Below are 72089 nucleotides of genomic sequence, written 5' to 3' on the forward strand. Positions count from 1 at the left end.
AGAGTTCGTCAAAGCAAAACGCCAGCCGACACGTGTTTCGTCAACAGGTAGTTACCTGTGACTCTTCAGGGCTGGGAACAATACAAATGAATAATCAAATCTATGGTCAAAATTCTATTGATGAAAGTGTCAAACATAATATAGTGGAATCAGTGGGGTGACATCACACGACACCCAATTATCAGTGGAAACCCAAAAGAAACTTATTGAGAAGATCAACAGGTAAGCTAGGTACAAAAAGAAAGAATATACGTGACAACTCAACAATAATTACTTCTGGCAATGCGTTCATCGAAAGGTGAATATCTGTATTCATAAAGCCATAACTAAGACCGAAAAGGGTGACTGTTCATGAGAGCGAACATATGGTTATTGATCCAGTGCTTGCTAGGAGGAGCAAGTGACATACGGTAATGGTACACGTCAAAATAAATAACATAAATAACCAAGTAACATTTAAAATATTGCAAATGAAAGCCACGATTCATTGATAAGATGTTAGCACAAGGATCAAGGTGCATAGTACATGCCAAAAGGATTACTACTCAACAGCATACTAGAGGTGGTAACCAATTACTGAGTTGTATTACATTTAGTCAAAAGTCCAAGAGAGATGTCTATTAGTTGAGGCGAAGCCATCGCAGCAGATGTGTACAAGGGTAAAAGAACGGAAAAAACTGTACAGGTGACATGCACGGCAAGAAGGTCAGGGCAAACAAAAAAAAAGGGGCAACGCATTACCTAATAGTTGCCCACTATATTATGTTTGACACTTTCATCAATAGAATTTTGACCATAGATGTGATTATTCATTTTGTATTGTTCCCAGCCCTGAAGAGTCACAGGTAACTAGCATTTGTTCTTCGTTTATTCATTAAACTACACCGTTAACCTGCCTGAGCGCCATTTTCCTGCTCTTCCAAAACCCCTCACAGAAAATATACCTAGTACATATCTGTTAGCTCTCTGAAAGTTCTTAGCACCACATCTCATAAATGTCACCCACTTCTGCCTTGCCATATTGCTCTTAATTATGTAATTCGTACTTCCTACCTTTTTCGTGTGATGGGAAGTGGTAAGTTTGGACAGTAGAGCTCATCTATAGTTGGGTTTATAATTTGCCCAGGTTTGTAACAAGCTTTCTAATAGTACCGGAAATGCCCTCCCTCACTTCACATATCTTGGTAGGAGGGCCCTCATGAGATCATCTTGTGACCAGCTATCCCAACCCCATTGTTATTCAGGTGGTGGTATTTCGGTAAAGTCTCTGGAGAAGCATTGTAGATGGGCCGTCAGCCATCTGATAATAAATGAAATTAGTAACACCCAGGGCTCCTTTATTTGTGGGTAGTTTTGTTTTATCACATACTACCCTACATCTACTTGTGCCCCATATCAGTGAGGCCACCAAAGAATCCAGGTCTCTATAGTAATGTGTTGGTAGTTTGCATGGGAGGCTAATACAAAAATTAACCTTCTGGGTAGTTCACCCCTACTGGTAATTTAGACCAGAAACCCACTTGACTGAAAAGTACTTACTGGACTCTGCAAAAATGAGCTTCTATGATATCTTGAGCATCATGAAAAAATCATTCAAGTATTTAAATAAGCTTACCTCCTATCATAGCTACACATTTATCAGCAACTCTGCTGGTTCTAACTTGTCCCAACCAATACCAAATAGGTGTCAGGCCAGAGACCCAACTAAGGGGCATATTTATGGTTGAATATAGAAGAGTGCTTTTAAGCAAACATTACTAACACCACTCTTCTCTATTCTGAAAACACAGGGATGTGCTGTATTCACAAGAATGCAGCGCACCCATGCGTTTCCCCTAGTGCTTGCCCTGAGTTCAGCTGCCTAGTGCCAACACAGGCACCCTTGTACCATTGTGCAATGGTGTCTGCTTTGGGGAAAGAGTGTTTATGGGCAGGAAGGTCCCCCGTCCTGCACATAAACAATCTTAAATGCCATTTTGTAACTTCTATGTGTTCTGCTGAATGCGCCACACATAGAAGATGCGAAACAGCATTTTTTAAAAATGATTGTTTATGTGCAGGAAGGAGGACCTTCCTGCAAATAAACAATCATAGGCAATTTGCTGTTTCTATGTGTGCTGCACAAGGCAGCACACAAGGAAACAGCAAAAATGATGAGGAATAAAGGATTTCTCCTCATTTTGCCTGTTTAAGACCAGGTTTTCCCTGGTCTTAATTTTGATGCTGCCTCCTATTTCTGCTACCCTTGTAAATTGGGGGCACCATCAAAATGAATGGGTGTTGTGGTGGAACGCCCACCACAACACGCATATTTCCCTCCCCTTTCATGCTAAATACAGCGTGAAAGTGTGCTTTATTCACAAGGAAGCGTTAAGCCACGTTAAGTGGCTTAACATTGCCTTGTAAATAGGGTGATGCCCCTATCGCCATCACAACGTCACTGAAAGTGACGTTGTGGTGGCGACAGGGGCTTGTAAATGTGCCCCCAAATTCCTCTAGTTTCTGATTGCAGAGTGTAACTCCCTTTTCATTTCACCCAAATAGATCAGGATATCATCTGCGTACAAGGATAAAATATGATCAGTTTCATTATGGTTAATGCCTAGTGCTGTCCCCTCTTTCAGTTGTGTATCTTAATGGCCTCATCCCCATAGCAAATAACAGGGGCTACAAAGGATGCACAACTGTAGCGTGCCTCTTTATATCTTAATAGGAGCCTTGATATTCTTACCAGTTTTAGCCCTAGCAGCACGGTCTGGATAAAATATATTGATCCACCTGTGGGAGGCCAGGTCTGATAAACAAGCGAGGAGGCTGAATATATTTTCCAAAAGTATGTTTTTTATTAATAGTGATAGGGGTGGTAGTTCGTTCAGTGGGTATTTCTTCCTGCTCTTCTCTTTGTTCGGTCGTTGTTGATCTTGGCGGGGGCTTTGAGGTAGTTGTTCCTGGCTCCTCCTCAGTCTCGTTGGTGTCTCCCCGGAGGCTCATAAGAGACGAGGAAAAAAAGAGCCGTCAAACACTGTGTTGAGAAAGATATTTAGAGTCTACCCGTCACCACACCTTGAAGTGTTTACTGGTCAGGGTTCAATATTTTATTCTAATACTCAGGATCAGGGGAGGTGTGTTCTAGACCGTAAGGGAAATCACACATTAATGGTCTTTTAAGCCGTAGTAGTGCCACAAAGGAAAAAAAAGGTTGGAACAGTACTCGGGGCCTACAACGATAATTAGGTGAAGTGCCGATTCTGCTGGGAAATACAAAGTGACGTGCCACACACAGGTACTTCTGCGGCTGAGTCCTCAATTCCACTACCCGTGCCCTTTACCGTGTTCGCCTCCCTCCTCCCTTTCACCCTCCCCGTTGTCCCCAGAGACGCTATCACTCACCGGCTCTGCCGCAACTCTCCTGAGTTGCGGCCGCTCTCCAGCTTCCTCCGGTGGGCACCACCACTCCTCGCTCAACCACTCGTCCGGTTCTTCGTCTCCTCTCAGGGCATCCTCGTCCCTCGCATCTTCTTCGTCTTGTCCCTCGTAGTCTCCGTTTTCCTCCGTTCGCACTCCCTCTTCTGACTTTGCTCTGGCTTCTTCTCCGTACCCGGTCAAAGACCCCTCCTCCTCATGCTGCCCTCCTTTCATTGGACCGGGAAAATGACTTCCAGGTTCGACTCTCCCTACTTCCTGTCTCGGGCCGTAGTCCTGCTGTGGAGAGACAGGATATGTGGATGGATTTTGTAGTTCTACGTTGGCCTTCGTGTTCCGAAATGCACCTCTCGGGGATCAGAAATCAAGAGAACCATGGTTTCTACAGTGAAGGTCTTCCCATGGAGGTACGAAGGTGAGCCCCGCATTCACTTTCTCACTCCACCATATTACCCTGTGACCCAGCTCCATTTTTTACATAACTTTAAACATGTAGTTCCACCTAATCCCATTGAATGATTTCCGCAAATCCACAGAAAAGGCCAGCAAGTTTGCGGTATTTTTAGTGCCTAGAATATGTAGGTGACATTTAATGATAGGGAGAATTTTTCTGGCCATGCACAAGCCCTCTCTGGTTGGTATGTACCAGGTCAGGCAGCACCCTTAGAACCCGAATCACCAGTATTTTGCTGGTGATTGTATAATTATGTTCAGCATCAACAAGAGCCTATATTCCTCAGCAGTCTCAAATTCCTATTTTTTTTTTTTGAAAACCTTTATTAACCACAGGTGTATCAATTGGCAATGTACAGTCCTGCGCCAGAGCATCAGGTCGGCAATGTTTGAATATACACAGTCAGATGATGAGACACAGCCATTTAGCCGACAACCCGGAGGTCCGGCGGCGGAGGTCAGCGGAACATATGTAGAGGAATTGGGTGTGTACATTGCGTATAAGCGAGTCAATGGTGCTTTTCTGCTTTTTGTCGCATCGTTTCTCCTCTAAAGCGCATTGTCTGCGAGTGAGGGGGGCGCTGTGTACCAGCCCGCAGCGCAGCGTCGTCAACCAGCCCCTAGGCTCATAGGAGGAAGTGCGCTGAGCGCCGGGTTGTCCGTCAGGTGCCCTGATTTGCGGGCATCGGAGTCCCGGTGGCCCGTGCGTGGCGTGGGCTGGAGCGCGACAAGGAGGTTGCAGCATAGCTCGCAAGGATGCGCGTGGCGACCGTCGCTGTGTTAGAACACGGGGTCTGCCAGGGAGCTGAGCCAGTCGCAGAACTGCTCCCCGGGTGCGTAACATAAACGTAGGGGTCAGGGCCAGGGTCGAAAACTCGGGCGGGGGCTAGAATAAGAGGGGGGGGGGGGGAAAGTGGAGATCTGCCTGCAGCAGTGTGAAAGGAGATAGGAGCTGCCCAGCGGGGCGAAACCGGGCCGTGTGGGAGGCGCGTCGAGTGGCTGGTCGCGGGGGTGGGGGGGGGGAAGAAGAGGGGGGGGAGAGGGAGGGGGCCAGGGGGCCATCGGAGGGGAGGGCCTAGGGTCCGCAGCGCTTTGTGTTCGCAGTCTAGGACTGCCCGCTCGTGTGAGGGAGGTGGTCCTCCGCGTCTAGTGTGGGGCATCTGTGCGGGGCGGAAAGATTCTGGCTCCTTGGGTGTGCCCATGACCCAGTAGTGTGTGCGCCCTCTCGAGCAGCAGCGGCAGTAAGGCCCGCGCGCGCGCCATAGCACAGAGCAGGGGATATCTAACAGTAGCAGCCTGCCGCACAGTATGCGAGGTACGCCAGGGGAATAAGCAGGCGGAGGGGGCCGGGAGCTATCCCCGTCAGGGTCTCAAAGATGTCGCCATCTAGCTAGTAGTGTGTCATTGTCCACCCAGTGTTCAGGTTATCCCTCGGGTTCGGCAGGCCGTCTGAAAGGTGGCAAGGAGGCCATCCCAAAGGTGGGCGATGGGGAACTGCCTGAGTCCCGCAGTTTCCTCACGTAGGAGCACTGCACTTTCCGCTTGCGCCCAGGTTACGAAGGAGGCCCTCCAGTGCCTAATGTGCGGGGGGGTCGTCGCCTTCCAATGCTTGGTGAGCAAGCGTTTGGCCGTTACAAGCCCCATGTCCCAGAAGCGCGCCTGCACCTTATTCGCTTTCGTGCGCTTGTATAGGCCTAAGATACATGCCTCCCACGTGCGCGGCAGCCGTCCATCCGCACCGCGCTCTATCAGTGACAGCACGTCGCCCCAGTATGCCTGCACTCCAGCGCAATGCCAGAGCATATGCAAAAGGTCCGCTCCTGGTAACGAGCACCGTGGGCAGGCGGCGTCCGTCCGCGAGAAATATCTATTGATCTTCTCAGGGGTGAGATATGCTCGCTGTAGTATGTAATATTGTATGAGTTTGAAGCGGGGGTTGCGTGGAACATTGGTCGGGCTAGCCAGTATCATCGCCCATTCTTTATCTGTCCAGTCTCTGCCCCTGTCCGTCGCCCAGCGTTCCCTCAGCGTCAAGGTGGACAGTCGCGAATGCGCTAGGAGCGCCTGCACCAGCCAGTGTATGACATGTGCGCCATTTCCCATGATATGCAGATATTGGATGAAGGTATGTGCCGGCGGCTCCGTCGTCATGTCGCCCCAAGAAGCCGAGAGCGTCTGCATGAGGGAGGCATGCAGGAGGAACTGTCCTGCCGGGAGCGTCGTACCTTCGGCCAGAGCGGCGAACGTCAGCAAGTCGCCGTCCTCATACAGGTCACCTAGCGTATCTACTCCTGCCTGTTCCCATCCTGCCAAGTGGGCCTCCGTGAGGGGTCCCGTCGGGCCAGGCATGCCCAATAGTGGTAACTCTGGAGCGTACGGTGCGGTCGCGCGTGTGAGGCGGAGGCACCTCTGGAAACACCTGCGCGCCACTGCCAGGTAAACCTGGGAGGGGCAGGGCGCACGAGTCAGCGGATGGAACAGTGTGTGGACTTGCGTCCGTGTCCAGGCAGCCGTATGCGAGGCAGTGTCCTCTAGTTGCTTGCCGCTCAGCCACCCCGCCACCCATTGCATCTGTGCCGCTAGATAATATAGCTCCATATTGGGGACCGCTAGGCCCCCAGCGTCTGTGGGCATGTACAATTTGGCCAGCGCTACACGCGGCCTCCCCTTGTTCCAGATGAGGATGTGCAGCAATATCTCCAGGTCGCGGAATAATTTGGCGGGTACATACAAGGGTAGGTTTGCAAAATAGTACAATAGGCGGGGCAGCACTATCATTTTAGTCAGTGCCACCCTACTAGGCACGCTGAGGGGCAGGGTGTTCCAGTAGCTCACCTGTGTACACACAGATGTGATCGCTCTGAGGAGATTCCCGTCTAGGACGTCCGCCGGGGCTCTGTAGATCCGAATCCCCAGGTAGCGGAAAGTGGTGGGGTACCACCGCAGCCTGTCCCCTCCCAGTCGGACGTCGCACTCAGGTGTCTCCGGGCCAAAGGGGTAGGCTCCCGACTTGGCCCAGTTAACCCTCAGGCCCGATATTGCCTCGAAGGTGCGGAATACGTCAGCGAGGGAGGCAGGGATGGCGGTCATGTCTCTGACGTAGAGTAGTAGGTCATCCGCATATAGGGACACCGTGTGCAAGCCATCCGTCAATGGGATTCCCCATTCCAGTCCGTGTGTCCTAAGTGTCGCAGCCAGGGGCTCCATTGCCAGTGCAAACAGCAACGGCGACAGCGGGCAGCCCTGGCGGGTGCCCCTGCGGACCCGGATGGCGTCCGAGAGGATGCGGCCCGTGCGGACCCGGATGGTCGGCTCGCTGTAGAGCAGGGCGATCATGGCGTTGTACCCCCTCCCAGCCGGTATTTCTCTGTTACTGCTCTCAGGTACGGCCACTCAACGGAGTCGAAGGCTTTCTCCAAGTCCAGTATCAGGCATCCCGCCCTTGGCCACTGCTGCGTGGCGTATTCCTGTACCCGGAAGAGCCTGCGGATGTTGTAGGAGGTATGGCGTGTGGGGACGAATCCATTTTGGTCCCGATTCACAAGAGCTGGTACATGAGGGGCCAGCCTCCTGGCCAACGCAGAAGCAAGGATTTTATAGTCTGTGTTTAGCAGAGCCAATGGGCGGTAGGAGCCCACTCGCGTGCCGTCCCTGTCTGGCTTAAGTATAGAGACCAGCGTGGCTTCATTCAGCGTCGGGGGCAGGGCAACTCCCTCCGCCGCCGCCGCATACATTCGCAGGAGCTCCGGGATTAGGATGTCCGAGCCAGCCTTGTAGAATTCAGCCGGTAGCCCGTCCGGGCCCGGTGTTTTCCCGTTAGAGAGCTGAAAGATGGCCTCTCTAAGCTCGTCCGCCTCTAGCGGAGCGCCGAGTTCATCTTGTTGAACAATAGTCAATTGCGGCATCGGCAGAGGGGAGAGATAGTCTGTGATAGCAGTGTAAGGGACCGCGAGTCGGGAGCGGTACAATGCGGTATAGTGGACAGTAAAAGTGTCATGGATACCAGCTTGCGTGTACACCAGTTCCCCCCCCTCGCCCAGTATAGCCGTCACTGGTGCAGAGCGGGCGTCCCGTGAAATCAGCCACGTTAAAAGCTTGCCTGGTCTATCCCCAAGGCGGTGAGTCCTCGCCGAGTGCGCGGCATAGTTAACATTGCGAAGTCGCTCCAGGAGGCGCGCATGTTCCGTGTGGGCATCATGCAGTGGGCCCCCGTCTCCCTCCGCAGCCTCCCCCTCCCGCGCAAGCAAGTTCGCTTCCAGCCTGGTAAGGTCTCTCTCTAGCTGATGTCTTATCTGCCCCTGAGTGCTCAGGCAGTGGCCTCGTATCACGGCCTTGAAGACGTCCCACTCCACCCTCGAGTCAGTTGCTGTGCCAGCGTTGTCCTCAAAGTATTGCGCGATGCGCTCGAGCAGGGCAGCGCGAAAAGTCGCATCTAGCAGCAGTGCTGGCTGCAGGCGCCATGTGGGGACAGGGGGGTGTGGGCGGGCCCAGGCTATGGACATAAAGTGTGGATTGTGGTCTGAGTGTGTGCGGCCCATGTATTGCGCGTCCGTCACATGAGGTAAGAGGTCTGTGGATGCCATGAAGCGTTCGAGGCGGACATGTAAGTCGTGAGCGCCAGAGTAATAGGAGTACGTCCGCGTCCCTGGGTTGCGCTGTCGCCAGACGTCGTGTAAGTCCCATTGCGCGGCCCACTCCAGCAGCGCCTTCGTGGCTCCCCTGGTAGGGGCGTTAGCTGGGGGCGGGGAGGAGCGATCCAGCGTGGTGTCTAAGGTGCAGTTATAGTCGCCCCCTATGATCCACGAAGAGTCGTGCCAAGTTGCCATAGTCAATGATAGCCGCGCCAGGAAGCCAGCCTGTTCAACATTTGGGGAGTAGATGGACATCAGTGTGATATATTGGCCATCTAGCCTGCCTCGCGCGGCCGTGTATCTGCCCTCGCTGTCTATCGCAGTGTCTGTGGCCTCCCACGGGGTCCCTGGGCGAATCCATATTAGCGTTCCGCGTGCAAATGAGGAGTATTCCGTAGCGTACAGCTGCCCTCGCCATCTACGATGGAGTGCCCTCACCTCGGTCCCATTCAGATGGGTCTCCTGGAGCAGCGCTACGTTAATCTTGTGCCGCTTTAGGTACGAATAGATATGGTAGCGCCTAGCCGGTGTGTGCATCCCCCTGACATTCCAGGTGCATATTTGTGTGCTAGCCATGGTAGTTCTGTGTGCGGGGATCTCCCTCAGCCCCCAAGAGCGCATCCCCCATCTCGAGGGTCCCCCAGGGCCAGCGGCCCGCTCCCACCGCGCAGTTAAAACGGGTGATGTGTGTGCAGTGTCGTGATCTCCAGCAGGGTGAAGGGAAAGGGAAAAAAGGGTGCATAGAAAGCCGGAACATGGCAACTAAAAGAGAATTTGTAAAATACCAAAAGGTCGGCTGTACAACAGGTCGCCGTCCAAACACTCAAGCGAGCTTACGAACTATACAGTCTCGGGGGGTGGGTAATGTATCTTCTGAGCAACAATGGAAACAATGCAGGTTTGGAAGCGCCTCGTATGCCTCCTGGGCGCTGCGTATGTGCTGCTGTCGGCCGGCAGGCGTCTGAGGGCCATAGTTCAAGGCCGTAGCAGCTGTGTGCCCGGCCATCAGGTCAGCGGGGGCTGGAGCGCCCGCGGAGGGGGGGGGGGGGGGGGCACGGGCATGTCCCCTCTCAAGTCACGCCAGGAGTAACAAGTCGACCATGCGGCACCAAAGGGCGTCTCTGCATGCCTGTAAATCGGGTGTGCAGGCCGTGTGGTCATAAGTAGAAAATGTACTCACAGTGTCTGGCTCCGTGGGTGGACCCCTCATAGTGTCGACGGCAGTGGCGCCAGGGCCCTTCAGCAAGTTCAGTCTCGCAAGGGGGCCACCCAGCAGGGATTCCGGCAGGTCGGCGGCTCGCGTCAGGCGGCAGCCCATCACCGGGGTGCCTCAGCCGAAGAGGTCCGCCGTTTGCGGTGTAACCTCCGGGGGCCCCCCAGAGTCTTGTGTGTCCGGGATGCCGTAGATCGCCTCGTCGTCTGTTGAGTGTACCGTCGGGCTGGCGTCCGGTCGAGTCGACGACGCCGGGGAGTTGCTGATCTCTGCCACCCTGCGCAGGGCGTCCCGCTGCTCCTGTTGAACGAGGTCCACTGGCGGGGAGCGGCTCGACACCCCCCCGGTTGGCGGCGGCGTGGGCGACCCGCGGCGGCGTCGTCGTCTTGATCCCCTCGTTCTCTCCATCGCGCCTGCTCCCGTCGTCCGTCGTGGCGCGTCTGGCATCCCGCCATCGAGCCAGGCCTCCGCTTCCTCGGGGCTCGTAAAGAAGTGGGTTTTGTCGTGCGCCACCACCCGCAGCTTGGCCGGGAAGAGCAGCGAATACTGGAGGGCCGCTTCGCGCAGTCTTCGTTTGATCGTTAGAAAAGAGTGTCTCTGCCTCTGCACTCGCGCCGTGTAGTCCGGGAAGAACATCACTGTCGCGTTGTCAATGGTGATTTCCCCTAAGGTTCTGGCTCCTCGCAGGATGGCATCGCGGTCTCTGTAATTGAGGACCCGGAGGAGAAATGGCCTAGGGTTAGAGCCCGGAGGAGGTGGTTTCGCGGGCACGCGGTGGGCCCTTTCCACCACGAAGTGCGGGGAGAGTGTGTCGTCTGGTAGTAGGCCTCGTAGCCAGTCCTCAACCTTGCGGACAGGATTCGCCCCTTCCCACCTCTCCGGAATGCCCACCAGGCGGATATTGTTCCTTCGTGCCCGGCCTTCCGCATCCTCAGCCCTGCCTTCTAACAGTTCCACCCGATGCAGAAGGTCCTGCACCCCGGCTTCTGTCCGTTTCGTCGCCGGCTCGACCTCTGCCATGGCGCCTTCCAGCGCGGTGGTGCGCGTTTGCAACTTTTTATGATCGGCTCTGAGGTGCGTTAGGTCGATTGCCACACTGTCTATGCTGGTCTCCAGGGAGGTGCGCGTCTGCTGCAGCGATTCCTCCATCCTCTCCATGGCCGCCTGGACGCTGTCCAGTTTCGCCGTTACTTGGTCAGCATCCATCGCGGGCGTCGCCGTCTCGTGCCGTCGCCTCTCCACTGCCGCTCCCGGTCCGGAGCGGGTTCGCGCCCCTCTAGGCATGGAGCCGGCGACGCGTGCAAGACGCCCCCCCCGTCGTCGAGGGGGGTAGGGGGGTCTGTTCCGTCGATACTCCACTCCAATGCAATGCAGGGGGAGCGGCCCACCTCGCCCTGTCTCACCGTCGCAGCCAGCCAGGCCGTGCCGCCATCGCCACGTGTTCAGGGGTCCCAGCTAGTGAGGGGTCCGGTCGTAGCTGGAGCAGCGCTCAGCGTCTCCCTCCAGTCCGCAGGGCACTCCTGTGTCCCTTCTCCCGCGTCGCCCCTCACCTCGGCTCGTGGCGCAGGGGTCACGTCGTGTGGGTGTCCATAAGGCCCAGGTCGGCGCTCCCACAGCGGCTCCAGGGCCCACGGGCGGCGGCAGCGTGTAGCGGCGCGTCGTGTTGCTGAATTGCCAGCTCCAATGGTGAAGGCCGCCTCAGTGCGTCCACTGTCCCGGCAGAGTGCAGTGCGGGGGGGGGGGAAGAAGTGAGGTCCGTGTGCGCCCTCTCAGGTCCGGGGGCATCCTCCGCCGCTCCCCCAGCGCACCCCCAGTCCACGTAGGGCGCGACGGCTACCCTTGACGCGTAGTCGGTTGTCGTTGGGGTCCAGGCACGCGTCTCACTCGGAGTCCGGGCGTCGCCAGTGGGGCGGTCGCGTGTTCTCGGGGGTGTCCCGGTTTGTCGCTGCCCTCTCCTTGGCGCCACAGGGGGGTCCCCAGATGAGTCCAGGCGCGGTTTTTTACTTCACCAGGCCGCCCTCGCCGCGGCCGCAGGCCGCCGCCCAGTGCCGCAGCAGCCCCCTCTCAGATTGCAGCATTGGGCCCAGGGGATAAGGCAGCGCCTCGGGCTCGCGTAGCTGCGAGCCGCGGCCGCGCGTCCGGCAGAGCGGCCGCAGTCCCGCCTGTAGGGTCGGTGCGGTTCTCCACCGCCGATTCTCCGCAAATTTGGCCAGGTGACAGAGAAGGCTCCGTGGAAGGCCCACCGGCCAAAACGAGCAGTATTCAGGATCGTTGTGGCGGAGAAACGGCCCGGGGAAGGAGGGCTCGAGCGGGAGCTCTACCCGGGCACATCCGCTTCCATCGCGTGCTTAGCCACGCCCCCCAGCAGTCTCAAATTCCTATGATGCTTAAGCAACAGTACGTTATTGTCAGTGCCTCCTTAATAGAGTTTAGCGATCTCCCTGCTTCATATGCGCTATCATGGAGAGACTGTAATTTGGGCAACAGCTTGGGGGAGATAGCTTTGTTTAATTCAGCTGGAAAGCTGTCTGCTCCTGGGTGTTTTCCAGTGTTAAACACAATATTGCTGCTTGTATCTCTTGGAGTGTTAAAGGACGATTTATGGCCTTCCTCTGCTCCTACGTAAGTGCTCTATTGTGTTTAAGTAATTGTTGATCGATGTTGGGATATTCTCCCCAGGTTTTGGATGTCGTCCAGTGGCATAACGAAAGCTCAGGGGACCCCCTGCAAGGTACATGGAGGGGCCCCCACTCCGGATTCAATCCGGAGCTCTAAGGCCTTAGTACTGAGCTGAGGGGGCCCCTTGCAGCTCGGGCCTCCCCCCCCGCACAACGGGGGATGTGGGGGCCTGTGTTACGCCCCTGATGTCGTCAAGCCCCCAGAGTTGCTCTCCCCTCCCAAGGATTGAACAAGATCTATTTTCTAGTGTGCACAGTGTAAGAAATTGAGTTGCTGGTTGAGGGGGTTGAAACCATACTCATGCAGTAACGGCAATTCTTGACAGGGTGAAGTCACAAGCAAACCCTAATTAACCTTTGCTTAACCCTCAGGTAGCTTCACACCTAAGTAGTCAGGCTTAACTTTCAGGCAATGTGTAAATTATTGATGCAGCACACAAACAGCAATAAAGTGAAAACAAAACAAGAAAAATCCCACACCAATTTAGAAAATTAGAGTATATTTTCATAAATTATTTGAGCCCAAAACAACAAAATTCCAATTAGTAGAGCGAGAGAAATGCAATTTTAAATATATAAGTAAAACAATTGTCCTTAAGAACACAAAGCGCCAATTGTGGTTATCCGGATGGGATAAAGTCACAAGTTCAGGCTGACTGTGATGGAGCGGGGGCCAGAAACAGGGGCCAAGTAAGTCCTGCTGGGAAATGTACCTTAAATACTGGTTGCAGAGTGTTACGCTGTGCAGATGCTGTACCAAGGAATGATATGAGATCCAGGGTTGACGATGCATTACGCAGCAGTGGTTCCAATGAGTTGCGAGGGCTGCATCGTGCTGTGTCAATTTCAATGAAAAGCTGCGAGCTCTGCGTCACAGATGCATCACACAGTGGCGGTTCCAATGCATTGCTGTAAAGTAAATACTGTTTTGAATCCTTCTATCAATGATATGTCTTGCAAAGCACTCTGATACACTCAGGTCTAGCCAGCACTATATAAAACTCTGAAATAAGAAAATAAGAAATCTGCAAGGGTTGAGATGCAGCTGTGTCTAAGCTGTGTGCGCTGTGTCTGTTCAGATGAAGCGCTGCGAAGAGCTGCTTCAAGTTTGATTTGCGCTGCAGTGGTTCTGGTAGAGACCCAGCTGGGCTGGCAGAGCACCTTTAGCCCCACTTCCAAGGGTGCAGGACTGGAGGGGCACCACTTGTAAGGTTAGGAATCACAGAGTCGGGTGCTGGAGTCAAGAGCCTTTTCTGTCCTTGAGGCTCTGATCAGGAAGCCAGACCACTACCCATTGAAGTAGCTCTGGTGGCGTTAGCTTCCCCCCCTGCCTGGCCCCAGCTTGTTTGAGGACATGAATAACTTTTGAGACACCCAATGTGAGTGTTCTTAGGCAGAGTATATGTGATGTGCAAGTGTGGTAGGGGACAGCTCTGTTCCCCCATCAAGTCAGATAAGGCTCATTCTGCCAACACCTACTCCCCCTTTCTCTCACTGTCTGGGAAGCAATACACAAAGGCCAACTGCCAGCTGCACCTAGCCATGGGACCCAGGAAACAGGCTGCAGGTACCAAATGGTTATGACAAGACAATAACAATGTTCTACAAGCGTCATTTTCTGAATTGTGACTCAAAATATGACTTTTTCATTAAAAAGGTTTTAAAATGACAAATCTTTAGATACCAAACTTGAAATTCATTCGTGCTCTCATTTGAAAGTGATCACTTATTAAATGTAATAAGGAAACCCAAAGTTATCCTGTGGGAGAGATAGGCCTTACAGTAGTGCCAAACAACTGTAAGCGTTTTTTACTGACAGGATATGTAAGCGTTAGAAGTGTATGTCCAACATTTTAAATATACCTCTGGGCTGTTTAGGGTCTACCCCAGTGGTGACATATATGTCTTAAAAGGGAAGGATTTGGCCTGGCAATAGGTTTACTTCTTCTGGTCAAAAAGGCAGTTTAAAACTGCATAAAAATGCTGCATTGGCAGGCCTGAGACATATATAAAGGGCTGCTTAAGTGGGTGGCACAATCAGTGCTAAAGATCCACTGGTCGTATTTATATATAGACAAGGGTCACCCTACTCATACGGAACCTGGGTATCTATCATATAACAAGGAACAATGAAAATTGTATACTCATGTCATGGTTGTTTTTGTATGAATTTGAAACCTAAAATATGTCACAAACTGTCACTCTTGTAAATAGTAGGTGCGCATTTCACTTGGGACACCCCACACTTCTTTTGATGAACTTTATTACGTCTATATAAACATTACTTGTTTTTCAACCTTAAGGTGTGTAGTCCTGATTCTCTTTTTAACAGATTTTGACCAATGAATATGGCCATTGAGCTTAACCATACTATACACATTGACCACAGACCCACTGAATGCATTTCATTTACAGGCCATGGTTACATATAGTACCACTTTACAAAGGGGTTGAAAGTCATTTAAATGTGTCAATTGGGTTTAGGCCTATGTTACCATTTTTTAGGGAGAGAGCACAAGTACTTTAGCACTGGTTAGCAGTGGTAAAGTGAGCAGAGTCCTAAACGCTAACGAAAATGGGTTAAGAAAACAAGAGGGTGAAGATAAAATGTTTGGAAAGTAACCCTGCAGTAAGGGCCAAGTCCAACACACTGTGATCCTGCAGCTTCACTCACTGTGTCTTCGCTGAGGACAAGTGCTACTGAAGCACAAGACTCTCTTACATCAAGCTTGCCTTCGTGGCAACACTCACTTTAATTCCCCAGTTTACTCCCCATCAGCAGCTCGGGTTCCAGCAGCATACAATTCTTGAGTTCGGCACTCAACCTCTGCTGGCGGGACTCTGCCTCAATGCCAGAACATAATCAGTGGGCAGGCTGCACCCTTTCTCGGGTGACAAACAGTCTGGTGCCATGTAAGCTGCACTCAGTCAGAGTCATCAGGAGTAGCACTCACATTCTTATTTGTGGAGACTGGGCAGCTATGCTGGAGTGTTTGTTTGCATTTGCAATTTTACAGGAATGGATGGCCTGCTTTTCCGGTTGATGTTTCAGATTTTTGGCAAGGGCTAGCTGGAGCTCAGCTAGAGATGTCCTCCATCTTGGGCAGACAAGTCATGCACCTGGGACATTTTCGGCCAGAGCCAGGTCTCATGTTAGTGAAAATTATGTGGTCACTTTAAATTTAGGGAAAACAGAAAATGTGTAGAATGTGCATTGCTGAATAAATAGGCTTTATGCAAGACTACGCTTGTGTAGAAAAATACACCTGCCGTACAGGGCTTATATTCCACTAGGCATTTCCCTGGTGTGCTGGAGGCCTTAGAGGCAGGTTTCAAAATCACAAGGACGCTCCTGGTTCCTCTGCCAATTTCCCCAGCTCCCTGTGGTTAATTGGAGAAGCCACTGGGAGCTTCTACGTACACTGAAAGGTAGGGAGGTAGGAGGGAAGGTAGAGTGAAAATGATCAAATAGGGAGAAGAGAGAGAGGAGAGAAGGAGAGCAGGAGAATGGATGGATGGAAAGAGAAACTTAGTGCAAGTAGACCAAGGGATCGGGCTGATTTAAGCATTCCTGCCAAGGCTGCTTTTGGTTCCCCAGTCCAGTCCTATACAACTGGGTCAAGTCTCTGTGGTTAGACTATTGTGCTGGTCAGCCATTCAAAATGGCGCTGTTCTGACCTTGCCCCAGCTCGCTCATCCGGCCACCAACAGTCTGCAATGAGATAGTAATGGCAACAATCTCACAGCTGTTCGTGTACCACTGTGGGATAGCCCCCTGAATTTTCTTTGCCCAAAGGTGTGGAAGTGGCTCATGTCAATAGTAGATTTGGCATGAATACGCTCCTGCATCTCACTGATAAAAACTATAAAGTGTGTCCACACATACTAACATTTCTCTGAGAGCTGCAATAGCCTGCCTCCTCCTTGCCCATCTACCCCCCCCCACACACTTCTATCCTGCCACTCCATGGCCTGGGCTGACCTCTCCCCTCCTCCCTCAGCTCACAGCCAACAGCTTACATGAGCCTTTCCTGCTCACATTAAAAGCAGGCAAGAGATTTTCGATTTCTCTCTCTTTTGTACAATTACATATTTTGAAACAATATTAGAGATGACGGTGAAACAGGGTCTGTTGAGTAATAATAGGCAAGGAAATCGGCATGCTGTATAGCGGTTGTGGTCCTAACGTGTAATCAATTTCTATTCATCTGTGCATGTGTTTGCATTACCGTTTGGGACTCAGCAGCCTCGATGGAAGTTATACGAAGCAATGTTAGTTTTAAAACAGTATTAGAACAACCATTTCCATGTACCAAGGGCACAGTAGTATAATTAAATTTCAACAGCACGCGCTCGCCGTTTCATTCGGTTTGTTAAAATGAGAGGATGAAACGTGCAATAGTTGTAGCTTGACTGTATAATTATCAAAAGCAGGAACACCCAAACACGACTGCGATGCAATTAAGGTATGAATTATTATTTTTCTCTCTCTTTTATTTCTACCTACCGCCAGCATTAGCCTTCTGCCAGAACCCATGTGATAATTACAAAAAAATGTATCCACAGAGGGGCTTTGAGTCGTTGGTTTTAATTTCAGTCAGCCCCCTTCATGGTTTCACGACAGCAACATTCACATTTGGGAGCAGCCGAGAGCAGTCGTGCGTCTTCAGTGCGCTGCTGCTATTTCAGTGGCCTGCTGGGCACGGTATGATATTGCCCAGCACATACAGACAGGCGGCAATGAGAGACGTTTCTGTAGGATTATATGGAGGCCAAGAACCTGGGCCGGTCTTTGCTTCTGGCAGAGCCCTGCTCGCCCTCCAAGCACAAGCATGGGATTCTGTTGTTCAGCCCATGGCAGCAGGGTCCACTGCCGCCTGCTGCAAAAATGCCCAAGACTGCCTACCCTTGATGTTTGCTGGGGCATATGCACAGTGGCTTACCAATAGTCCCCAAAGCACATGTGATGCGGGGCCCCCGGAGTTCCAGCTGAGCCCTCTCGGGCACTGTGCAGGTGCAGTGTTCCTGACTGTGACTGGAGCGCGTGCGGCCTCCTCCCTGAACTTTGCAGGGGGGGCCTCAATTTTCATTAAGCCAGTGCCTACTCTGCTTAGTTCCAATAATCAAGAACATGAAAATATTGAAATCGTCCCCTCATATGCTATCACTGCCCTGGCACACAAGATCATGCACATAGGGAATTGTCAAAATACACATTGATGAGGCAGAAAGTGAAGGTGGTTCCTGAAGTTAGCCGCATGTCAACCTCTAAGGGCTGTCAGGTCAGGCAGTCTTCGAGCAAGTCCTATTTTGGCCAGCCACGGCCCATGAATGGAAGAGCGGTGGGGGGGAATTTAACAGACGTCGATGAGGGCAAATTTATTATTCATTTAATTTTCCCTTCTGTTTGTCTGTCGAATCCCCCCCCAACATGGCCCCACTACTCTTACCTGCATGGGCCGCAGCTGATTTGACCAATTTTCAGTACATCTGTCTCTCTCGTTCCAATTTATATGGTGCATATGGAGGCCTTCCAATTGAATGATGTGTGTTCATTAATGCACTCGTCTTGTGCCATTGATCCAAATCGCTTCTCACAGCTATGCCTCCCGCAGTGTCAGTGGTCCCTCCTATGACTTTGAGATTGGGGAATCAGTGTAGCTAGCCTCGAATGTACATGATCCAAGACCCAGAGCCTGTTGTTGTACATCTGTCTCCAACCGAGGGACATTAGAACATTCAGGGTCTCGTATACTAAACTTTCACACAACACAGGGCGGCCAGTAAAAGTGCTGTGCTGCATTGCATGAAAAGGGGAGAGCAAAAATGCTCCAGGTTTACAAAGATATGGACAGAGGCGGCTCCTCAGCTGAGGCGGAGGAGCATCCCCCCTCTGCTTTTTAGCAGTGAAATAACGGAAAAATAAAATGATAACTCAACGTTATTATTATTTATTTTGTTCCTGCTGCTGCAGCTTTGCAGGGCGGGATGTGGCTGATCTGATGACAGGAGCAGGGGAGGGGTGAGCACACTTTGTAAGTGCGCATGAAGGTTTGGCCGGCCATCTCGGGCCAGCCAAACATTCATACGCACTTTGTATGCTCTCCACTCTGGCATTATTGCAGCCTGGGTGGAGAACATGCCCAGGTTCCCACTGCCTGTCTGAATGCCGAACCACGGTGCTTAGACTAATGGCAATGCTGCATTGCAGAGTTGTGATTGGCTATTGGGAGCCTGGGTGTGCTTCCTGTTCCAGGCCAGAGCGAGGGACTATGGAGGAGAAACGCAGCGAGGACGTAGTGAGAAGGTAAGTGTTTTTATTTTTGTTTTTTAAAACACCCGCTTCCCCCCCCTAAACCCAACTTGCCGGCCCCCACTGAATATGGAATGGACCTTTTATGCCCTTACCATCAGTGGTGCACTATGTGCAGCCCATCATCAAGGTAGGTGCCCATGCACCAAATTTGGATGATGCATGAGTTACAGGTATGATTGTTTCTGTGCAGGAAGGGACACCTTACTAAACAAAAACAATGCTTAGAGCATTTTTCTCTTTCTATTCCTGCTGCAGGAAGCAGCGGGCTAGAAAGTGGAAGCAAAGAGGAGAAGTAAAGATATTTCTCCTTATTACGCCTCACTTGAAAGGGCATAGCATTTTGGCGTATTCCCCGGGTTTACAAGTCTTTGTAAATATGGTAATCTGTCAAAATCCATAGGTGGAGCATGGAAACGCCCATGCTCCTGCCTTGGAACACATCCCAAGTTGAAATGTAAAGTAACACACAGCAAGCATCTGCCTTGCTTTACATTTCTTTACAAAGCCACGCAAGGCCACGCAAATTAGGTCTTGTAACATCACTGAAGCCTTTATGTTGTTCATTGCGTCACCTTACATAATGCAAGGATAACGCAAAGGCTTCATAAATATGGGCCTGATCCCCAGCATAGCACTCCCACCAACTGCTTTGCCAGCCCAGCAAATAATTTCCATTAGACTAGCCAGTAGGCCCAGGTGGGTGTTGAGGCTGAATGTTTACTAGGCAAAATGTCTTCCAGCTAATCCCTCTAAAGTGCATCCAGATTAGTTTAAATATTGTCCTCTTCTTCGAGGGTGGTGTGCATTAAAACAAAATGGGTGTACTTGACTTAGAAGGTCCCCATTAAGTTTGGGCTATAGAGCGTAAAGTTGAACTGAGTCCTGGAACCTGGTGCAGGTAACCGCGTTTTCCTGGATAACGTTTAATAAACACAATAATTTATGCGCTTAGGGCTCCTATCCGCGTTGTTGTATGGGCTGTTCTTTATATCCATAGTAAAGCCCTTTCATATTGTGTACAAGGTTTCCTTCTACGCCCTCCTTTCAAGAGGAGCAGAGTAATCTGTGTTACTTTCCTGACCCAGAATTGCCCCTTACTGAGAGTCCAGAAGATTGCAGATTAGGGGAAATAATGTGAATTCAAAGATTAGGAAAAATAACGTGGAAATCCTCATAGTATGCAGCTTGGTTCTTAAAATCAGCTAAAGTTTGTGAAAAGTTTGTGTGCAATTTGGGACAACTTTTTGCGGTCAGTATATTAGTACACTTTGCCCTGTGTTCCATAGTTTATTTATTGGAGCAACAATTGAGTAATAGAGAAACCACACATGATCAAGTCGCGACATCCCTCGCTAGATTCAATAGTCTGTCTATTTTTTAAAAGTAGTAACTTTTGTATGGCTCTCTCAGATAAAACAATTACAAATTAGCTGCTGGATTTTGCTATTCTTTTCTTTGAAGCTGCACTTGGCATTGAGTGCACTACATCCTATGCGACATACTGTGTAAAAACAACAGCGACAATTAATATAAGTGACTATAGTGGTCGTTATTGGTGGGGTGCTTTTAGTCTGCAGTTAATGCGCATTGAAAGGATTTCAATTCTAGAACTGTTTACTACAAGCTGCCAATCAATTCTGTGTATTTTTCAGATAGTCTTGAGACAAGCTTAAAGACTCCCAAGCTGACCTTCCAACTCAATGATTTCTATCAATATCTGAGTGTCGACTGCGTCTTTCTGGAACTGCAAGCCCCATCCCTGGATGGTGGCTAAAAGTGGATGAATATTCACGTTAAATAGATATAGAGAGGGATGAACACTCGGGAATGCAGGACCCAGGCAACTGGAGGAGAAAATAGGGCCCATTTTCACTGTAGTCTTCCGATTTCCAAGAAAGAGTTTAAAATAGTTCCTAGAACTTCTTAGTGGTGTCATCAACATCAGCCTTTCCAAAATGGCCAGGTGGTCGACCACTTAATTTAATTACCAGAGAGGTAGCCTACTATTGAAACATGTTCATATTTGTCGATAATGATGAAAATCACACGTATGGCTGCTTCTGAAATAATTAGTTGTCACAGGTACCTATATCCCTCCTAAAGAGGTGATAATTTTTTATAAAAGCATTCTCACCACACATTATCATGGTGGCATGCTTCTTCGTTGAGCTTCCATGCAGAATGCTGATACATTAGGATGGGCTCGTCCTCATTTGAGGGAGCTCTTAAGATATTATTCTAGACAGGGGTTCTATGGTGGTTAACCTGCATCTGTGAAAGATGTATTTGTAATACTTTAATCTTAGGCCCAGTGGCAAGGTTAAAAATAGAGGAAGAGGCTCATGGAGTGTCTTAGCGCGCCTGCATTTGCAGGTCTACATGTTTCAGATGGTTTTATCTGCCCATCCGGGTCACCCAGCCTTCGTCAGTGTTAGACGGCGACCTCAGAGGAGCCCGGGAAGGGAGTCCTGACTACCCTGAGACCCACCCTCGAGTATCGTAGCTGGGCACTGGCGGGAGACTCCTCAGGAGGAGAAGTCTCGTATCGAGGATCGTACTTCGGGCACCACACGACACAGAAACAACACACCGTGCGTTCTCAGGAACCAATCTTTATCAAATAGGTTAGCACTGCAAATATGTACAAGGAGAGCGCGGGCTCAATGAGTCTCGGAAGGGATAGGGGGTAGCGGGACAGTCTTTGGCACAAAAGTTCAAGGTAAGGATGTACCCGGCGCACAGCTCACAATCCTCGAGCTGGGGGGTAGGCTGGTTGTCGTGGGGTCCGGCGGGACCAGTGGAGTCTGTGGAAGCCGCGAGTCACTCAGCGGGCTCAGGTACAAGTTCGGAGGTCTTACGATCTTCGGGGAGCCGCGAGTCACTCAGCAGGGCTCAGGTACAAGTTCGGAGGTCTTACGATCTTCGGGGAGCCGCGAGTCACTCAGCAGGGCTCAGGTACAAGTTCGGAGGTCTTACGATCTTCAGGGAGCCGCGAGTCACTCAGCAGGGCTCAGGTACAAGTTCGGAGGTCTTACGATCTTCGGGGAGCCGCGAGTCACTCAGCAGGGCTCAGGTAGTTCTAAGTTCCAGGAGCCGCGACTGCGTCAGCAGGCTCTCGTTGTTCCAGCGTCGAATCTGCCGGACAGTCCCAGAGCACCCCTGGTTATAGGTCGACCCCTCTTTGATGTCCGGAGTCTGTGCAGGCAGGGGTCTTGTCACCTGGGGGTTGCTTGTCGGGGGTTTCCTGCCATTGTCTTTTGATCCTTTCAGGCCGGGTCGGGAGGAGTCCCAGACACCCAGCAGGCATGGAGCCAGCCTTCAGGGAGGCCGGAGGGCCGATCGAAACCCATCGTCCCAGGGGAGTTCAGAGGTGCGATAGAAACTGCTCCTCCCTCTCTCAACCCCTGGAAGCGGGATGTCCTCCAGCCGGAGTGGCGCCTCTAGGCCCGGGTCGCGCTGGGGCCGGGCGGCCATCTTGGTGCATGAAGTGGGCACGCGGGCCCGGGGTGGCCGAAAGGAGAGAGGCCATGGACGAGGGTGTCCGGGTTGAGTGCGTGTGTTCTGGTGGAAAGGCTTGGTGAGGCCGGGGGATTGGGGCCGCCGGCACCAGGTTAGGTGGTGTGGGGACCAGTAGAGCCATGTTACGAGGCCGGGTCCAACACACGTCCCCCCCAGCTGAAAGCCGGAGAGAACTGCCCATCATCTTGGGGGGTTCTCTTCGCTGAGGCGGAAGAACCGGGAGAGGCCATCGGCGTTGGCGTGGTCCGTCCCAGGACGGTGTTCCACGGTGAAATCCATCCCCTGAAGGGAGATTGACCACCGCAGTAGCTTGGGGTTTTCTCCCCGCATCTGCATAAGCCATCGCAAGGGCCGATGATCGGTTTGGACTTTGAAATGGGTGCCGAACAGGTAAGGGCGTAGTTTCTTGAGTGCCCAGACCACGGCAAAGGCTTCGCGCTCAATGGTACTCCATCGCTGTTCTCTGGGTAACAGCCGCCGACTGAGGAAGGCGACGGGCTGGTCCAGGCCTTGGTCATTCATATGGGACAGGACGGCCCCAATGCCATGCTCGGAGGCATCGGTCTGGACTACAAACTCCTTGGAGTAGTCGGGAGCCTGGAGGACGGGGGCCGTGCACATGGCCTTCTTTAGGGCATCGAATGCCTCCTGGCAGGCGGTTGTCCACTGAACCTTTTTTGGCTGTTTTTTGGATGTGAGTTCTGTGAGGGGGCCGACAAGGCTGCCATACCCCTTGATGAATCTGCGGTAGTAGCCAGTGAGGCCCAGAAAGGCTCGGACCTCCGTTTGGGTGGTGGGGGGTTCCCAGGCCACGATGGCGTCGATTTTTGGTTGTAGAGGGGCGACCTGGCCACTCCCGACCTGGTGCCCCAGGTAGACTACTGATCCTTGTCCAATTTGGCACTTGCTGGCTTTTACTGTCAGGCCTGCCTGGCGCAGGGCGGTTAGCACCCTCCGGAGGTGCTGGAGGTGCTCACCCCATCCGGAACTGAAAACGGCGATGTCGTCCAGATATGCCGCGCTGAACTGTTCTAGCCCGGCCAGGACTCTGTTTACCAGTCGCTGGAAGGTGGCCGGGGCATTTTTCATTCCGAAGGGCATTACGCGGAAGCGGTAATGCCCATCTGGGGTGGAGAAGGCAGACCGCTCCTTGGCCCCCTCGGTGAGCGCAATCTGCCAGTATCCGCAGGTGAGGTCGAAGGTGCTGAGGAACCGTGCTGCCCCGAGTCGGTCAATGAGCTCGTCGGCTCGTGGGATGGGGTGGGCATCGGCTCGGGTGACGTCATTGAGCCCCCGGTAGTCCACACAGAACCGGAGCTCGGGGGCGACACCGGGGGCCGCTGCCTTTGGGACCAGGACCACGGGGCTGGCCCAGGGACTGTCAGATGGCTCGATCACTCCCATGGTCAACATCTTTGAGACTTCAGCTTGAATGCAGGACCGGACCCGGTCGGGGACCCGGTAGGCTCGGTGTCTCACCGGCGGGCTGTCCCCGGTGTCCACGTCATGGACACACCAGTCGGTGACTCGGGGGATCAGGGAGAAGAGGTCGGCAAATTGTCCTAGTAGCTGGCGGCAGTCCTCTTGCTGCTGGGTAGTGAGAGCTGGGGAGAGATTCACTCCCTCCACGGAGCCATCCTGCTCCTTGACACACAGGAGGTCCGGGAGGGGATCGGACTCATCTTCGGCCCCGTCATCGGTGGCCAGCAGGAGGCTTAGTTCTGTCCGCACGAAGTGAGGCTTGAGGCGGTTCACGTGAAGGACCCGGAGGGGATCCCGGGGCGACTGGACGTCCACCAAGTATGTGACTGGGCTCTTCCGCTCAATCACTTTGTAGGGCCCGGTCCACCTGTCCTGGAGGGCGCCTGGCTTCACGGGAGCCATGACCCATACTTGTTGGCCCGGCTGGAACTCGACCAGAGTGGCATTCTGGTCGTACCAGCGCTTCATCTCTTCTTGGCTTGTCTCTAGGTTGGCCTCGGCCAGTGCTCGGAACTTCCTGGTCTGGTTCCGGAGGGTCAGAACATAGTGGAACACATCTCGTGGGGTGGTCTGGGGTGCCGCCTCCCACCCTTCCTTAACCAAGCTGAGGGGACCCCGGACGGGGTGTCCATAGAGCAACTCAAACGGGCTGAACCCTAGGGACTTCTGGGGGACCTCTCGGTAAGCGAACAAGAGGCAGGGGAGCAGGACGTCCCACTTACGCCGGAGGGGCTCTTCTAGGCCGGTGATCATCCCTTTCAGAGTCCGGTTAAACCTCTCTACTAGGCCGTTCCCCTGGGGATGGTACGGGGTAGTGAATTTGTAGGACACTCCACATTGTTGCCACAGGGACGTCATGTACCTCGAGATAAAATTAGTGCCGCGATCGCTCACGACCTCGCGGGGGAACCCTACCCGGGAAAAGATCCCCATCAGGGCCCGCCCACTACGGGGGCCGTGACGGTGCGTAGGGGGATCGCCTCAGGGTATCGGGTGGCGTGATCCACCAGGACCAGGATGAAACGGTGACCTTGGGAGGTGGGGGGGTCCAGGGGCCCCACGATGTCGATCCCGACTCGTTCAAAGGGGGTACTGACGACCGGGAAGGGTTGGAGGGGAGCCTTGCGCTTCTCCCCACTCTTCCCGCTAGCTTGGCACGTGGGACAGGACTTGCAGTGGGCTTCTACGGCTGCTCTCATCTTAGGCCAGTAAAAATGGGTCACGAGACGGCTGTAGGTCTTGTCTTGACCCAGGTGGCCGGCAAGGGGGACGTCGTGGGCTAAGCCCAGGAGGAAGTCTCGGAAGCGGAGGGGTACCACCAGCACCCGTCCGGATCCCAGCTCCACCGACTTCTGCTCACTATACAAAATGCTATTTTCCCAATAAATTCGGTGCGTGCCAGTTTGGTCGCCTGCGGCTTGGCCCTCGGCCTGGCGCCGCAGTCCGACCAGGGAAGGACAGGTGGCTTGCTCCCGGCAAAACTCCTCCCGGGTGGGTCCACCCTCGTGGTGCCATTGGGCCAACTCGGGTAGATCGCCTAACTCAGGGACCGGGGCGGTGTCGGACAGGGAGGGCTCGTCGCTGGCAACGGGCCCCTCCGATGGGGGGACGGGAGGACCCTCGGGGGTTACTGCTCTGACTTCTTCGGTCGGGGCATCTTCGACTTCTCCCAGGGGGGTGAGTCGGGCTGATATAGATCGGGTGGTGGCGCACACCCACTCGGGGAGCCCCATCATCCCTAGGTGGGCCTTGCGTTCGACGTGCTTCCAGGGCGAACTCTCCAGGTCGTTCCCTAGGAGGCAGTCGACCGGCTGGGAGGTTTTTACGGCCACCCTCAGTTTACCTATTACTCCACCCCACTCAAACGGCACCAGAGCTACCTGACACATACTCTCCCTATTATCGGCGGAAATGACTGGGCAAAAGACGTTGGGGAGGATCTGCTCCTCGGGGACTAAGTGCCTGAGGACACCGGTGATGCTGGCCCCGGTGTCCCGCAGGGCCTCTATTTGGTGGCCATTGATCTTAACGAGCTGCCCGTATTTCTTCGTGTTGGAGGGCAGGAGGCTACCAGGGACCATCTCCCTATCTCCCAGGGATACTAGGGCCATGGCTGCGGGTTCCCATTCCCCGGCTTCCTCAACCTCCTCCCCCAGGGCTACATTGGTTATCTGTCTTGCAGGGGTGTTTTGGGTGGCCATGGGGCACTCTGGGTCATTGGCGTAGTGCCCGGGCTTCTGGCAACGGAAACAAGTGACGGTTACCCTGTGTCCCCGTCTCCCGGGGGGTCCGGTTACTGGTGGGGGGGGCGCTGGGAAAGGTGGAGATTGGGTCTTCGGAGGACTAGGCTGGGACTCTCTCTGGCCTCCCTGGTTCCCCCTCCTCTCTGGCGGGGTGGTCCCTGACTGGCTCGGGGGTATTCTCCTACCATGCCCCGGGTGACCCGGGTGTTGGTCCAGCGGTCTGCTTCCACCGCCAGCTTCCTGGGATCGGTGAGTTTTCTGTCGAGCAGATGCTGGCGTAGTTCCACAAAGCAGTTCGCAGCCAGGTGTTCCCACAATAGGAGGTCGGTGAGTTCCTCAAGAGTGGTGACTTTGCTGCCCTTGACCCACCCATCGAAGGCCCGACTAAAAAAGTTCACATATTCTACCCAGGTGGTGCCCGGGATTTTCCTGCAGTCCCGGAATCGTTGACGGTACATCTCGGGGGTGAGACCGTACCTTGTGAGTAGAGCTTCTTTCATGTGGCTGTAGGAGGTCTGCAGAGAGAGGGGTAGGTCGAGCAGGGTGTCTCTTCCTTCGCTTAGAAATCGTCCCCACAACCCTGCCCCCCAGTCCTTCTGCGGGACCCGATGGGAGGTCATGGCGACCTCGTAGGCCCTGAACCATTGCTGAATATCATCGTTTTTATAATATTCCTTGACCACATCTTTGGGGATGTGGACCTTCTGCTCCGCTTGGGAGGTCGCCTCTCGGTTTCCCGGGGGCCTCCCTTCCTCACTTCTGGCCTTGAGTTCGATTTCCTTCAAGCTGCGTTCGTGCTCCAGTTGGAGCTTCCTTCCTTCGTGTTCCCGTTGGAGCTTCTTCTCTTCTAGCTCGCCTTGCACGCGCATTTGCTCTACTGCTAGCTTTTTCTCTGCTAACTTTAATTCGCCTTCGCATTTGAGCTTAGCTAACTCGAGTTCGTGATTGCGGCTTCTCTCTCTGTCCGCGAGTTCCTCCGGGGATAGGCCCCCTTCTGGTACGATGTTTCGCACCTGATTGTTGCTGCTTTCGCCTTGGGGAGGTTCGGCCTCGTCGGGGTGCTCCCCCGTGTTTTCCGGGCGGGAGGCCCCGGTATCCACCCAGGCTTTCAGTGCTTTCTGCAAATCTTCCTTGGTGTTGAGACCGGTGGTAGCGATTCTAAGTTCTTTGCAGAATTGTTTTAGTTCTTTGTGTGTGTATTCTTCTAGTTGTTCCACCTGGAACACCCTGTTGGCGTTGATTTCTGCGGGGATCACGGTGTTTCCTTCTGCCATCTTTGTTGGTAGTGCGTCCGTCGTTCACAGTACGATCTCTCGGTGATGGGCCCGAATCCCGTCGCTTGCCACCAATGTTAGACGGCGACCTCAGAGGAGCCCGGGAAGGGAGTCCTGACTACCCTGAGACCCACCCTCGAGTATCGTAGCCGGGCACTGGCGGGAGACTCCTCAGGAGGAGAAGTCTCGTATCGAGGATCGTACTTCGGGCACCACACGACACAGAAACAACACACCGTGCGTTCTCAGGAACCAATCTTTATCAAATAGGTTAGCACTGCAAATATGTACAAGGAGAGCGCGGGCTCAATGAGTCTCGGAAGGGATAGGGGGTAGCGGGACAGTCTTTGGCACAAAAGTTCAAGGTAAGGATGTACCCGGCGCACAGCTCACAATCCTCGAGCTGGGGGGTAGGCTGGTTGTCGTGGGGTCCGGCGGGACCAGTGGAGTCTGTGGAAGCCGCGAGTCACTCAGCGGGCTCAGGTACAAGTTCGGTGGTCTTACGATCTTCGGGGAGCCGCGAGTCACTCAGCAGGGCTCAGGTACAAGTTCGGAGGTCTTACGATCTTCGGGGAGCCGCGAGTCACTCAGCAGGGCTCAGGTACAAGTTCGGAGGTCTTACGATCTTCAGGGAGCCGCGAGTCACTCAGCAGGGCTCAGGTACAAGTTCGGAGGTCTTACGATCTTCGGGGAGCCGCGAGTCACTCAGCAGGGCTCAGGTAGTTCTAAGTTCCAGGAGCCGCGACCGCGTCAGCAGGCTCTCGTTGTTCCAGCGTCGAATCTGCCGGACAGTCCCAGAGCACCCCTGGTTATAGGTCGACCCCTCTTTGATGTCCGGAGTCTGTGCAGGCAGGGGTCTTGTCACCTGGGGGTCGCTTGTCGGGGGTTTCCTGCCATTGTCTTTTGATCCTTTCAGGCCGGGTCGGGAGGAGTCCCAGACACCCAGCAGGCGTGGAGCCAGCCTTCAGGGAGGCCGGAGGGCCGATCGAAACCCATCGTCCCAGGGGAGTTCAGAGGTGCGATAGAAACTGCTCCTCCCTCTCTCAACCCCTGGAAGCGGGATGTCCTCCAGCCGGAGTGGCGCCTCTAGGCCCGGGTCGCGCTGGGGCCGGGCGGCCATCTTGGTGCATGAAGTGGGCACGCGGGCCCGGGGTGGCCGAAAGGAGAGAGGCCATGGACGAGGGTGTCCGGGTTGAGTGCGTGTGTTCTGGTGGAAAGGCTTGGTGAGGCCGGGCGATTGGGGCCGCCGGCACCAGGTTAGGTGGTGTGGGGACCAGTAGAGCCATGTTACGAGGCCGGGTCCAACAGTCAGGATCAAACAAAATCCCTGTGGTAAGATGCACGGGTTAGCGGGCATCATCCACTAAGGGTTGGCATGCTGGGCTGTCTGCTTTAAAGTCCTGCTTTGCTTTATTCATGCCATTTTCAATGGTGCTTCGGGCCGGGCGGTCTCACTTGTTTATTATGTTTTAATAATCATTAAAAAAAATGTTTTTAAGCTACTTATAAAATATTTGTTTATAGAGACAGTAAATGTTTTCCAATCTTAAAAATTGCTTTCCTTATGAATTAATTGAGTGTCTATGCTCAATTCACTTTATAAATTGTCCAAGAGAGCTGTTTTACTTTTTTGGGTCTTCTCTCAGTCAGAAGACGGACCATCTGACAAGACTTCTTGGCAGGGACAGGAGTGATTGGTCGCAGCTTTACTGTGTGCAGTAACTTCTTTAATGAGCCTGGACCTTCCGGAATAGGAACCTTTGCAGTGAACTGAATTATCTCCTGTATGTTTAGGTTCGTCACTAGTTTTCTTGCACCTGAGCATATATTTCCATGTGAGCAAATCAATTACGTGTGGATGTGGTCTCAGGGATAGACTGCCGACCTTGGTGCTGGGAAACAAAGGTTCGAGCTTCGGGGTTGACTCCACATCCTGTGATTCTGGGTAAATCACTTAATCTCCCTGTGCCTACCCAAACAATGAATGGGTCCTTGTGTAATGTAACTGATGCTTATGTAAAGCGCTCCATTACCTTCGTGTCGAGTTTGCGCTATATAAATCTGCAAAAAAATAAATAAAATTTAATTAGAAGTCTGCTGGCAGGTACTCGAGAGTACCACCTGTAGTATTGTGGGACGTTCTGGGCGCTAGGACCAGCACACGAGGTTGAAAGGTGGGAGGAGCACTGGGTGGCGGAAGAGGAGGAGTGAAGGAGATCAGATTAGAGCAGGAACAGGAGAGCAGTGGATGTATCGAAATAAAGTTCCCACCACAGAATCGTGTCAGTGTCGTGTATATATGCGCGGCAACACTACAACTGGCGACGAAGGTGGTCGTGGACAATGCCTGTCTTACCTGTGTCCTGCTGTGCGCTCCGCTGCCTCGGAGATGTGCTGTGCCGTGTACCGGGAGCTCAACCCGGTCGCGTTTTGCCCCTGCTGTGTTTGTCGTCTGCTCCGCTACCTCGGACCTGTGGGGTCTGCCGCGACCTGGGAGTCCACCCCAGTCGCGTGTGATTGCTGTTGTGACTCTTCGTTGCCAGGACCCGGGAGCCCACCCCGGTCGCGTGTGTGTCTGTGGTGCACTCTGCTGGTCACGACCCGGGAGACCACCCCTTCGCGTGTTCTGGGCTGCAAGTGCCTGTGTTGCTGCTGCTGTCTGCGGGCGGCTGTGGAGGAGTTTGGGGTCGTGTACTGCACCCGGTGGCTGAGTTCATCATTCTTAAGTTACCGGTGCCTTCCTGTTCCCGTGCTGCTGCCACTGCATGAGTCAGGACTGGTACTCTCGCGAGGAGCGAGATTTAACTGGCGGCCATCTTTAAGTCAGGTGCCTCAACCAATCCCCTGCGAGGAGTGACCGGTGGTCATTTTGAGGTCAGGCAAGTACTGGGAATTGCATCAAACATTGGCAAATGCATAGCAGATGAGCTGTCACATGCTTCAACCTACATTACAGGGCCACATTAATGTGAATAGTGGACTGCACGCTTGTCCTTTTGCCTGTACTTGGCCACCATTAATGCTAGTGGCAATAATTAGCTGTGAAGTAGCTGGTGGGACCACTCCTTTCCTAGGCTTCCTGCTGTTGAGCCTACATCATACCATAAGTGCGGATTAGCGTTAACTGTACTGCAATTGGGCCGAGTGACAAGCGCTTTGAAGATTCCTGTGGTTAGACTGTTCACTGTAAATCAGTTGCTCAACCATATTTTGCACGTTCATATACTATGTCTCGATCGCCAACGTCAAGACTGAGTCAAGCCTCTGCTTGCGCCAGCACCATGCCGGAGTCACCTACGTCCACAGCGCAAATGGGTGGACAAAGACTTGGGATGATCGGAGTAACTTTTCTATGCCCCCCGGAACCCTTAGTCCTCATATCAGGGGGAGGTGTGGGCCTTAGCTGGCAGGAATGGGTAGAGGACTTTGAAGATTTCATGAAAGTTTCCCATGTGACTGAGGAGGAGCAGCAACTGATTGCACTACGCAATTTAATCGGGAAAGATGTTGGTCAGATTATAAAGGAACTTCCAGCTGACGCTGCTTCGTCCTATGCAAATGTGCGTGACGCACTAAACAGAAAATTTCTTCACAAATGGAACATTGATTATGAAAGATACACATTCAATCTGGCATCTCAAGAAAAAGATGAGCCCATGAGTACTTTCATAACGCGACTTCGACGCTTGGCCCGCTACTGTGAATTTGACTCTTTCACGACAGAAGACACCCTTTGCCTGCGATTCATAGAAGGATGCCAGTCTGAGTCGTTACACAGACATCTACTAAAGAAAATTTTCTCTCTGGATGAGATCAAAGAAATGACACGAGTACATGATCAGGCAGAAGAACATGCCAAGAGAATGGAAGCTGGAAGAGGCAAAAAACGTGAACAGGCATTCCGGCTCCAATCTCGCAACACCAACAGGTCTTCCACTGCAAAGCAACGATCATCCAGATCCAAAGTTCAGTCTCATTATACAAGTCGTCGTCGTCGCAGTACCAGCCAAACTGACAAACGACAGGGACGCCATCTTGAATGCTATCGCTGTGGATATGACTTCCCTCACACGGAGACCTGCCCTGTATTAGGCCAAAAATGCAGGAAGTGTGGCAGGGACAACCACTTTGAGAACGTCTGCGGAGCACCTCCCAAAGACATCCACAGAGACAATTACAGACAATCCAACACTCGCCATCATGCCAAAGCAGTGTGGGACCGCAGAGATTCTTCCACTGGTTCTTCACAATCCAGCCGTCATTCTCATGGGACATATCAATTCCGTCGATCACAATCTCGTGAGTCAAAGTGGCTGTCACCAATATCCCAAGACAGTGATGAATATGTCTGCATGGTCGTGGATCCAGACCGGTTGAAGAAATACCCCCAACTACATCTCAAAATGGACACACACATGGCCAAGTTTATTCTGGACAGTGGAGCATCTCTCAACTATATTTCAGTTGCAGAATACAAGAAAATGAATCTACCACCACACTTGCATAAAGCTGCCGTGCGGGTGTACACATGGATGTCAAAGGAACCTCTTCCTTGTTTAGGACAATTTTCGACTAATCACACATACGAGGACAGGACTATTCCAGCCCACATTAATGTCATTGATGGTCCTGAAGCAGATTGTCTTCTTAGCCTGCCCATGGCGGAACGACTTCGACTAGTAGAAATCTTGTATAAAGTTGATGATGAACCTGACAAAGTTCACAAGTTTCCAAAGCTATTCACCGGACTCGGTAAGATGGCTCATTGTCAGGTTCGATTGCATATAAATGAACGTGTGACTCCCATAGCACAACATCACAAGAAAATTCCATTTCACCTTCAACAGTTGGTAGAGGAGGAACTGCAGGATCTTCTCCAGGCTGACATCATTTAGAGAACACCAGAACCCACTCCTTGGGTCTCTCCAGTGGTCGTAGTGCCCAAAAAGTGCTCACCTGGCAAAGTGTGTCTCTGTGTAGATATGAGAGCACCCAACACCGCCATTGAAAGAGAAAGACACCCGGGGCCTCACATTAGCGACATGATTGAGTCACTCAACGGCACGCAAATATTCTCCAAACTAGACCTCAGCAAGGGCTATCACCAGCTGGAACTCCACGAAAAATCGAGATATATCACCACATTCTCGACTCATCAAGGCCTGTTCAGATACAAAAGACTCAGCTTTGGGGTCTCATCTGGCACTGAGATTTTTCAAGAGGCCACCAGGAAGGTAATTCACCACATTCCCAGCATCCTGATCTGGAAAAGATTGCAGCTTTGAATGATACCCCCAGGCCGCAAGACGCTGGGGATGTGCGTTTGTTTTTATCATGGCAAGCTACTGTGCACGCTATATCAAGGACTATGCCACTATCAGTTACCCTCTGAGAAAGCTGACCAAACAAGGACACCCATTCCAATGGACCAAGAGATGTGATCAAGCCTTTCACACAATCAAAGCTGTGTTTGAATATGCCAACAACCTTCATATTTCAATTCTTGAAGGAAAACTGAAATCACAGTGGATGTGAGTCCCGCAGGACTTGGAGCTATATTAGCTCAATATGACAGAGAGAGTGATCAGTGGTATATTGTAGCATATGCCAGTTGGAGTCTCACGGACACAGAGAAAGCATACTCCCAGCCCGAAAAGGAAAGCCTGGCAGTAGTCTGGGCCTGCGAACATTTTCACATCTTTATTTGCGGAAAACACTTCACATTTATCACGGACCACCAGGCCCTGATAACCATCTTCGGAAATCCCGAGCCAAAATGCCACCCAGACTAGAGCGTTGGGGCATCCGCCTTCAAGAGTATACCTATACCATCATCCACAAACCGGGAAAAGCTGCAAATCCAGCCAACTATATGTCCAGACATCCCAAGGCAATGTCCAAATCCAATCCATCATTAGCTGAGGAATACATCCATTTTGTAGTGGCTCAAGCTAAACCACCCGCAGTCCCTATGGAAGCCATCCTTGACGCTACCAATGAAGATGCCACACTACAAAATGTAAAACATCGCATTCAGACAAACAGTTGGAGACATCTGGAGGAATCCGGACAGAGTGAACAAATTGACAAGAGGATCACAAGGAATGTGACGCATTTTCAGAAATGCATGCCCAATGTCAGAGAAGCGTTGACTGCATCCCGCAGTGTGGAAAAAGGAGATGCACCTGAGTAAGTGATCATCGACCTTCCACATTTCCTGACGAAGGGGAACAGGCGGCTCAAGAGGTACTTCTCCGGCCTCAGCGAACTCATCGAAGACCCGTTCGCCTGATTGAAGAACTGTAACTATGTTGTTTTCTCTTATTATTTACTCTGGAATGCACGGACACATCTAAAGTATTTCAAGTTGCTTAAGAAGGGGGAAGATGTAGTATTGTGGGACGTGCTGGGCGCTAGGACCAGCACACGAGGTTGAGAGGTGGGAGGAGCACTGGGTGGCAGAAGAGGAGGAGTGAAGGAGATCAGATTAGAGCAGGATTAGGAGAGCAGTGGTTGCATCAAAATAAAGCTCCCGCCACAGAATCGTGTCAGTGTTGTGTATATATGCGCAGCGACACTACACCACAGTTGCCCTATTTTTGCCTGAGTGGGTAAGGTCTTTTTCAGAACTAGTCAGGTTGGTGGATGAAAGCTTGACTGAGTTAATAGGTGGATGAACAAATGCTTGCAATCATAGACTCGCACATCCGTAATCCATGCATCCAAATTCTCATCAGCTCTGCTTTCAGTCACTCATGCATCCACACATCCATCTATTGACTCTTTCTTACATCTTCCCGTTCACCCATGTACAACATCACGTACACAAATACAAACACACTTCTGCACACATATTTAGTTGTAGAAAAAGCTGTGTTGGCTTTACTGATGCTTGTTGAAAGGGAGGGCGTTTTTACAGCCCGAAGCAGTATTCAAACGGAGGCCAGGCTGGAATAATCCCCCAGAAAAGAGATCAGTGGCTTATATAAAGTGATAGAGGCCTAGATCGCATGTCACAAACCAATAACAACGTGTCTTTTAAATGTAACATGGTTAAAAAAGGTAGAAAACTTAATGCAATTTAAAGAGTTAAAAAATAAAATGTTTGTCTTCAACTATACAAACCCAAATGAAACGTATACCCATAAAGCTAATAAAAATCAATTTACTCTCCGGACTTCTATTGAACTATTGGGCCTTAAACTAACAATAAAAATGTGTTATATAGCATCACACATCCACTATTATTTTGGTGAGTCCTATTGTAAATCAAATGTATTTATATTACTGAACCATAATGACAGTCTTTTTATGAGCCTTTGCACTGTGTATTACAAACAGGGCAGTATGTGTGCAAGGTGGAGTGAGGATGCAATCAAAGATGCTCATTTTCTGAAACTTTATGGTTTGGCACTTGTGAATGTAGATTGGTTTCTGGAATGTGATGTGATGTCCGCTTGATCCAATCAATCCATGTCGCCTCAGAGCTTTCTCTTCATAAACGTGGGACAGCGGAGATGGAGAAATATCTTCCTGCAGAGATGTCTTTTAGGACACATGAAGAGCTGACCAGGATGCCCTTCATACAGCTAAAACGTAGTGGTATGGCAGCCTAATGTACATGCTCCTGTTCTCCTCAATTAGAGAGAATGCAGCTGCCATTTTGCTTCCCCTCAGCTTGTCCATGATGCCACACCTTTTTTCTTCACTTGCGGTACTGTGCTTTGTAAGTAGACTATTCTTGTTCTGATTTGCTACAAATATTTTCCTCAAATGATAAAAAATTCTCTGGTTTACCTCTTAGGTGTGATATTTTCAATACAGTACTCACATGACCAGATAAACATCGCTATGACTTCTATTGTTTTTGCTCCATTCTCTACATGAGTATCATTTATAGTGAGACTTGTTGTTTTCCTGAGGTCAACAAAATATTGTGGTTTTTTTCAATTTACTCTCCTATGTTTATCATATTTTGTGAATCTCTCAAGGATGATGCCTAGTGGCTCTTCAATGTCTGAGTATCCCTCTTCTATGAGCCTCATGCCTTACAATATTCCTGAATTGTTCTCCACAACTACACCCTCTTTGAAACCCCCTAATTCAACTAACAAATGAGCCAAGCAGGATCCACAATCTCCCATGAAATCGTGCTCTCCCATTTCGATGGAGCTTTATTGGACGAAATAAGAGCTTTGAGACCATTTGTGGAAGAAACTGATTCTCAAATTCAAGCCCTTGATGACAAATCGTCCAACATAGAAGTGAGAGTTTATTGCATTGCAGCAGAACATTTGTGATGATCAAAAAGAAGCAAACAAACTTGCGAATTTGGAGAGAGAGGTGGCTCATTTAAAAATTAAAATTGAAGACTTAGAAAATAAAAATAGATGAAACAACCTACGTGCTGGATGTTGAGTTATTAGTTGTGGGCCTGCACAAGTTTGGGGTCCGCAATTCTGCTTACTGGGAACCAAGCACCCCGTGTGGTGCTTGACTCTCTCGTGGTAGCAAGGCCTTCTCAGGTGATGTGGTGTGGCAAAGTAATCACCATTAACTGGCACACAATAATAACACTCAATAACGGATTATCTGATCAGTGCTTTTCTTTCAAAAAAGGAAAAGTACATTTATTACACACAGACTACCATATACTATTCAGCAATTTACAAATATGTACCTAGGCCGATGGAAATTACTATAGATTAAATTACATTATCACCTTTGAGCCCCCTAAAGGGGTCATACAAACATATAAGGTAAGTCTATTGGCTTTGTCAAAGGTTCAAAAATCACAAACCACATGTTAAAAATATCATTTTGTAGGTAATGCATTCATGTGGAAATTAACGTATTACTTTAAATAAAGCATGTTCACTAAGGACAATAATCATTGTCAACATTATTATAACAATAAAGCAATTAAAATGAGCAACGCCTATGTCTGTGTGTTTTTTTAAAACTTTCCAACCATGAAAATGCAATCATAAAATCAGCCCCTAGAGGGCATTACATTTTTATTACAGTACGTGCAACCATGGACTTAGCCCGTAAAGGGTTCTGTACACATATACTTTCTTCAGCATGTCCAGGCCCCAGTAAATGCAACCATAGACTTAGCCCGTAGAGGGCACTGTACCTCATGTACCTTTTTTATAACACATTTTCGCCACAATAATTGCAACCCAGAAAATAAGCTCCTAGAAAGCTCAGCACTCCCATTTGGAGAGAAGAAGCTCCAGTCTTGAGAGTGCTCAGAAACATTGAGAAAATCCTAGAGGGACCAAGATTCCTGACCCCAGCAGGTATTAGGTCAGTCCTTATTAAAAATTCTTATGGGATGGGGAGCTGCTTTGCTCCTGCAGCCCCCAGGCTTTCATTGTATCGTTGTTGGGGACCATGTCATCCTGGGGCCACCACAAGTTAAGAAAATTAGGATGCTATGGGGCACTTCTCCAGGAGCGGTTAATACTTAATGAAGACTCTCCCACTGCGCCAGTGCTTTGTTTTTGCCGTGCGGCCATCAAAAAGGTCAAAGGTCACCATTCTTTAAAATCCCATAACGGGGTCCTGTTGGGCCGAATTTGATGACCCTGGGCTCATTGTACTCCTGGTGGTGAGCTCAAGCCACCAGGGGCAGTTACAGCAGACTGCCTCACCTCAAAAGCTGTGTAACTCACACAGAGCTGTTTCTCCTGGCTCCCTGCACCAGCCTTTATTCTGGTATTAGTCTCTAGGCACAGAAGTCCTGGGCTTTCCCCCAACTGACCCTCAGGGGGTGTAAGGCATCAGTGCCACTGACAGTTGGGTAGACCCCCGGCCCTGAGGTCAACTGGACAGAGTCCTTAGTTCTTTCTGGGCATCTGGGGTCTTCTTTCCAGTTGTCCATTAAGCCCACAGGGTCTAGCAGCAAAGAGAGAGTCTCCCCCTTGTGGAAAGGTTTTTAAAGGGGAGTGGAAGTTTCCGGAAGCTAGACATCCCTGGCCAATCCTAGGGTGCCATGTCACCTCTCGATCCCTGTCCCACAATTCCTGCACAGCTTGCTGGGACGGTTCAAAATGGTGTCATCCAGTAGTCACTAGATACATCTCCTCTGGGGGCCTTAGCTCTACCCCTCACTGATATCACAGCCAGGGCCTTTCTCACTTAATTTTTAAAGTGCAGCCCCCTTCTGTGTTGACTCCAGAGGCCTGGGTTCTCTCTTTTGTTCAGTGGTTTTGGGCCAACCCATCCCTGGTGCAGTGTGACAGCTGATTGATTTATGCAGATCCTTCAGCCCCACCATATTGCTGCTCAAGAGCTGAGTGAAACATGTTGATTGCTCCCTTTGCATGGGGAGGCCCTTGTTCCTGCTGCTGGAGAGAATTGTAATTGACCTGGCACAGCAGGGTGACAAAAGACCTGGGGCCAGGTGTACGACCTGCCAAATAGCGCCTCGCACATTGAGTCGCATTTCCAACTCACAATTTGCGAGGCGTTATTGGCATGTATAACAGTGTGTTTAACACTGTTTGCAATTCCCAATGGGGTCACAAATTGTGAGGCTCATGAATATTAATGAGCCTCTCGCAATTTGCGAGCCCATTGGGAATGACAGGCTCTCCCAGGGATGGTGGCCTGCTGGGCTTAGCAGACCACCATGTCTGGGACTGCTTTTAAATAAAGCAGCTTTTTTTTATTTAAATGCAACCCGTTTTCCTTAAAGGAAAACGGGATGCATTAAAAAAAAAAAAATAATGAAATATTTTCGCTTCATTTTTTAATGGCAGGCAGTCGTCCATAGGACCACTGACTGCCCTTAAAATAATATTGCATGCATTTGCAAAGGGGAAGGGGTCCCTTGGGGACCCCTTCCCATTTGCGAATGCATTACCACCTACTTGAAGTAGGTGGTAATTTGCGAGTGTTTTTCTACACCAATTGCAGTCGCAAAACATTGGTACATAGCTTTGCGTTCGCTATTAGGAAGGGAATGCCTCTTCCAAACAGCAGGTCACAATACAGTATTTTGCGAGCCGCAATTTATTTGCGAGTCGCAAAATACTGTTTTTACATGGGCCCATGCTTTTTAGCATGCGCAAACGGGTCTAAGACCCGATTGCGCACGCTATAAATCATCATACATCTGACCCCTGGTTTCTTATCCTGAGCTTAACCAGAGAAATATGACAATTCTGGATGACCCATAAATTGTGCAGATATCATTTTGGAACTTAGAGATTTGATTTTCTTGCGCAGGGTACACCCCATATCGTTACGTTATGGTCTCTGTAGGCCAAAGGGAAGTGAAATTGCATTGGAAGGCAGTTTTCGCCCTATGTGTATATGAAATTTTCACTACAGACAAAATAGTAAATCATGCTGACTTTCCCTATTAGTTTACATAAACTTTATAAGGCCTCCCCTTTTGTCTATATTTAATCCTACAAAGTACGGTCTGTTCCAGACTACCTGTGCACAAATTCCCGGCTGCGCACAACAGTAGTCTTCCACGGGCAGCCAGCACGTGTGTGCACACCAGTGTGTGGACATGTTCACGTGTAGCCAGTCAAATTCCCCTCATCTTTGCTGCGGCCTTATCTTAAAAGGTAGAGACTGGCGGTAAACACACGCACTTCATTTGCCATTCAATTCCCAAGGATAAGACACATGTAGTGAGACTCACCAACAGCAAAAAAAAATCCAAATTAGTAATCCAAAAAGCAAAAAGCAAAAAAAACAGGCGTACTGAATAGGTGGAACCTAATTGTAACACTACACATTTATGGTCTTCTGGAAGGTCTTGTGGGAAATGACTCCATTACATTTTTCAAGTTGTTTTATACCTCAAACAGCGGATTAAACTCCATTCATGTTGCTTAATATTCAAACAGCTCACCATTTAGAGCATGATCCCTAACTAAAGGCTTCCTCAGCTAACTGTAGAGGAGTTAGGATTTTCTTCCTAGAATTTACTGATTTGCTCAAAGCACAACTACATGCGTTAGGTGCTCGTTTCAGTCTGATCCACCCATGCTTATTTAAGGTCACTTATCGAGATAAGACTACTACATATGATAACCCTGCTGATCTCACAAACGTTTTAAGACTTCACCCCTTATCTAATTTGGACACTTCTGGATCCTCTACTTGTTGATGCAGCCAGATGTTTACTAATGTTACTTTGCTTAATTGGGCTCACACACTTATTGTTTGTGTTGTTTACTTGCACTTACATTATTGTTTCTATTATATTTATTCTGTTGACTGTCATGTTCTAAGCCATTTGATATGTTTCTTCGCGGGTTAGTTCTGTTTCTTTTCCTGGTATTATCACTGATCTCCCTATATGCTGTGTTGCTGATGCGCTGTGCTTCCTTGACGCTTTGTCTTCACCCTATGCTGTCACCAAACCATCCTTTCCCTTTTAATAATGAACTTTGTTCTTATTTACTGTTCATGGATATTTCTTTGTTTTGCATTTGCTGAAGTCCTCTCACGCTGCGATATTGTTGTTGACTGTATAATTCAGAGTTTTATCTTGGGTTGTTACAGGGTTTGTTAACTCAATAAAAAAGCAGATAATGTTATCTCACGTAGCCAATTATGATCATGACTTAGCTTACTTGCAAGCGACTTACTTATCATAACAAGAGGCATTAAAGCTCAAACTTAGTTGGTTGGGTTCAGTTCTCGTTTCTCCAGCATTTCATAAGAAAAATATGACACCAAAAATTAAAATGTACCATTATCTCCCAAGAATCTGATAAGGAAGGTAGATGGCTTGTAGTTAAATGTATTATTATTAATACCCCCTACCAGTATTCAATGTTTATAGTCCTATCAAGACAGATTACAATTTTTGACCTGAGATGTCTAAAAAATGCTTTCAATACAATTATGGATTGTGGATTAGATTATGGATCCTTTTCTAGACTGCCAATCAAAAGTGACATTTATTCCAGATAAAATGCACAAACAATTCCATTCCACTAGTATGCCCTAATTGACTCTTGGTGACTTTGTAACCCCTTGGCACAAGCATTTCTTTTTCCTCTCCCGCACATGGTTCACTTACTAGACTCTGTCACATTTTTATTATTAAACCGCTATCCCAAAACATTGCTCAGCCTATTGGGATTTCAGATGATGACCCAATATTTACAGTCTTTGACTTAATCTCCCTTCTTCTCACTTTGCATAGATGGAGATTTATTAATACTGTGCTAAAAGACCCTGTATTATCATCCTCTTTTCTTAACTTTCCTGAAGACTTTATGTGCAACTCATAAGGAGCCTCCAATTTCTCCTCAGCTCCCTTTGAATACTTTTAATGCTTCTGCCCGAGGATTTATTATTGACGTTGTTTCCTAAAAGAGGAAACAATCTGAAAAACAACATAAGTCTTTACTTTATGATATACAACATTTATAACATCAATACTATAATTCTAAATCTGGAACTGGGTTAAAGGAACTCATTCAAGCCAAATCCCAATTCAATAAATTGCATGTAGATAACACTTCTTCTATTCTACCTCGTACCAGTGCCCTTTATTGCAGTGGACGTCAAAAAATATGTAAACTTTTGGCTTCAAAAGTTTAAAAAAACAGCTTACCATATTGATCACACAGATCTATCCTTCGGTCAGTGCTTATTTAAAGATAGTGATATTCTGACTCAATTTGTCAGTTTTTTACCAAAATATATATAGTCCTGAAAATGATCCTCAACCTTCTCATTCGATTCTTATTTAAAGGATACTCCTAGATCTGTTCCTGCAGACCTTGCTGTTTCTCATTTGGAGACGGATATATCCCTATCGTAAAAACTCCAAGCGCTTTCCTCCCTTCAGAGATGCAAGACTCCAGGTCCTTATGGCTCCACTGCAGAATTCTTCCTTCATTTCTCTAATCTGTTAATGCCTAGAGTGCCATGACTTTTCAGTTTCTTTTTGGCTAATAGAGCTGCTCGGAGCACTTCTCATTAGGGCACTATTTGTCTCATACAGAAAGAAGGAAAAGACCCATCTGACTGTAAAAATTACAGATCTATCTCTCTAGTAAACATTTTTTATAAAATCTTTGCCAAAGTCTTAGCCTTACATCTAGATCCCCCTCTTCCCAAACTCATCGTAAAGAAGAAGCAGGTCTCATCAAGGGTCAACTAGCTTAAGATACTACTTGATTTTCTGTTAATGTCTTAAAGAAATCATCTTATCTTCCTTATTCATTTGTAACCATCACTGTTGATGCCGAAAAAATGTTTGAAAGACTTAACTGGTTCTTCTTGCTTAAATCTTCAGCATGACATGGTTTTGGTCCTAATAGTTGTTCTCTTTTTTACTTCTTTATCAAACTCCAAGGCTTTGATGTATGTTAATGGCAAAATGTCCCATTATTTTACACTTCACTGTTGTGTTTATCAGGGCTGTCCTCTAGCCCCACTTTAATTTGTTCTAGCTAGTGAAACTTTCCTCTCCCAAATTTGTATTAACTCCTTAATCTCTGGTTTTCATTATGAGCACCTTCAATTCTAAATTATTGGCTTGGGCTGATGATATCCTTTTTTTACTCTCTAATGTGGATCGCTCATTATGTAATTTACTCAAGGAAATCTCAGCTTTCTCTTCTATCTCGGACTCTATGGTCAATACTGATAAAAATGAAATTCTCCCTCTCACAAAATATTGTTTACACCACTCCTTTGACTCTCTTGGGTTCCAGTGGAACTCATCTAAGATTAAATATAAGGTATCTAGTTTACAAACTCTATTAAGAAATCTATACTGCTAAATCTTAAACAAGACTTGGAAAAGGTTGAACATCTTTCAACTTGAAACCTCCTATTTCTCTCTTGGCAGGGCCGACTAGACTCAATCAAAATGATGATTACTCCTTTTATATTATACATTATTTCCATGATCCAAGTGAAAATCCCTGATTTAAACATTTTCTTTGTGAGGTTAGAAAACCCCTAGGATATCTTTAGCACACCTCAAGAAAGTTACATTGCAGGGGCTATAAACTTTCCGGACTTCAGACTATATCATAAGGTGTTCTGCTTAAAACAGATCCTTCTTGACTCCTTTTTCTCCTTTGGTTGTAATTTATTTTTCCTCCAAAGCTGTGGTCCTAACTTCACCAATGTTTATCCACACCTGTTGTTTGTGTGAAGTCATGTTTTCAATTGAACATTGTAATCCATGATGACTTCTAGCAGTCCCCTCTCTGGTACACAAAGCTCAACATCAATATTAATAAGTAGGGCTCCCAGTTTTATGGTGCTTATTTTTTTGACATTTCCATCTGTCTTCATCCATATTTATTTTGTTGCTGGTTTTGTCTATTTATCTATATTTAATTTGGGTTTTGTGAGAAAATTAAGCTGAAACTAGTATATTTCCACATTTATGTAACAGATGAATGTGCAGTCATGCTTGAACACCTGAGATGAACCCCCACAAATGATAAATCAATTTACATACTGACAAAATGTAGAATCACTCGAAAAATAACCCAATTTATTTTTTTATACTCATTGAAAAATAAATACAGAGAGTAAAATAGATGGCCTTCTGCCAGTAAAAATGGAAAACAGGGAGCTTTGAAAATAATCCAATATTTTGGAAATCCTGGAGACAAACAGGTGTTAGAAAAGTTGGAGGCTTACTTTTGGATGATGCTTCTAAGTCTTTCCCTCATTTTCAAACATCATTTAATCCTTCCTACCCAAGTTTTCTCTTCAACTCAATATTATTTTAGAGTCCATGCACTCAATGCAAGATGTTATGACTACTTGACAAGATCAGTCGGATATTTCTGTCATTTTAACTTACACTCAAAGGGCCTCTCTTATATACAAATATTTTCGCTCTGTTCACCCATCCAGACCTAAATCCAAAGTAAAACTACTCTGGGAATCTGATCTGGGTTCTTCTTGGCCAATTTTACTATGGAAAAAGATATGGTATAAAGTATTCAAAGTGTTCAGAATGGCTAATACAACACAAACACTTTTTTTTATTTTGTAGAGTTTATCCCACTCACATACATATAGCTACTTTTTCTAAATAATCTACTAGTAAATGTTGGTGCTGTCCTCATCCCAAACCTGTTATTCCGATGTCCACCTAACCTACCTTTTTGGCATCAGGTCTGGTCCCAAATTAAACTGATGTTTCGAATTAATTATCCTTTTTCACCTAAGATACTCATTTTTGCACTTTGAGCCAGATGTACAAAAGTGAAACGACATGCAAAACGGTTGCAAAGTGGTATGCGAATGAAAAACAACTGTACACCATGTACAAAAGCCATTCAGAAACCAAAAATGGCTGTTTTGCGAGTCGCCATTTTTTGTTAACAGAGATAGCGAGTCGGTAATAAGAAAATGCTAATAGCGACTAGCAAACAGGATGTTTGCGGTAATCGCAAATAGCGATTAGTTGTAATTTGGCCCCTTTGCACATGCAATTTACCAACAATTCAAACCAGGTGGGAACAGGGTGCAAAGTATAAAAGCTAGCCCAGAATGCACCACGGCTGTCCACAATGGCTATCCTGTATCTGATTGCAAGGAGGCTGTGCATACTGGCTGCTCAACAGTGGAGGAGGTGGATACAAGAGAGGATGTTTAGAGTCAGACTGACCTCTTTTGAACAAACAGAGGGAAAGTTATATGAAAAATACAGGCTCAGTAGCACTGTCATTTTGGAGTTAAATGCCCACTTAAAGCCACACCTAAAAGGCAGTACTCTGCGTAGCAATTCCATCCCCACCCATGTCCAGGTGTTGTGCTCTTTACACCTATTAGCCACTGGCAATTACCAGGTTCAGAAAGCTGTTGCAGGTGGCATGTTGCTAAGTGCGCTTACATGTTTCTTCCGGTGATTGGTCGATGTCGTGCTTCTCAACATCCACCAGCACATATACATGCTCAGAAATGATGAGGAAATGCTGATAACCAAATTGCAATTTTACAGAATTGCAAATGTTCCCAGGTCATAGGGTGTATAGATAGGATACGTGATCATATGTCCACCATCCAATCTTGAATACATTTTTAGGAACCAAAAAAAATAATATACAAGCAGTTTGCAATGTCAACAACATATTAACTGACATCGTATCACAATATCTAGGGAGCACCCATGACTCCTTAATGTTGAGGCACAAAGGAATATGCAGACAACTGAAAAGTGAGGAGTTTGATGATGGATACTTAGTAGGTACTGACAATTAATGTAAATGCTGATGTGTAAGTGCCCAAGCCTCCAAAATGTATGTTGTCTCACATTTAAATATATGTTTCAGGTGACAGTGTGTATGCTCTACATCCCTGGATCCTCACACCATACCTTTTTACCACCAACCAAAATGAAAGGAAATACAACACTGTACATTGTCGCAACGGAACTGTAATTGAGCAGACGTTTGGACTGTTCACATATTGTTTTCGCTGCCTCCATAAGAGTGGGGGCTTGCAATATATACAAGAAACCTCTTGTAAGATTGTAGCGATGTATGCCATTCTACATAATATTGCCTGCTGGAGTCTCTGAAGCTGAATCAGAGGAGGAGGATCTTGGTCCACCCGTTCAGCAGCCAAAGGAGGAGAGAAGAGCAGTGGAGGGGAGAAAGCGAAGGGACCACATTGCTACAAAGTACTTTTACAAGGTGAAATATTCTCCTTTCCACAATACTCTAACAAACAGCCATCACACTGGATTGATTGCTCAAAGTAAAGCTACCTTTCCTGGCAGGTGCTGCCAAACAGTTGGCAGATAAGCTGCCACTCCCAATAGTTCTGACATCAATAAATCAACATGTAGGTCGGTTACAGCACCGACAACACTGTGCCAACCACAGCACTGAGACCATGCTCATTTCTGCTACAGATGACATCAGAATACTCCTTGACCACAGAGAAACTTTGGCCCTGATCCCCCTCGACCTCTCCACAGCATTCAGCACCATCTCCCAGAACACCCGCTTCAACAGACTCTACAACATAGGCATACAGAAAGTCGCCCTCAAGTGGATCACCTCCTTCCTTGCAGGACACACACAGAGCATCCGATTACCTCCGTTCACCTCTGCACCCAAAGACATAATATGCGGCTTACCACAAGGATCATCCCTCAGCCCCACCCTGTTCAACATCTGCATGACACCCTCACAGATGTTGTCATATCCCACAGTCTCAACATAATGTCCCATGCAAACAAGACCCAACTGATACTCTCACTAAGAAAGAACCCCTCCACCACCAAAACCAAATAATGCAACACTGTTAGACCTGGCACCTTGGCGTGAGTTTCCCTTCCACTTTTTGATGGTGTGCCTCGACTGTTTTGCTGGTGTTGTCCGCTCAGGGCACTGCGCCACGGCTAATCCGTGCCGCAGTGCAAGTGCTCCCAAAGTAAAATGTACCTGTAATTGATGTCCATGATTGGTTTATTGGATTCACTGTCAGTCCCCAGTAAAGTGCACCGAGGGTGCCAGGGCTTGTGAATGCCAATGCTGCTGGTGGGCTTGCAGCGCTGGTTGCGCCACCCACGGAAGCGGCCTTGTAAAGTGTGTCTAGGGCCTGCCACCGCAGACCCTGTGCGCGGTCCGGGACCGTCGCGCTGACTGCGCAAGTGCCCCCACTTGCCAGTCCCTAAACCTTCCCTTACCTACATATTAGCCACCCCTCTGGTAGGCCCAAGGGCAGGGTGCATTGTAGGCATAAGGTAGGACATGCCCTGTGTGTGTGGCATGTCTTAGTAGTGAATTACAGCCCTTGTCGTTTTTCACTATTGAAGGCTACCTGCTCTCCATAGGCCAGAATGGGCTGCCGGGATCACGCCAACGCTGTGACCTCAGTGGACTCAGAGAGCATGGTAGAAGTGTCAAGTTTAGTATGCCTGAACTCAGAATAATAAAATACTTCTTGTAGTCAAGTTTATTTTAATATCCTGGGTTTGTAAATACTACTTTTAGAAAGTTAGTATTTACTGACCTGACCATCTCAGTCCGCCTCTGCTGTGTGTATGTGTTCTGCCTGGCAACAGTAAGGAGCAGGGTTGGGGAATCCCCAGAGACAGGTTGGCTGCCAGGTGGTGGGTAGAGAGGTGACACCTGGATGGGTGGGAGGAGTACACCTTGACTCTTGAATAGACCTGTGCTCTGCCACCACAAAGCCGGCGCCACCCCCTGTGGGGCGGCTGATGTCTCTGCCCTGCTGCTGAAAGGAAAGAGCAGAGTCACCATAACAAAGTGCTCCAGAACTGGACTGAGCCAGGCCTAGGCCCCCTGGCGCTAAAGAACAAAAGAATCATGGTATAAAAGTAGGAGCCTGGCTCCTAAGAAATCAGAATCCTGTTTACCACAAAGAACCTCTGCCCGACTAGAAGGAGAAGGAGACGCTGTGGGCATCCCGCTGGAAAAGAGACTGCGCCCCTCATCGCCCCTCCTAGGGCCGTGACACTCAGGAGCTCGCCTGCCGCAATCCCGTGAGAGCCCCGCTCCGTCCGGAGCCGCTCTCTGTCCCCGGGCCAGGCCGCCTGCACCCCTGTCACCGCCTGCCATTGGAGTGCGCTGAACGCGCTATCACCCCTCCTGCCGGAAGCCGTCCGACGACTGTGATCCACGCCGGGTCATCCAGCTGCACTGACCGTGCCCTGTGACCCCGCTTCGCTATCCCCGGACATCTCAGGCCGCGCCGCCCCCGCTGTGGAGACCCTCCTGCACCGCCGTGCTAAAGGGTCGCTGGCCGCGCCTGCCTACGTGCCCACACCTGCTGATTGAGGACCCAAGAACACTTCCCAAGCTGAGAGTCGCCCCGACCTGTGCCGACTCTCCACATCACGAAGGAAGTTCCAGTATCGGGCTCGGGGCCCGCAATGCCTTATTTCCCCGTTCGCAGGAACCGATCTCTGTGAGTACTGGAACTACAAGTAAAGAGACTACGAACTATCCATTTGAAACTACGAACCAAGAACATTTGCCTGCTGTATAACCTGGTGGCCTAGCGAAAACGTTATTGGTCTTGTGATAAGTCTGCTGAGATATATATACCTTATTTTTACATAAAGAATCGTATTTTTATATATATCCAAGTCTGGTGTCCGTTTCTGGGGGGATTGATGTATTTACTGTGTGTATGATTGTAAGTGCTTAACCAACAACGCCTGAGGAATCGCCTTGGCTGCTCACGCCACGCACCTAGAGGGTGAGCAAGGGTCATTCGCGAGGGGTTATCCTGCGCCCTGACGGGGAGGAGAGGGTTCCTGCTTGACTCAAGGGCAACCTTGCGCCAACCAGAGATCCCCGACTCTAACATTGTTGGCAGCGGTTGGGATTTCGGATTTGCACTTGTAATTTGCATACAGTGAATTATTAATCGCCAGATAGTGAGAGCAGACCAAATAACGCAGCCACAGGTTTGTAATTGTTGAACTTTGTTGAGACATCTGCCATTACTGCAACCATGCCTGGCTCGCACTCCGCTGGAAGAGCACTCTCTGTGATTTCTGGAATAGATGAGGTGGATTGGGAGAGACTGGAAGGCTACACGATGGAGCAATTGAAAGGCTACAGTGTACAATTCAGAGTCCCCCATGCTGGATGCAAGAGGAAGCCCCAGTACACCAAGGCGTTGAGAGCCTGGAAGGAGTCACGAGACCTACGGAATGCGGGGGACATCGTTCCACCCGACAACCTTGAGGAGCCCAGCAGAGTCCGGTCGCCAGAGGAGCTGGCAGACAGGGCAGCCGACAGGGCGCATGCAATGGAGATGGCAAAGTTGGCAGGACAAATGGAAATGGAAAAGCAGAAGTTGGCCCTGGAGGCACAACAACGCCAAATGGATCATGATATCAGATTGAAGGAGTTGGAGCTGAAGGCGAAAAGTTTGGACACCGCTCCTTCTGGTGGCAGCACTCCACCAGCGCAGGTAGAGTCCAAGGTGTACATCCCCAAAGATGTAGTAAAGGAGTATTTCAGAAAGGATGACATAGGGCAGTGGTTTAGGGCCTACGAGGTGGCCATGTCCTCACACCGGGTCCCTGAGAAAGACTGGGGAGCGGGGTTGTGGGGAAGGTTCCTTGCTGAAGGGCGTGACACACTGTTAGATTTACCCTTAGATCTCCAAACCTCATACCCCCATATGAAGGAAGCTTTAATGACCAGGTATGGGTTAACTCCTGAGCTATATAGACAGAGGTTCAGGGAGACCAAGAAGATCCCTGAGAGTACGTATGTGGAATATGTGACCTTTTTCTGCAGAGCGCTGGATGGTTGGGTGAAGGGTAGCAAAGCGAATGATTATCAAGGGCTGCTTGATTTAATTGCATGGGAGCACTTGTCCAGTCAATGTTTTCCTGAGCTACGCCAGCACCTGATCGATAGCAAGCTGTCCAACCCGAGGAAGCTTGCTGAGGAGGCGGACCGCTGGCTCAGCACCAGGGTCCACAAGGGTCAAGTGGGAGACTCCGCCAAAGGTGGGCAGGGTCCCCAGCAGAAGAGTGGGGGGGACAAGGGTAAACAGAAGGGGTTCCAAAAAGGCCCCCAAAGTAACTCCCAAGGGAACCAGCAGAAGGGTTCTCAGCCTCCCCCACCCCCGCAGCAGAACGGGGCCCCGACAGGTAGACCTGTTCCAAAGGGGCCCTTCAATTGTTATAAGTGTGGTGACCCGGGTCACATTGCCTCTGATCCTAAGTGTCGCCTGTTTGGTAAGACCGCACCCACTGGTGCTCCACCCCGGCAAGTAGCTAGTGTTAACTTTGGGGAGGAGGTAGCAGTCCAGGAGGGTGGGGGTCCCGGGCAGATGACCCTAGTCTCGCTAGGAGACAGTGAGATGGTCCCTGTAACCTACCTGCCCTCTAACACTAAGAAATATGGGCAAGTGGTGACCATCAATGGAAAGAAGGTTGAGGCTCTTAGAGATACAGGAGCCAGCGTGACCTCGGTGAGGCAACACCTGGTGTCTCAAGAGCAAATTGTACCCAATGCCTACTGTAGGGTTGTCAATGCTGACAACATAGAGAGTCGTTGTCCAATGGCTCAAGTTCCCTTTGAGTGGGGGGAGGTCTCTGGTACTCTACAAGTCGCTGTAAGAACTGACATGCCTGTAGACTGTCTGCTAGGGAACGACCTGGAGAGTTCCCCTTGGGAAAAGGTGGAGAAGACCACGCATCTGAGGATGGTGGGTCTACCCGACTGGGCGTGCGTGACCACCCGGTCCATGGCAGCCAGTAGGGGTGTTGAGAGGGTCCTGGAGCCTGAGGGAAAGGTCCTGGAACCGGCCTTAGGGAGAAGGCGCCGGAGGCGCGGGAAACCGGCCCCCGAAGTTCCCACGGCCCAGGAGGAAGTAGACCCTGAGGGGGATGCTCTGGAGCCTACCGGGGAACAGATTGCCGAACTGGAAGATCTGCCTGAGCTGACCCATTGGCAGCAAGAAGGAGGTCCCTCCAGGGAGGAATTCTGCAGGGAGCAGAAAGAATGCCCTTCTCTCGTAGGTATGCGGCAGCAGGCTGCAGACCAGGCCAACGGTGTTCAGGCCAAAACACACTACGTGTACTGGGAGAGTGACCTCCTGTATTCCGAGCCTAAGGCTGCTGAACCTGGGTCAGCCCGTGTGCTGGTGGTACCCCAGAAGTTCAGAACCTTCCTACTGGGGCTGGCTCACGATGTGCCTTTAGCAGGACATTTGGGGATGGACAAGACCCATGACAGGCTTGTCACCCACTTTTACTGGCCCCAAATGCATAAGAATTCAGATTCCTACTGCAGAACCTGTCAGACTTGCCAGGCAAGTGGTAAGAGCGGAGGGAAGCACAAGGCTCCTCTGCAACCTTTCCCTGTGGTCGGTACGCCATTCCAACGAGTGGGTATTGATATTGTGGGGCCTCTGGACCCCAAGACAGCCCTGGGCAACAGGTTCATCCTGGTCTTGGTGGACCATGCCACCCGGTACCCTGAAGCCATCCCTCTGAGGACAGTGACGGCCCCCGTGGTGGGACGGGCACTGATGGGAATTTTCTCCCGAGTGGGATTCCCTCTAGAGGTGGTGAGCGACAGGGGGACCAATTTCATATCCACATATATGAAATCCCTGTGGAAGGAGTGTGGGGTAACTTACAAGTTCACCACTCCTTACCACCCCCAAGGAAATGGGTTGGTTGAGAGATTCAACCGAACCCTCAAAGGCATGATCATGGGCCTGGATGGTCCAATGAGGCGTAAGTGGGACGTCCTCTTGCCATGCCTGCTCTTCGCTTACCGAGAGGTGCCGCAGAAGTCTCTAGGGTTCAGCCCCTTTGAGCTTCTGTATGGTCACCCGGTAAGAGGACCTCTGAGTTTGGTAAAGGAAGGCTGGGAGCAATCTCCCAGGAAACCTCCCCAGAATGTATATAGTTACATGCTGGCCTTCCGAAACCAGACTCGGCGTTTCAGGCAACTTGCTGAGGCAAATCTGGAAGCCAGCCAGGAGGAGATGAAGCGGTGGTACGACCGGAATGCCACTCTGGTAGAGCTTCAACCTGGACAGAAGGTGTGGGTCTTGGCCCCAGTGGAGCCGTGTGCACTTCAGGATAAGTGGACAGGTCCATTTGAGGTTGTGGAGCGCAAAAGTCCTATCACCTACTTGGTGGACATGCAGACTCCCAGGAACCCTTTGAGGGTCCTACATGTTAACCGCCTTAAGCCCCACTTAGAGAGGACCGAAGTGGGCATGCTGCTGGCCACTGCTGATGGAATGGAAGAGGAGACCGAGCCTCTTCCTGACCTCTTAGTGGCCTCTGAGAAAGATGGGTCAGTGGATGGAGTTAACCTCTCACCCACCCTGACGCCCGAACAACAGGAAGACTGCCGCCACTTGCTGGGACAATTTTCCGACCGATTCTCCCTGGTTCCTGGTGTCACAGATTGGTGCGTCCATGATGTGGACACAGGAGACAGCTTACCTGTGAAGCACAAGGCTTACAGGGTAACTGACAGGGTCAGAGCTTGCATTAAGGAGGAGGTCTCCAAGATGCTTGCGCTAGGGGTGGTTGAATCCTCCAGCAGTCTTTGGTCCAGCCCCGTGGTCTTGGTCCCAAAGGCTGCTGCGCCTGGAGCCACACCTGAACTCCGGTTCTGTGTGGACTACAGAGGACTCAATTCAGTCACGAAGACTGACGCGCACCCCATCCCCAGAGCTGATGAGCTCATTGATCGGCTGGGGGCTGCCCGGTTCCTCAGTACGTTTGATTTAACGTCTGGGTACTGGCAGATCGCCTTGACCGATGGGGCCAAAGAGAGGTCCGCATTCTCTACCCCAGATGGGCACTTCCAGTTCCGAGTCATGCCATTTGGGATGAAGAATGCCCCTGCCACCTTTCAGAGGTTGGTCAACCAGGTACTGGTTGGGCTGGATGCGTTCAGTGCCGCCTACCTGGATGACATCGCAGTGTTCAGTGCCACCTGGCCCGAACACCTGCTCCACCTCTGGGAAGTGTTGATGGCTCTGCGCCGAGCAGGCCTCACGATCAAGGCAAGCAAGTGCCAGATTGGGCAGGGTTCCGTGGTGTACTTGGGACACCAAGTGGGGAGCGGCAAGGTGGCACCCTTGCAACCCAAAATTGAAACCATCCTGGCTTGGGAACCCCCCAAGACGCAGACCGCAGTGAGGGCCTTCCTGGGGCTCACTGGGTACTACAGGAGGTTTGTCAAGGGCTATGGAACGATCGTTGCCCCCTTGACAGAGCTGACTTCGAAGAAGCAGCCCAGGAACGTGATTTGGACTGACACCTGTCAGAAAGCTTTCGACACCCTGAAGACTGCCATGTGCACGGCGCCCGTGCTCTTGGCCCCTGACTTCTCCAGGGAATTCCTAGTCCAGACAGACGCTTCAGAGCATGGTGTAGGGGCTGTTCTCTCACAGATGACTGAGGAGGGCTGGGACCAACCCGTAGCCTTCATCAGTAGGAGGTTACTTCCACGGGAAAGTAGGTGGAGTGCAATTGAGCGAGAAGCATTTGCTGTGGTCTGGGCGCTGAAGAAGCTAAGACCCTACTTGTTTGGGTCTCACTTCCGGGTTCAGACGGACCACAGGCCCCTCAGATGGTTGATGCAAATGAGGGGTGAGAACCCGAAGCTGTTGAGGTGGTCCATCTCCCTACAGGGTATGGACTTTACGGTGGAACACCGTCCTGGTACAGATCACGCCAACGCTGACGGTCTGTCCAGGTATTTCCGCCTTAGTGACGAGGAACCCCCTGGGCAAGGGTAGTTCTCCCCACATTTCAGCTGGAGGGGACACGTGTTAGACCTGGCACCTTGGCGTGAGTTTCCCTTCCACTTTTTGATGGTGTGCCTCGACTGTTTTGCTGGTGTTGTCCGCTCAGGGCACTGCGCCACGGCTAATCCGTGCCGCAGTGCAAGTGCTCCCAAAGTAAAATGTACCTGTAATTGATGTCCATGATTGGTTTATTGGATTCACTGTCAGTCCCCAGTAAAGTGCACCGAGGGTGCCAGGGCTTGTGAATGCCAATGCTGCTGGTGGGCTTGCAGCGCTGGTTGCGCCACCCACGGAAGCGGCCTTGTAAAGTGTGTCTAGGGCCTGCCACCGCAGACCCTGTGCGCGGTCCGGGACCGTCGCGCTGACTGCGCAAGTGCCCCCACTTGCCAGTCCCTAAACCTTCCCTTACCTACATATTAGCCACCCCTCTGGTAGGCCCAAGGGCAGGGTGCATTGTAGGCATAAGGTAGGACATGCCCTGTGTGTGTGGCATGTCTTAGTAGTGAATTACAGCCCTTGTCGTTTTTCACTATTGAAGGCTACCTGCTCTCCATAGGCCAGAATGGGCTGCCGGGATCACGCCAACGCTGTGACCTCAGTGGACTCAGAGAGCATGGTAGAAGTGTCAAGTTTAGTATGCCTGAACTCAGAATAATAAAATACTTCTTGTAGTCAAGTTTATTTTAATATCCTGGGTTTGTAAATACTACTTTTAGAAAGTTAGTATTTACTGACCTGACCATCTCAGTCCGCCTCTGCTGTGTGTATGTGTTCTGCCTGGCAACAGTAAGGAGCAGGGTTGGGGAATCCCCAGAGACAGGTTGGCTGCCAGGTGGTGGGTAGAGAGGTGACACCTGGATGGGTGGGAGGAGTACACCTTGACTCTTGAATAGACCTGTGCTCTGCCACCACAAAGCCGGCGCCACCCCCTGTGGGGCGGCTGATGTCTCTGCCCTGCTGCTGAAAGGAAAGAGCAGAGTCACCATAACAAAGTGCTCCAGAACTGGACTGAGCCAGGCCTAGGCCCCCTGGCGCTAAAGAACAAAAGAATCATGGTATAAAAGTAGGAGCCTGGCTCCTAAGAAATCAGAATCCTGTTTACCACAAAGAACCTCTGCCCGACTAGAAGGAGAAGGAGACGCTGGAGGAGCTGGCCTGCTGCCTGCCTTGCTGAGAAAGGAGAGGAAGAGACTTACTGAAAAGACTTTGCTACTTTGTGCTTGAACATTCTCCAAGGCCTTGATCTGAGCTTGCCCACCGAACTGAACCCCAGGAACAGTGGGTTCTCTGTGCTTCTTGCTCATCCTCCAATTCGAGCCGTGTGGGCATCCCGCTGGAAAAGAGACTGCGCCCCTCATCGCCCCTCCTAGGGCCGTGACACTCAGGAGCTCGCCTGCCGCAATCCCGTGAGAGCCCCGCTCCGTCCGGAGCCGCTCTCTGTCCCCGGGCCAGGCCGCCTGCACCCCTGTCACCGCCTGCCATTGGAGTGCGCTGAACGCGATATCACCCCTCCTGCCGGAAGCCGTCCGACGACTGTGATCCACGCCGGGTCATCCAGCTGCACTGACCGTGCCCTGTGACCCCGCTTCGCTATCCCCGGACATCTCAGGCCGCGCCGCCCCCGCTGTGGAGACCCTCCTGCACCGCCGTGCTAAAGGGTCGCTGGCCGCGCCTGCCTACGTGCCCACACCTGCTGATTGAGGACCCAAGAACACTTCCCAAGCTGAGAGTCGCCCCGACCTGTGCCGACTCTCCACATCACGAAGGAAGTTCCAGTATCGGGCTCGGGGCCCGCAACGCCTTATTTCCCCGTTCGCAGGAACCGATCTCTGTGAGTACTGGAACTACAAGTAAAGAGACTACGAACTATCCATTTGAAACTACGAACCAAGAACATTTGCCTGCTGTATAACCTGGTGGCCTAGCGAAAACGTTATTGGTCTTGTGATAAGTCTGCTGAGATATATATACCTTTTTTTTACATAAAGAATCGTATTTTTATATATATCCAAGTCTGGTGTCCGTTTCTGGGGGGATTGATGTATTTACTGTGTGTATGATTGTAAGTGCTTAACCAACAACGCCTGAGGAATTGCCTTGGCTGCTCACGCCACGCACCTAGAGGGTGAGCAAGGGTCATTCGCGAGGGGTTATCCTGCGCCCTGACGGGGAGGAGAGGGTTCCTGCTTGACTCAAGGGCAACCTTGCGCCAACCAGAGATCCCCGACTCTAACAAACACCATAACCAACGTAGCCAAATGGATGAGAGAAAATTGCCTCCAACTCAACTCCCACAAGATTGAAGTGATCCTCTGGAAGAACACCTCTGCATGGAACCACAGCTGGTGGCCTGCAGAACTCGGACCTACACACACACCAACCGACCTTGCACGCAACCTCAGCATCATCCTCGACAACCAACTGACCATGAAGTGACATTTCAACGCAGTCACCTCCTCCTACTTCCACACACTTCACATGCTCTGCAGAATCTTCAGATGGATCGCAACCAACACCAGAAAGACCGTCTCTCAGGCCCTCGTCAAAAGCCGTCATGACTACGGCAACGCCCTCTGTGCCAGCATCTCCACCCAGCTCCTCAGAAGATCATACAGAACACGGCCGCCAGACTCATCCTTGATACCCCCCAAATGAACCTACATCTTCTCCCACCTGAGAGCCCTCCACTGGCTCCCCATCCAGAAGAGATGCAAATTCAAGATCCTCATGCACACTTAAAAGCCCTCCACGAACTAGGACCTGCCTACTTCAACCACCGACTGAACTTCCACTAACCAGCTAAACACCTGTGCTTTTCTTCACTCCCCCTTGCACACTCCACACATCTCTTGCAGCCGTGGTCCTCTCCTACTCCTACATCGCTGCCAAGTCCTGGAACGAACTTCCCCTCCAGCTCCACACAGCCACCTCGCTGGCAGACTTCAGAAAGAGACAAAAGACTTGGCTCTTCAAGGGAGACACAGCACCCAGATACCCCTGGGAGTGACTGTGCTGCACTTTACAAATGCTGTTTGATTGATTGATTGACATCAAAAGAAAAAACAAATAAAGCCACTTCCTAATTGGCATCCCTCAATTTTTGCTTGGGAATGCATCCGGTATGTGAAGTGCCACCATGATGAGGTGCAGGAGTGAAATTGCTATTGCTTTGCAGCGCACGTGCATCAGTGGCATAGATGCTGCTTACGCTGGACAACTCAGTGTCAGGAGCCTCTGCACCCACACCACTTGCAATTTGTGCAGTTTATATTGCCTCCACTGTAGCAGTTATCTATCCAAGGCCCCACGAGACATTCCCACTGAAGTGGCCCATCTCCACCTGTAGCATCACGGTATACTTTGATAGTATAGTGGTCACCTGCACGAGTCTTCCAATGTCCCTGTCATGGTATCCATGTGAACAGCACTGCTCCTCTCCCTGCACCATTGAGTGCTCCTGTCCTCTGACATCTCAATGGATAGTATTTCAAGGGCAGTTGCAAGTTTGTTCATTTTTATACCCATGCTGACCTGATTTCTTTTTAGTACTACTGCTAGAACTTTTTTGCACGCTAAATTTAGATTCTCAGAAAAATGTAAAACCATCATAAATTGTTGACTTTCTCTACTTTTGTTCTCATTTCAGAATCACTTTTTATTCTTATGAGATAATTGTTCTTTTATCTTCAGTTATAATTGCATTATATTATCAATGTTTTTCCCCACTCCTCCTTCTTTCCCCTTCCTTAGATCTTTTCAAAATGTAAAATTGTCGTACTTTAGAATTTGGGACCGCGTAGGAGGCAGGGCCCTACCCCTGTCTATCCCGGTAATAGTGAACCGCGAATGGTTAATGCGGTATGTACAAGTGCTTTGTGTAACGTTTTAGCTATGAATGCACTGTGTATATGCTATTTCACCTCACTACGTGTGTTCCATTTTAGAGCGGTGGCCATCTTATGGTTGCCCTCACATAGGCTATATAGCATGAAGCGAATACGGGCCTTTTAGAGCACATGTGCCTTTCTTTGTCTTTTCTGTGACCTGGGCAGCTTGGCTCCGCTGCCCCAGGTCAAACTGGTCCCACGAGTTCCCCGTCCTCTGGCTTCCTGTGATTAGCATCAGGGCTTGACACACCATAAAGTCTTTTCATCCTACACGAGCCTCCAGCTAATCTCTTTCTCACCTGACTGTTCCTGCTTTATGGCTCGTTTCCCAAACAGGAGATGCTCATGTTTATTGGGGCCTATCGATATCTGATGTGGGATCTGAGCCTTGCTGTGTAAATAATTGCGGGCTGGTTTAACTGGAATGTGGGATGGTCATCATGACTCTGCCTTTTCGTTTGTAATGTATACATGTAATGGCCATATCGTAAACTAAGGAATGTATGCCTGAAGCAGGATATTCTGTATTTAAGGAGAAGCCCGTTTCTGTGATTTTCAGCAGTCTCCTGAGAACATACACGCTGTTGTACTTCTAGGACGCCTGTAATTGGTCTGCAGCCAATAAACTGATCTTTGACTTCACCCAGAAGACTCTGTGTTTCTGTAGGTCTGAAACAGGAAGAACCCGAAGTCATAGGGTGTGTTCCCCTGCACCGCTGGGCTTAAAATACCCAGTACTTCAGTTGGCGCCCAACTCGGCGCGATTTCAGCGGTACCAGTCCAAGCCAGAGGTTCGTGAGGAGCTTCGTGTGGAAATTCTGGAGGAAGGCCGCCACTTCATCGACCCCTGCATGTCGACGTGGTCCGAAAGTCTTTTCTGCGACGTTCTCCGCGTCCCGACGGCTACGAAGGACTGCTGCCCTGATTAATCGCCCTGTTTTGGACCCTTGACGATTTTTTTGGTAGAGCGAAACAATCGAGAGAGTCTTCTGGTGACGCCATCGATCATCAATATTCAGTTAAGTATAAGTGGAGCGTCTCCTAGTTTGAATTTGGTATCCTTCGGGATCATTTTGATTTGGTGCTTGCAAGTCCCAAAGCCAGAGGACTCATGTATTCACGAGACTATCGTATTCGATAATCCTTTGACGTTTGAAACTAGACTAGTGAGCGAAGATGCCTGGTTCTAGTGTATTTTGTAGATTGTTTTGTTTGGGTTGTGGAAGGGATTTCCAGTTAGAGGATTCATGTTCGGTTCCTCCAATTGGAACTCCAACTTATGAGCTTTATGTAAAACATGGCGTGGGCCCCATTGCATATAATGAAATATGGATCCGATACACCAGAAAGGGCGGTGTTTTAAAATGGCCCCAAAATGGTAGTTTCGATACAGATATCTTAGATAATTTGGAAGTTAAATTGTTTAAAAAGAAAGCCCGGCCGGCGATGTTTGATTCTTTCCGCCTATGGCGAAAGGAAGCCACACAGAAGGAAATTAAGCTAGCGAAAAGAAATAAGAGAGAGAGAGGTATGTCAGTGATGCAAGCAGCTGTGCAATTTAAAGATAATGAGGAGGAACAAATGAAGGAACAGTTACATAGACAGCGCAAACTAGGGATTGATAAATGTTACCCTGTTTTGTCACCCCTTGTGCAAGATGAGACAAAAGAGAATGAGAAAGATTCCCTAATGTCCCATTTGTTAAGTTCGCCACCCCCATATGCGCAAAATGCCACCGCACCTCCACAGCTTGTAAATGCGCAACCTCCAGTAAATATGCTGCAAGCCTTCACACAGGCGCCAGCTCCTCCTCAGCCGGCTCCTATCCCTGCAGTGCAGCCCTCTCAAGGGCCACCAGTTTTGCTACCTGTTGCCCCTGCGCTTCCTGCAACTTTGCCTAGCACGCCAGCGGCCTCCTCTGGCGCTCCTTCTTGCACTACCCCGGTACCTGTATCTGAATCCGTTTTTCTTCCCTCTGTCTATCCCCCTGTTTTCGCCTCAACTTCTCCTTCAGCACGACAAAGACTAGCTAATGTAGTTACTAGTTTAATGTCGCCTCTCTTTGGGTCATCTAGTGCGACTCCTGATTTACAGCGTAAACAATTGCGCAGTCAGCTGCCTGATCCTGAAGAGAAAAAGACATTAGATCATATGGCGCGTAGGTGGATTATTTTTTCATCACTCTATGATGTGGAATCAGTTGTTGACGTGTTTCATCAATGGGATGCCCCGAAACAGAGGTATGTGTTCGAGAAAATGTGTGAAATCCTCTGTGAGGAATTGGATGATCATGGTAGCGATCCGAGCCCGCAGGAGTTGTGTCGAGTGAGATTCGATTTTGGAAAAGGTACGATTGTGGGCCCCGATGTCAGTAGAGCAGTTGCGATCTTATTATCCTTGAGGAATGATGATTGTCACCAGTCGTTGTTTGCACAAGATTTCCCTGTGGGGAGAAAGGGAAAAGCGCGACAATACCCTATGAGAGAAGTCCCTCCGGTATGGAAGGAAGCTGTTGCGGCTGATGCCGCTCATGGTATTGCTGCTATGCCAGCACATTTTCAGCGTGTTTGGGTGCATGTCCCTTGGAAACGATCTGAAGTAATAGCGCTTAAACAGACATTGCCTGATCCCCGTAAAAACCCTGCAGGATATTATAAGGAGTTATCACAAACTGCAGGATCATGTATCATGAATTTAGCTGACATTGATATGTTGTTTGGAAATGTTGTTCCACAGCCTTTGTGGGGGTCAATTCGCAATGTAGATCACGATGCAGAATTAGGTGCTACATGGGGTAATATTATTGCCGCAGACACTAGACAAATTGGTGGTGCAAAACCTGAGCCTTTGGTAGCAGAGCTCCCTGGTCGAATTATTACCTACATGAAGACTATAATGCCCGCGATGCTCGTAAATTGGGATAAACTATCCGCATGTAAGCAGAAGAAAGATGAGACAGTGTCTGATTTCTTTACCAGGTTTGAAGAAACGTTTATCGACCACAGTGGTCAAGACATGAGCACTGAAGGTGGCCAACGGTTATTTGTTGATAAATTTGTGCAGAATCTACTTCCTGAGTTGTGTAAGAAATTAAAAGACTCAGAAAGTTCTTGGGCTGTTTCCTCTTCAGCGCAAATACTGGCTACTGCACAGTATTATGAGAATAGAGACAAAGATGAGAAGGATAGAACAGATAAGAAAACGAAAGAACTAAAGACAAAGGTCCTTTTGCAGCAGGCCTATCCGCCACGTGGAGGACAGAGTAATTATAGGCAAACACAATGTATCTATCAGCAACCTACAAGTGACAAAGCTGTTCCTAAAGGGGGGGAGAGGAAGGGGTGTACCATGTAGGAAGGTGTCTGTTATGGATATGGGAGCCCTCACACAGCCATCGGGATATTGTGAATCACATACCCTTCAGGATGTAATGTAACATCATCGGGCTACTCCTGCGTCGAGTCGGCTGGTGCAATACCCGACGGGCTCTTGTTTAGAGAGCACTCTTGTGGAGATCTTTTATATCCAAGATAGCCGGTAGTCAAAATAAAAAAGTGGGGCTATGAGATATTGTAGATGAATGTTAAAAAGGGGGGGAGTACTATCTCAACAATTTTATTACGATGTCTCCTCACCTAATTAAAAGCATGAGGTAAAGTGATAGTAACTCAGGTCTATGTTCTGGGTTGTCTACACTGCCTCGTTATGGTCGACATGTTTCTCACTAAAACTGAGATATACTCAAGTGATTCATCAGGACCTACAAACTCTATCTACAGTTCTATCCAAGAAGATTGTGTGATAGACAATAAGCGTTTATATATACAGCTGGTATTATTACCTGCGGCTCGGTCTACCTGTACGGAAAATGGGAGACCAAAATCGTTATGGAACGCTCATTCACAAAACAGTTATCGTACATGGTGCTGGTGGAACGTGCGTTTAGAGCGAAGGTGCACATTCTGTGTAGGGTGGGGGGATTAAAAACACACAAAAGCCATGTGAAGTGATCACTCTAGAGGTGTTTCAACAGCAGTAGTTGGACTTACCCTATAAGCTCCATAGGATAAACCACTGCAGTCCCTGGTAGGCTGCGCAAGGAGTTCCTTGCGTACTGTATTGGTGTATGGGGGCAGTGTTAAAAACAGGTTAGATAAATACAATACTCCAGGGTCATTGACACCCCTTCTCTTGGGTCCACAACAGTGATATATTGTAATTCAGATGAGGAATAATCAAAGCTGTGTATATAGCCAGAGGATGCCAAGATCGAGACTGTTATCTGTATTGGTCAGTTATTAAGAATACGCGTTTCCATGAAAGTGACTAGTAATAAAAGTCTCATGCTAAGCGGGAAACAAGACAAGAACTCGTGTCTCAAAGTTAGTTGTTGCTTGTAATATCTTGTGTGGGTCTGGGTGTTACCGTATATACCGGTAGACAACGGGTCTCGAAATTAATGAACCGATGTGAGTGGAACTCAGTATGGCCTTGCTAAATGGTTAAAAAACAAAACAAAACGGCGTAGTGGAGCTAGCGATACAACATGTGAATAATAAAATGCATGCGGTTGTACTTACTGACACGCCGAGTCCGTGTCGCTCGTAGACCTACCCCGCACTACCAGGACTGGGAGGTGGGGCTCAACGGTCTCGTGTGTGTTTTAAACGGATACACGTCGCTGCTCGTGTGGGAATAGATGCAACGTTAAACGTAAATGTTATAAGCGACTAGAATTGGCCGCCATCTTGGGAGAAGTCCGGGAGGCGGAAAGGTCGCTAAGCAACGGTTGTATACATGTTTCTCGATTAGATAGATGCAAGTGATGTCCGTACATGCTAATTATGTTCTATAGTTATCGGCACTAGGAATTCTAGTTGGTGCATTGGCATCCCTAATGCTATCGTAGTGGCGGACTACCTTAGCCATAGATGTATATAGCATTGAACTCGCGGGCATCAATGAAATCAGTTATAGTCCCCACAGTAGTTGTGTAGTGACCTAAATGTTAACGTGAGGTCTGGTGAGTGTAGAAACCGCTAAATAAGCAAGACAATCAAACGTAGGTGAAGTAATTCAGAAGCCTAGTGTGCACTATATTTAGGGGTGCCTCATAGGATGGTATCTATAGGTCCTGTGATGTCAATGCCCCTTATGCATTTAAGAAAGTCAGTCAGAGATAGGATCCGTAGCTTAGAGGCTTAGTGTGCACTATGTCTCAAGGCGGTTTCAGGGAGCACCACGGGATGGCGTCATTTAGTCCTGAGGTGTCCGTGCCACTTTTGTATACCCACCGTTGTTCTTTGATGAGTAGGGCTTCTTTGGTTATGTTTGGAAATGTTTCCAGAATAAGCCATCTAAAGGAATCGGGGGTGTGTCCTTTCTCTAGAAAGTGCGCACACATCTTAGTGTTTGTTCTTTTACAGCGAAAATTGCTGCGATGTTCAATGATGCGTGTCTTAACAGGGCGTGTTGTCATACCTATGTAATGTAGTGTGCAAGGGCATGTAATCATGTATACACAATTGGTGGTATTACAATTAGTGTGGCGTCGTAATTCCCACTTGAGATTGTCGTTGATATCAACTGTCTTGTGTGTGTCCGTAAGGGTACATACAGAACATGAGCCGCATGGGTAATGCCCGGTCACTGGGGGCAGCTCCCAAAGTGGTCTCTGCGTCATCTGTCTCTGGGGTCGAGGACGAGTGTGTACTACAGAGTCCCTCAGATTTTTGGTGCGTTTGAAAGAGAACCTTGGTGTTGCTAAGGTCATTGAGCCTGTGTTTAGTATCTTCCAGTGTTTTTTGATCACCTTAGTGATCTGGTTAGATACCGGAGTGAACGAGGTAACGCACGTGAGGTTCTCTGTTTGTTTTTTAGATGTAGGTTCTAGTAACGCTTCTCTAGGGTTATTGCGGGCTCTTTTGTTGGCTTGGGCGATTTGTTTCGCTGGATATTCACGTGCTTTCAGACTCCTAGTTAGTTTTTCAGCTTCAGTCTTGTAGTCAGTTACATTGCTACAATTGCGTCTTATCCTTAGGAATTGCCCCACTGGTAGGTTATCACTCAGGCTCCGTGGATGGTGGCTGGCGTATAGTAGTAAGCTGTTACGATCCGTCGGTTTTATATAAAGTGTGGTAGAGAGTGTACCTTCATGGAGATTAATGTTCAGGTCTAGAAATGGGATATTACTTTCTGACACTGTGTGTGTGAATCTCAGATGTGGATCCAAAGTATTGACCCAATTACAAAACTCTAGACAAGCTGACATGTCTCCTTTCCACAGTATCAGGATATCATCGATGAACCTCTTCCAGAGGTAAATGTCAGTATTGTAGGGGTTGGTATGGTGAAAAATATGACGGGACTCGAAATCGGACATGTACAGGCAGGCCAGACTAGGCGCAAAGGTGCTACCCATACAAGTGCCCTGTGTCTGTTTATAGATCTGTCCTTTGAATTCAAAAAAGTTTTCTGTCATGGCTAGAGTGGCACAGTCCATGATGAAACTTATGGGAGTGTTGTGTTGCCATGGTTCGAGCTGGAGAATGTTTTCCACCACTTCGAGTGTGGCTCTCTGGGGTATGTTTGTATAAAGAGCCTGTACGTCTAGACTCAACAGTAGGGTGATTTCATCTGTGGGGGGTAGGGTAAGTAAGAGTCTCAGTAGGTCTGAAGTATCTTGTATGTAAGATGTTGTCTTATGTACAAGTGGTTGAAGGAAAAAATCACAAAATTGTGACAAGGGCTCAAGCACTGAGCCGATGCCTGATACAATGGGTCTTCCGGGTACCGGGAAGATTCCTTTGTGGATTTTCGGAAGGATGTAAAAGTAAGGGTTGCGTGGATTCTTGTTTACCAAAAAACTGGCTACTTTTTTACTTATCCAGCCTTGGCTCTCGGCCGAGAAGACCAAGGCGGTGATGGTAGTTAAGAGACGTGGGGTTGGGTCAGTAGAGACAGGGGTGTAGTAAGCTTGGTCACTCAATTGTCGTCTACATTCTATTTCGTAGTCCACTGTATCCATTATTACTGTGGCTCCCCCTTTGTCTGCCTGTTTTATGGTGATGGAGACGTCATTGGACAAGGTGGTGACTGTCTCAATTTCAGCCTTAGACATGTTGTTAAAGTGTCTAGAATTGGTTATTTTTGCTAGATCTTTTAGAACAGCCTGTTCAAAGGTAATAACTTCAGGTGGGATCATGCTGGTACTAGGGGTAAAGGTGGAGGCGTTGTGTAACCCACTGTCTGTCCGTGTGGGAGCCTCAATGTTATTAAAGAAGGCTTTCAATCTTACTTTCCGAAAGAATTGTTGAACCTCACATTGCTGTTTGAAGGGGTCAATTTTGGGAGTGGGTACAAACCCTAGACCCTTCTGTAAGACCTTCTGCTCCATTTCGCTGAGGTTTCTCTGGGAAAGGTTGACAACTAAGTCTTCTTTTTGTTGGTCGTGTGGCTCTGTGTCTCCATGGTTCTCGGAGTGTCTTCCCACTGGATCCTTGTTCCTTGTCGCTGATTGTTTTTTCTTCTTTGCCCGCGCCCTCTGCCCCAGCCTCTGCCTAAAAAAGGTTGGTTAAACATCGGGGGGTAGAATTGGGGGGGTCCTTGTGGTGGCATAGGGTATGGTGGTGGGCCCTGTTGGTGCACCGGATATTGCCAGAATGCCGGATGCTGGTAAGCGGCCATTTGGAAGTCGGGGTAGAACTGGCGATTTCCTCTGCGAGATGTACCATAATTCGTAGAATCGGAACTGGAGTTGCTATTGCTAGACGATCCTCTTCTAGAGGAGTTAGACCCAGAATCTCCCGAATTGTTAGAATTAGGAGGTATGAAGTCTTCCTTCAGATAAGGGTAGATTTTTTCTTTGTCAAAGTTGTTGACATCTTTTTGTAGTTTTTTGACTTTTTGTCTCATGAGGTATTCACGATGTTCTGCCATCTCATGATTAATTTCAGTCAGCTTAGTCTTAAAGAGTGTAGATGTTGTTGCGCTCTTTAATGTGCTTTCCACCAATTGGATCCTTGTCAGAAGGGTCTCTGCTAATCTCTTTGCTGTACTGATAATCAATATAAGAAGGTCTCTGGTGCATTTCCAGGAGACCTTGGACCAGTCAACTTTGAAGGTACCATCTTCCAGGAAAATTCTAGGAAAGATTTTGACTATTAATCCATTAGGTGCAATATTTGCCCTCAGATATTCAGTCATTAGGGCACCATGCAGGGTGATCTTGACCCAATCTCTTTTCATAGATGAAAGGGATTGCCAGTCTTCTGTCTGACTCCCTGTGGCTGCTCCACCATCGGCACCCAAGATGGATGGTGCGTTAAGTATTTCGTCAGCTAGCTCATCACCAAAACTGAGGCCTTGGCCTTCCATTTCTATAGGAGGTAATATTGAGTATAAGGCTGTGTACTAGCAGTCAATCGAGAGTGAAACACAACGTGTGGCTCTTGGAGGGTTGCAAACAAAGTAGTTGGCAACAGGATTGAAATCTAAAAGGGGGATGTACACAGGTTAACCCACCATAAAGGGCCCCACGGATAAAAATCCGTGCAAACGTAAATCAACAAAGAAGAAGGGGGGCCAAACGGGCTTTTGTTAAGGTCCAGCTAAGTGTGCCCAAAATATGTAAACTACAAGTGACAAAGCTGTTCCTAAAGGGGGGGGAGAGGAAGGGGTGTACCATGTAGGAAGGTGTCTGTTATGGATATGGGAGCCCTCACACAGCCATCGGGATATTGTGAATCACATACCCTTCAGGATGTAATGTAACATCATCGGGCTGCTCCTGCGTCGAGTCGGCTGGTGCAATACCCGACGGGCTCTTATTTAGAGAGCACTCTTGTGGAGATCTTTTATATCCAAGATAGCCGGTAGTCAAAATAAAAAAGTGGGGCTATGAGATATTGTAGATGAATGTTAAAAAGGGGGGGAGTACTATCTCAACAATTTTATTACGATGTCTCCTCACCTAATTAAAAGCATGAGGTAAAGTGATAGTAACTCAGGTCTATGTTCTGGGTTGTCTACACTGCCTCGTTATGGTCGACATGTTTCTCACTATAACTGAGATATACTCAAGTGATTCATCAGGACCTACAAATTCTATCTACAGTTCTATCCAAGAAGATTGTGTGATAGACAATAAGCGTTTATATATACAGCTGGTATTATTACCTGTGGCTCGGTCTACCTGTACGGAAAATGGGAGACCAAAATCGTTATGGAACGCTCATTCACAAAACAGTTATCGTACATGGTGCTGGTGGAACGTGCGTTTAGAGTGAAGGTGCACATTCTGTGTAGGGTGGGGGGATTAAAAACACACAAAAGCCATGTGAAGTGATCACTCTAGAGGTGTTCCAACAGCAGTAGTGGGACTTACCCTATAAGCTCCATAGGATAAACCACTGCAGTCCCTGGTAGGCTGTGCAAGGAGTTCCTTGCGTACTGTATTGGTGTATGGGGGCAGTGTTAAAAACAGGTTAGATAAATACAATACTCCAGGGTCATTGACACCCCTTCTCTTGGGTCCACAACAGTGATATATTGTAATTCAGATGAGGAATAATCAAAGCTGTGTATATAGCCAGAGGATGCCAAGATCGAGACTGTTATCTGTATTGGTCAGTTATTAAGACTACGCGTTTCCATGAAAGTGACTAGTAATAAAAGTCTCACGCTAAGCGGGAAACAAGACAAGAACTCGTGTCTCAAAGTTAGTTGTTGCTTGTAATATCTTGTGTGGGTCTGGGTGTTACCGTATATACCGGTAGACAACGGGTCTCGAAATTAATGAACCGATGTGAGTGGAACTCAGTATGGCCTCGCTAAATGGTTAAAAAACAAAACAAAACGGCGTAGTGGAGCTAGCGATACAACATGTGAATAATAAAATGCATGCGGTTGTACTTACTGACACGCCGAGTCCGTGTCGCTCGTAGACCTACCCCGCACTACCAGGACTGGGAGGTGGGGCTCAACGGTCTCGTGTGTGTTTTAAACGGATACACGTCGCTGCTCGTGTGGGAATAGGTGCAACGTTAAACGTAAATGTTATAAGCGACTAGTATTGGCCGCCATCTTGGGAGAAGTCCGGGAGGCGGAAAGGTCGCTAAGCAACGGTTGTATACATGTTTCTCGATTAGATAGATGCAAGTGATGTCCGTACATGCTTATTATGTTCTATAGTTATCGGCACTAGGAATTCTAGTTGGTGCATTGGCATCTCTAATGCTATCGTAGTGGCGGACTACCTTAGCCATAGATGTATATAGCATTGAACTCGCGGGCATCAATGAAATCAGTTATAGTCCCCACAGTAGTTGTGTAGTGACCTAAATGTTAACGTTAGGTCTGGTGAGTGTAGAAACCGCTAAATAAGCAAGACAATCAAACGTAGGTGAAGTAATTCAGAAGCCTAGTGTGCACTACATTTAGGGGTGCCTCATAGGATGGTATCTATAGGTCCTGTGATGTCAATGCCCCTTATGCATTTAAGAAAGTCAGTCAGAGATAGGATCCGTAGCTTAGAGGCTTAGTGTGCACTATGTCTCAAGGCGGTTTCAGGGAGCACCACGGGATGGCGTCATTTAGTCCTGAGGTGTCCGTGCCACTTTTGTATACCCACCGTTGTTCTTTGATGAGTAGGGCTTCTTTAGTTATGTTTGGAAATGTTTCCAGAATAAGCCATCTAAAGGAATCGGGGGTGTGTCCTTTCTCTAGAAAGTGCACACACATCTTAGTGTTTGTTCTTTTACAGCGAAAATTGCTGCGATGTTCAATCAGCGACAAGGAACAAGGATCCAGTGGGAAGACACTCCGAGAACCATGGAGACACGGAGCCACATGACCAACAAAAAGAAGACTTAGTTGTCAACCTTTCCCAGAGAAACCTCAGCGAAATGGAGCAGAAGGTCTTACAGAAGGGTCTAGGGTTTGTACCCACTCCCAAAATTGACCCCTTCAAACAGCAATGTGAGGTTCAACAATTCTTTCGGAAAGTAAGATTGAAAGCCTTCTTTAATAACATTGAGGCTCCCACACGGACAGACAGTGGGTTACACAACGCCTCCACCTTTACCCCTAGTACCAGCATGATCCCACCTGAAGTTATTACCTTTGAACAGGCTGTTCTAAAAGATCTAGCAAAAATAACCAATTCTAGACACTTTAACAACATGTCTAAGGCTGAAATTGAGACAGTCACCACCTTGTCCAATGACGTCTCCATCACCATAAAACAGGCAGACAAAGGGGGAGCCACAGTAATAATGGATACAGTGGACTACGAAATAGAATGTAGACGACAATTGAGTGACCAAGCTTACTACACCCCTGTCTCTACTGACCCAACCCCACGTCTCTTAACTACCATCACCGCCTTGGTCTTCTCGGCCGAGAGCCAAGGCTGGATAAGTAAAAAAGAAGGCAGTTTTTCGGTAAAAAAGAATCCACGCACCCCTTACTTTTACATCCTTCCGAAAACCCACAAAGGAATCTTCCCAGTACCCGGAAGACCCATTGTATCAGGCATCGGCTCAGTGCTTGAGCCCTTGTCACAATTTTGTGATTTTTTCCTTCAACCACTTGTACATAAGACAACATCTTACATACAAGATACTTCAGACCTACTGAGACTCTTACTTACCCTACCCCCCACAGATGAAATCACCCTACTGTTGAGTCTAGACGTACAGGCTCTTTATACAAACATACCCCAGAGAGCCACACTCGAAGTGGTGGAAAACATTCTCCAGCTTGAACCATGGCAACACAACACTCTCATAAGTTTCATCATGGACTGTGCCACTCTAGCCATGACAGAAAACTTTTTTGAATTCAAAGGACAGATCTATAAACAGACACAGGGCACTTGTATGGGTAGCACCTTTGCGCCTAGTCTGGCCTGCCTGTACATGTCCGATTTCGAGTCCCGTCATATTTTTCACCATACCAACCCCTACAATACTGACATTTACCTCTGGAAGAGGTTCATCGATGATATCCTGATACTGTGGAAAGGAGACATGTCAGCTTGTCTAGAGTTTTGTAATTGGGTCAATACTTTGGATCCACATCTGAGATTCACACACACAGTGTCAGAAAGTAATATCCCATTTCTAGGGTGAACAACTATTACAACGCAACTTTTACAACGCACTGCCATTACAACGAAACTGTTACAACGCAAATGCTGTGACAACGCATGCCATTACAACGCAAGTCTTTACATCGACTTGCACTAGATGGCGTGCTAACATTAAAAATAGTGTAGTTTACTATCCAAACACCTTCCCTACTGCAACGTGGACTGGAGTTAGAATAGTAAATTACCCTTTTTTAATGTTAGCACGCCATCTACTGCAAGTCGATATAAAGACTTGCGTTGTAAAGACTTGCGTTGTCAAAGCATTTGCGTTGTAAAAAATTTGTTGTAACAGCATGCGTTGTAAAAGCATGCGTTGTAACATCATACATCCCATTTCTAGACCTGAACATTAATCTCCATGAAGGTACACTCTCTACCACACTTTATAAAAAACCGACGGATCGTAACAGCTTACTACTATACTCCAGCCACCATCCACGGAGCCTGAGAGATAACCTACCAGTGGGGCAATTCCTAAGGATAAGACGCAATTGTAGCAATGTAACTGACTACAAGACTGAAGCTGAAAAACTAACTACGAGTCTGAAAGCACGTGAATATCCAGCGAAACAAATCGCCCAAGCCAACAAAGGAGCCCGCAATAACCCTAGAGAAGCGTTACTAGAACCTAAATCTAAAAAACAAACAGAGAACCTCACGTGCGTTACCTCGTTCACTCCGGTATCTAACCAGATCACTAAGGTGATCAAAAAACACTGGAAGATACGAAACACAGGCTCAATGACCTTAGCAACACCAAGGTTCTCTTTCAAACGCACCAAAAATCTGAGGGACTCTGTAGTACACACTCGTCCTCGACCCCAGAGACAGATGACGCAGAGACCACTTTGGGAGCTGCCCCCAGTGACCGGGCATTACCCATGCGGCTCATGTTCTGTATGTACCCTTACGGACACACACAAGACAGTTGATATCAACGACAATCTCAAGTGGGAATTACGACGCCACACTAACTGTAATACCACCAATTGTGTATACATGATTACATGCCCTTGCACACTACATTACATAGGTATGACAACACGCCCTGTTAAGACACGCATCATTAAACATCGCAGCAATTTTCGCTGTAAAAGAACAAACACTAACAGGCACATGCATCAAACCTTTTTGCGATCGCAAAGGGTGCGAATCGCAAAAATAGGCCGTTTGCGATCGCAAAAGTCAGTGTTGAAATGCATCAACTGTATATTTGCGAAAATCCATTTTTTCGCAAATATAAGGAATCGCAAAACATTCTGCGAATCAAATAGCGAATCGGTATTAGCGTGTCCCAATTACCGAATCGCAAACAACGAATCGCAAAATGTATGCATGACAAATCGCAAATAGCGATTTCCATGAAAATCGCAAATTAGCGATCGCTAAATAAGAAGGATCACAACCAGGTGGTAATCATGAGTGCAAATCACAGACAGGTGAAAACCAACTGAAACCCATTTAAACACACCCAGAATGAGCCAGCACTGTTCACAATGGCAGGGATTTACCTGATGGCGAGGAGGATGAGGCTGCAGGCTGCCGCACAGAGACGGAGGCGAATGAATGAGCGCATCTTCAGAGTCCGCATAACTTTGCTAGGCCAGCAAGAGGATGAGATATACGACAAGTATAGGCTCAATGCAGCAATGATCCATGACCTAATCAATGAATTGGACCCCATAATGCAACGACAGACACGTAGGACCAATGCCATCCCAACGCATGTGCAGGTCCTATGTTGCCTACACCTTCTGGCGTCAGGCAGTTTTCAGGGGGTCATTGCTGTTGCGGGAGGTGTGTCACAAAGCGCACTTTCAAGAATATTGAAAGCATTCCTTGATGCCATGATGGCCGTGATCGGGTCTCATATCAAGTTCCCTACCACCGCGCTTGACCTTGCAAAAACCAAACAGGAGTTCTACCAGATAGCTCGTTTCCCACATGTTTTGGGTTGTATTGATTGCACCCACCTTGCAATATGTCCCCCTGCAACACAGGAATATATATATAGAAATAGGAAATCTTACCATTCCCTCAATATTCAGGTTGTTTGCAATGCCAAAAACATTATCACTGACATTGTTGCGCAATTTCCAGGGAGTGCACATGACTCTTATATCTTCAGGCAAAGTGGCATACACACCCGTCTTGTCAGGGGAGAATTTGGAGAGGGACATCTGCTTGGTAAATATGTGTTATAGTTTATCACTGTCATTGTACGTATGTCAATGTGAAGCTGCCACTGACTCTTTGCTCCATTACATGTAGGTGACAGCGCATACGCCTTGCGTAATTACCTAATGACGCCTTACCTCAATCCCACAACTGCCAATCAACAGAGGTACAATGCAGCACATATTTCGACAAGGAACATCATAGAGCGCACATTTGGGCTGTTGAAGAGCCGATTCAGATGTCTACATAAGACCGGTGGAGCACTGAAGTACAACCCTGAACAATGCTGCAAGATAGTAGCGGCATGTGCCATGCTGCACAACATAGCGACAAGGGGAGGAATGGACATCGAGGTGTCTGACAGCGATTCGGAGGATGGGAACCAGCAAGTGCCACAACACCATGCAGCACAAGGGGCAGGCGCAGCAGAAGGGCGTAGGAGAAGATTTGACATCACACAAAATTATTTCTGAGGTGAGTAATGATGACACAGAAACTGACTATTGCTATCAGAGTATTCTTTAATTAAATAAAATTGCCATGAGTGTTCAAGCACACTTGTAATCTGACCAGTGCAATGGACATAAGTGGTTTGCAAATGTCAATTCACTTGTCACTCTGTGAAAAGTCAAATCCAAATAAATGGTTACGTCACCATAGTGGAATGCACTTGTACATGCCAGTCTAGCGCTTTTTCCCACGAACACCCAGACGCCTGTCAGACCCAGCATTGTCATCCGTTATGTTGGAAGCGGCGGGGGTACTGCTGCGTGTGTTGCGTCTTCCTGCAGTGCGGACTGGAACTGCCACACTACTTAGGCTTGAGCCACCCTCACTACCCTCTTCGGGCGTGGAATTGTTGGCCGCAATTGTGGAAGCATTTAGCAAATCAACTGCATTGGTGACCTGGTCCAGTGCTTTAGCCACATCGCAGCTCCAATGGCACATTTCAGTTTGCATGGTCACAGACCTACGTGCCAGCAGTGCAGTTGTCGTGGCCAATCTATTGTTTGATTTAGCAAACATTTTCAATTGCAGCATTAGTTGACGATGCTGTCTCTTCTGGGATACATTTCCCTCATGCATCACCTTGCTCAGTTGCTGCACACTTTCTGACAGTACTGCTATGTTGCTAGCCATCTTGCCAACTTGCAATTGTACTAATCGTGTGTTTTTTGTCTGCAGGCGCTGCATACGGAGCATCTGTCCCTCAAGACCACCCCAGACATCACTTGGTTGCTCCTCCTGCTGTGTCCTGAGTGCTCTTCCTCTCCTACGCCGGGCTCTGTGATTAGTTCTGGGGACCTGTGGTTGTGTTTGTGTGATGGAAGTTGTCTGCCCATGGCTGCCACCTGGTGTTGCATCAGCCTCATCATCTTCACACTCCATGGTGACT

This window comes from Triturus cristatus, chromosome 1_2, assembly GCF_964204655.1.
Source record: "Triturus cristatus chromosome 1_2, aTriCri1.1, whole genome shotgun sequence".
NCBI lineage: Eukaryota > Metazoa > Chordata > Amphibia > Caudata > Salamandridae > Triturus > Triturus cristatus.